This window comes from Phoenix dactylifera, chromosome 3 (genome assembly GCF_051530095.1).
Source record: "Phoenix dactylifera cultivar Ajwa chromosome 3, Ajwa_hap1_PhDact_Kaust_v1.1, whole genome shotgun sequence".
Classification (NCBI taxonomy): Eukaryota; Viridiplantae; Streptophyta; class Magnoliopsida; order Arecales; family Arecaceae; genus Phoenix; species Phoenix dactylifera.
The window spans coordinates 21,376,282-21,448,370 of NC_143192.1; positions in this window are offsets into that span (position 1 = coordinate 21,376,282).

Below are 72,089 nucleotides of genomic sequence, written 5' to 3' on the forward strand. Positions count from 1 at the left end.
GGCATTATTCATCATTTCATCTTCAAATGAACTCTTATATGATGAAGTCCTTAGGACTTATGTTATGATAAAGGAGGATTTATCTTTGAGTCCTTAAACTTGTTTGCGACAAAATGATATGTTGTTACTAGGATGACAACATTATCGAGATTAGATCGTTGTGTGACATATACGTTGGTTGTCCTCTTAACCAAGGAGTGTGGAGACACTGGTATGCCACACAAGTGAAGTGTAGAAGTACATTTCACTAAACGTGACCAATTCCGGAACGCTCTACTGTCGAGAGATGTTCCGAGTGGATATGGGTATAAGTTTGGCCCTCTGACCTGAGACCGCAACCTATGACTAGCAAGCAACTCACTGTACTTTGGTATCGGACTACCTGAATTTCTAATTCAGTGACGGAAGGTCACTGGGTGCAGTCAAGTACTTGCGTAGTCAGTTGTGAGTCAAGATGGAATTGACCCCTCCTGAAAATAGGAGATAATGTCTTGTGATTAATTTAGCAAAACCTTGGCCAGGGTAATCCCAGTAAGGAGTCACGGGATATCAAAAGTTAATCACATAATGGATGTACTAATTATAGGGTTGACAGTGAGCTCTAAGTCATCCTGGCATTAGGAGTCAAAGGGATTGAATTATACAGTAACCATAGTTCAGGGTTCCAGAATATTTGCTTCACATATATTCGACCTATCCGGACGTCGGGTACCATTGCTAGATGGTCACATCGATTAGTGTAGAAAATTGTTCCTATACTACCGGCTTAGGTTCGAACCTATGAGGTCACACGCATAGAAGATTCCTGATTGATCAAGAAAGCTGATGAATGATTAAGAATCATTCAGGGGTAATTTGGTTAATTTGATTGGTAAATTATCTTATAAAATAATTAAAGTAATTATTGAAGGATTAATTAGTAATTAAATTACTAATAAACTCAATTTGATTGAGTAATTGTGCTAAGGATGAGCCAAATTGAATTGGATTCAAGTTTGGGCTCAATCAGAATTTTGACCTGATTGGATTAGGTTAGAACCAAAAAGGACTTAAGCTGATCAAATTAATTTTAAATTAATTTGTTCTTAATTGGGGATTGACCTAATTGAATTAGGTCCAACACAAAGTAATAATTCAATTTGATTGAGTTTGCATGAGCCAAAATTGAATTGGATTCAATTTGAGCTCAATCAGGGTTTGACCTGATTAGATTGGGTTCAACCAAATTGCTTTGTTTTAATTCGGGTTTGACCAAATTTGATTAGGTGCAACCCAAGGGGATTAGGCTCAGATGATGTGGCAATTATTGGTGACATGGAATTGGATTTCATGAATTTTAAATAAACCAAATTATTGCATGGCACATGGACCCATTGCTTGACACATGGCGACATTGTTTGTTATTTGAATTTAAATTCAAACATTAAGCAATGTGTTAAATGATTTTAATCACTCAAACCATCAGCCAAGGTGGCGTCTGAGTTTTTGAATGGATTAAATTCAAATTTCAAGAGGTGATTTTGAAATTATGAAGTGTTTTACCTTGCCGCATGGATTTCAAATTCCTTCCCTCTTGCACATGTGTTTAAAATTTGAATTTAAATCAGATTTGGCTGAGATCTGATTTGGGTTGTTCCTATTCCTTTGCATGTGCCAACTAAAAGAGGTTTTCTGAAAATAAATTTCAAATTTTGAATGAAAATTCGGAGGCCATTAAAAGGGGTCAAACATGGGCACCAAAAACACATCCATTGCAGCCTTCTTCTTCACCCGCCTCCTCCTCCTCTTCTTCTCCATTTTAGATATGGTTTTCAAGGTGAATATCTAGAAGATTCAAGATCAGATCTGAGTCCTCTACTTTCCTTACAAACCTCATCTCTATCTGCTTCAAGACGATTGATCAAGAGTTGATTGAATCCCGGCGGGCAGATTTCAGCTTTCAAGTGTTCTGCAGCTGCTAGCACTGTTGCGGAAGAAGATCCTTCAGGACTTCGCGTGTACTTCTCGTAGAGGCCATTCGTGTGTGTGGCTGTGAAGTCAAGAATCAGATTCACAACTTTCATCCATCATAAAAGGTATTAATCTAGCATTAATCATTTATTTTGGTGTCAAGGTCTAGGTCCAATTCCCCGAGGTTTTACCCTCTTTTGGTGGCCTCCGAATTTTCATTCAAAATTCGAAATTTATTTTTAGAAAACCTCTTTTAGTTGGCACATGCAAAGGAATAGGAACAACCCAAATCAGATCTCAACCAAATCTGATTTAAATTCAAATTTTAAACACATGTGCAAGAGGGAAGGAATTTGAAATCCATGCGGCAAGGTAAAACACTTCATAATTTCGAAATCACCTCTTGAAATTCGAATTTAATCCATTCAAAAACTCAGACGCCACCTTGGCTGATGGTTTGAGTGATTAAAATTATTTAACACATTGCTTAATGTTTGAACTTAAATTCAAATAACAAACAATGTCGCCATGTGTCAAGCAATGGGTCCATGTGCCATGCAATAATTTTGGTTTATTTAAAATTCATGAAATCCAATTCCATGTCACCAATAATTGCCACATCATCTGAGCCTAATCCCCTTGGGTTGCACCTAATCAAATTTGGTCAAACCCGAATTAAAACAAAGCAATTTGGTTGAACCCAATCTAATCAGGTCAAACCCTGATTGAGCTCAAATTGAATCCAATTCAATTTTGGCTCATGCAAACTTAATCAAATTGAATTATTACTTTGTGTTGGACCTAATTCAATTAGGTCAATCCCCAATTAAGAACAAATTAATTTAAAATTAATTTGATCAGCTTAAGTCCTTTTTGGTTCTAACCTAATCCAATCAGGTCAAAATCCTGATTGAGCCCAAACTTGAATCCAATTCAATTTGGCTCATCCTTAGCACAATTACTCAATCAAATTGAGTTTATTAGTAATTTAATTACTAATTAATCCTTCAATAATTACTTTAATTATTTTATAAGATAATTTACCAATCAAATTGACCAAATTACCCCTGAATGATTCTTAATCATTCATCAGCTTTCTTGATCAATCAGGAATCTTCTATGCGTGTGACCTCATAGGTTCGAACCTAAGCCGGTAGTATAGGAACAATTTTCTACACTAATCGATGTGACCATCTAGCAATGGTACCCGACGTCCGGATAGGTCGAATATATGCGAAGCAAATATTCTGGAACCCTGAACTATGGTTACTGTGTAATTCAATCCCTTTGACTCCTAATGCCAGGATGACTTAGAGCTCACTGTCAACCCTATAATTAGTACATCCATTATGTGATTAACTTTAGATATCCCGTGACTCCTCACTGGGATTACCCTGGCCAAGGTTTTGCTAAATTAATCACAAGACATTATCTCCTGTTTTCAGGAGGGGTCAATTCCATCTTGACTCACAACTGACTACGCAAGTACTTGACTGCACCCAGTGACCTTCCGTCACTGAATTAGAAATTCAGGTAGTCCGGTACCAAAGTACAGTGAGTTGCTTGCTAGTCACAGGTTGCGGTCTCAGGTCAGAGGGCCAAACTTATACCCATATCCACTCGGAACATCTCTCGACAGTAGAGCATTCCGGAATTGGTCACGTTTAGTGAAATGTACTTCTACACTTCACTTGTGTGGCATACCAGTGTCTCCACACTCCTTGGTTAAGAGGACAACCAACGTATATGTCACACAACGACCTAATCTCGATAATGTTGTCGTCCTAGTAACAACATATCATTTTGTCCCAAACAAGTTTAAGGACTCAAAGATAAATCCTCCTTTATCATAACATAAGTCCTAAGGACTTCATCATATAGGAGTTCATTTGAAGATGAAATGATGAATAATGCCAAATAACACTTTATTAATTTGTCAATTCATTTACAAAATTCAATCATCAATATGCTGACGATTGACATTTAGGATACAAATTCCAACAGAACCTTGATAAAAGCGGAAAAGGACTCATCTTTGTGGGCAAGAAATGAAACCCATGTAAAACGTGAAAAATCATCAACAATTACAAGACCAAACTTCTTACCCCCTAGACTAGCAGTTCTAGTGGGTCCAAATAAATCCATGTGAATTAGTTATAGGGGTTTTGATGTTGAAACTATGTTCTTAGACTTGAAAGAACTTCTTGTTTGTTTTCCTAATTGACATGCAGCACAAATTTTATTCTTTTCAAAGTCTATTTTTGGTAGTCCTTTGACTAGATCTTTTGTAATCAATTTAGAAATTAAATCTATGCTGGCATGCCCTAACCTACGATGCCATAACCAGCTAGTCTCATTAACCTTGGCATCCGTGGCTACAAGACATTGGCCATCCTTCATGGTGAGATCGTCAAGGTCTACCATGTAAACATTTCCATGCCTATGTCCCATAAGTATGATTTCATTATCGATTGGACTACTAATTATGCATAGGGAAGATTCAAAAGACACTTTAAACCCCTTGTCACAAAATTGACTTATACTTAATAAATTATGCTTTAATCCATTAACTAATAATACATTGTCAATAAATGAGGAGGGTGATATAGATATTTTACCAACACCAATGATTTGACCTTTAGCATTGTCTCCAAATGTGACTACTCCTCCTTCCTTTGATTTCAAGGTGACAAAAAGGCTCTCGTCACCGGTCATATGCCTTGAGCAACCGCTATCAAGATACCACATTCTCTTTTTGCTCCCGGCTGCAAGGCATACCTGCAAAATGATCATGTGAAGTTTTTAGGTACCCAAATTTTCTTGGGTCCTTCTTGGTTAGTGTTGTTGGTTCCCTTAGGCACCCACATTTTGGTTGTGTTTTTACCCTTTACAAATGTGCTCTTATTAGTTTGAATCTTTCTTTGAATGCAAGAATAGGCTTTATGTCCACTTCTCCCACAATAAAAGCATGTAGGTTTTTCAGTTTTGACATTTGTTGCTTTTACAAAAAAGTTCTTTAGATATTTTTGTTGTTTGCTAGTTTTGTATCCTAATCCGGCTTTATTAAAAACAGCTCTTTGATTAGATAGAATAAGATTTAATTTTTCTGAGCTATTTGTAAATTTCTGCACAATTGGTTTATACTTATTCAGCTCATCTTTAAGGTTCAAATTTTTTTTAACTAAGTCTTCCTTATCATTTTTAAAGGTTTCAACATTCTGTGCAAGTGAAGTATTACTATTGAGTAGGAGTTTGACTCTTAGGTTTAATTCCTTAATGAGTGTTTTTGCCGTTTCATTTTCAATGGTAAGTTTTGAGTTTTTATCCTTTAGGTTAATGACGCTATCATTTTCATGGCTCTCCTTTTCAATCAATAGGTTCTTAATGTCATCCTTTAGTTTTTGATTGGAGGCCTTTAGTTCTTTATTTTTTGCTCCTAACATACCACAATCATTCATGAGTTCTTGGAAAGCTTCATATAATTCTTCTAAAGTAAAATCTGTAATTGAGCTTTGACATACCTCATCATCGTCGAATGCCATGAAGCACAAGTTGGCGGTCTCTTCCTTCTCTTCCTCGGAGGAGGATGTGTCACTATCATCCCAAGTTGCTTTCAACGCCTTCTTCTTCTTCTTTCCATAGTGCTTCTCCTGTTGAGGGCATTCGGAGCGGATGTGTCCCGGTCTCTTGCAATCATAACATATGATTGGGTCTCTTTCTTTTTTTTTTCCTTTTCCCAATCATTTCTCCCTCCAAACTTCTTTCTTGGGAAGGGTTTCTTTCTTCTCATGAATTTCTTGAACTTCCTTACTATTAAACCCAAGTCCTCATCTTCACTTTCTTCTTCACTCTCACTGCTTTCTTCTTCACAAACACTTGAAGTAGCCTTGAGTGCGATTGTCTTCTTCTTTGGCACATCTTCTTCATGTTGCTTCATTGTGAGCTCATGCGTCATCAATGAGCCCAATAGTTGTTCAAGTGCCAATGTGTTGAGGTCTTTAGCTTCTACGATCGCTGTGACCTACGCTTCCCAAGCTTTTGGCAAGGACCTAAGAATTTTACTCACAAGTTCTGGGTTAGTGTAAGATTTGTAGGGTTCTAGCATGTCATAATGGGCAGCGGAAGCTAGGGATTTTAAAAATTTTCTTAATAAAGTCCCTATGCATGAAACCCTTTTAAGCCTAGATCACCTTAATGATTACAATCAAATAATATAAAATAAATACAGAATTAGTAGAATACCTCAAACGCTAATCCAAAGTGTACAATCTCCACGAGGCGTCCAAGTGTCCGCCCTCCAATGGTGATCCACACGAAAACTTGATCAAGACTTTAGCTCCAAAGACTTTTGATCCTTAATGCAGAATTCTTCTAAAGAACTCTAACGACTTGCTTTCCTTCCTTTCTATTTTTCTTTAGCCTTCTAAAATCACTTCTAATCCTTTTGTCCTAATGAAGACCACCTTGTCTTGGCTTAGGACACACTAGAAGCAATGTTAGAAAGAAAGAAACTAATGTAAGAAAGAAGGGATATGAGAGAGAGAGAGTTGGATTGATTTCCGATGATTTGAAAACACCGGGAGCATTCCTATTTATAGATGGCGTGGGGATGCATCACCAAAGGATGCATCCCATCCACACATCCTTCAGATGGGGCGTGATAAGAGGAGAGAAGGCGCCACAAAAATAGGGAGAGGCGTATCAAAAGTGGTTAGGATTAGATCAAGCGCTTATGATGTGGCGCTTGATTCCCTAAGCACCTCTTCATGAAAATGCGCCGTACTCTTCCCTTTCTTCACTTCTTCTCACGCAAGAAAAATAGGAACCAACCTTATCCATTCATCAAGGGTTGATGATGATCCAAAGGCCATGAAAGAAGGCGCCATATATCCCTTAGGCGTGATGAAGAGAGAAGAGAGAGAATGGATAAGATCAAATAAATGGTTCATCCTTATCCATTTAATCTTCACGTATTCTCTCTCTTTCCTTCACCTATTTTTCATCTCCACGCCTCCCAATGATATCCATCACGTCATCATGATCTCCCATCATCCTATGATGAAAATCCAATGGCTCCAATTCATGGTGCCATCCATTTGATCCATCTCTTCATCCAAATGTTGATCCAACGGTCAAAAATGAATGATTTATCAAATCTAATCCAATTAGACTCAAATCAAGCCAATTTAGGTGCCAACTCTTGGCTAACCCATATTAGAATATGATCTAATCAAATTAGATCAATTAAGAATCAGATTCGAATCCAATTCGAATCAGATTCGAATCCACTTCGAATTAGGAGCTAAGGTTTGCAACACCTGCTAGGATGTTTATCTTGCAAACATGATCTAATCCAATTAGACCCTTGATAAGTTTTCTTGTGTGTGACCCATTGGGTTCCATACTTAGCCAGCAATAGGTGTGAGTGCGAGTTGACCCAACTTGATTAGAACTCTTCTAATCGATTTAAGTCTAAACTGCGCGAACCCGAACTTAACAATTAGAATCCTTTCTAATTGATGATCGAATTAAACTCTTTAGTTCGATCAAACCTGTAAGACAAGATTGACGTCTAGCAACGTGTCATGTCTACCCGAGAAATATGAAATTTGGTGGAAATACCAAAAATACCCTTCAGTGGCAAGTTACCATGCAATTCAATCCTTTAATCAAACTGCATCCCAAATATGTATATGAGTATGAATATATGTCAAACTCAATTTCATATTCATATTTTTCTCAATCTTTTAATGATAATTCAAATAATGAAACATTAGAAACTCTTTCTAATTTTCATTCTGCTTTGATCAAAGGCTCCCTGAATTATCATATGATTAGAATAAATAGGATGCTATCTTCTCTTACTAGAAGTGATTAATTCCTTGTTGACCTACTCATAATCTTCGTACACAATCCACCATATCCAGAAGACCTCGTACATAACTTATTGTCATGAATGAGTGTAAACCAAAACATAGGTTCATGTGCACAAGATACCATGGTGATCTCAGGTCAAAGGATTAGTTGCACAACTTCCACTAAGAGAATCATCTTTTGACATGTAAGTAAGACTTCATAAGATTTATCTTTGTAGGTCAATTCAGTGAACTCATTCTTCTAATGAGCACCCATATCTTTGTATTAGTGTCTCCACACAAATGATTATGAGATCAATCATCCTCTGCATCGAGCATACATAAGACATGCCAGTCTTTCCGGTAATCATTGATCCCCGACTCAATGTACCAATGACTGGGAATATTTAAGATTAGGATTTTAGGATTTTAAGTCTCACTAGTATGATCTCATCATAGTCTTAAAACCATTGCCCTAATCTAAGGAGTTTATCATAAATATAATCAACAGCATATGATAAAATATAATGCCTTTATTCATATTTAAATGTCATGTACATGATTTGGACAAATCAAAAGAAAAACCCTTCGCAATACATATTGCGATTGGCTTGTAGGGCATCTACTCTTTCAATCTCCCACTTGCACTAAAGCCAATCGCTCTTATATTTTATCCCCATACAATCGAGGTGGCGATCGAACTGCTGTTGTGGTAGAGCTTTAGTGAACGGGTCTGCTAGGTTGTTCTTGGTGTCTACTCGTTCAATGACTATGTCTTGTCTCTCGACAATCTCTCGAACAAGATGGAAGCGTCTTAGAATGTGCTTGGATTTGTGATGAGACCTTGGTTCCTTCGCTTGAGCAACAGCTCCAGTGTTATCACAATAAACTGAGACTGGTCCAGCAATCTCGGGAACTACTCCTAACTCAGAGATGAACTTCTTCATCCAGACAGCTTCCTTAGCGGCTTCACTTACAGCAATGTATTCTGCCTCAGTAGTTGAGTCAGCTACAGTTTGCTGTTTGGAACTCTTCCAGCTCACTGCACCACCATTTAGGGTAAAGACATACCCTGAAGTGGACTTGCTATCATCTGGGTCTGATTGAAAACTAGAATCAGAAAATCCTTCTAGTTTCAACTCAGATCCTCCATAAACTAGAAAAATATCTTTAGTCCTTCTCTAGTACTTAAGAATATTTTTCACAGCTATCCAATGATCCTCTCCTGGATCAGCCTGAAATCTACTTGTTATGCCTAAGGCATAAGCAACATCAGGCCTAGTACATAGCATAGCATACATAATCGATCCTATTGCCGAAGCATAGGGAATAGAATTCATTCTATTCCTCTCTTCAGATGTCTTAGGAGACATCTTCTTAGAAAGACGTATGCCATGACTCATAGGCAAATAACCTCTTTTACTTTCTTCCATGCTGAATCTTTTCAGCACATTATCTATGTACCTAGACTGGGACAAGCCTAGCATCCTTTTAGATCTATTCCTATAGATCTTTATACCAAGTATATAGGATGCTTCTCCCAAGTCTTTCATGGAAAAGCTTTTTGACAGCCAAGTCTTGACCGATTGTAACATTGGAATATCATTTCCAATGATCAGTATGTCATCTACATACAATATTAAGAAGACAATGGCACTCCCACTAGTCTTCTTGTACACACATGGTTCATCCACATTTTTGATAAAACCAAACTCTTTGACTGTTGTATCAAAACGAATGTTCCAACTCCTCGATGCTTGCTTTAATCCATAAATGGATCTCTTAAGCTTGCATACTTGATTTGCTCTCTTACTTGAGACAAATCCTTCTGACTATGTCATGTAAACCTCTTCCTCAAGAGAACCATTAAGGAAGGCGGTTTTGACATCCATCTGCCAGATTTCATAATCATAGTATGCAGCTATTGCAAGCAAAATCCGAATAGATTTGAGCATAGCTACTGGCGAAAAAGTTTCATCATAGTCAATTCCTTGCTTTTGCTTGAAACCTTTTGCCACCAATCTAGCCTTGTAGGTTTCTACTTGGCCATCTGCTCCAATCTTTTTCTTATAGACCCATTTGCAACCTATAGGGTTTACACCCTCTGGTACATCAACCAAAGTCCATACTTGGTTGGTATACATAGAATCTATTTCGGATTTCATGGCTTCTAGCCATTTGTCAGAGTCACTACTCATGACAGCTTCCGAATAGGTCAGAGGATCATTATTCTGAACAATGTGGGCTTCATCATTTTCAATGATGAACCCATATCTCTCTGGTGCTCTTCGCACTCTATCTGACCTTCGTAGAGGAGATGTGTGTTGTGGTTGTACCTCATCAATTGGTACATCTGGTTGAAGAATTTCTTGTGTTTCTATTTGTAGGTCTTGAACTTCTTCAAGTTCTATTTTTCTATCCTTGCCCTTTTCTAAGATAAACTCTTTTTCTAAGTAAATGGTATGCCTACCTACAAAAACTTTTTGTTCGGTAGGATGATAGAAGATGTATCCTATACTATCTTTAGGATAACCTACAAAAATATATTTATCTGATCTAGCACTTAGCTTGTGTCCAAAATTTCTTTTGACATAAGCTTGACAACCCCATATCTTAAGATACTTAAGATTAGGCTTCTTTTCTCTCCATATCTCATATGGAGTGCTAGGTACAGACTTAGAAGGTACCCTGTTTAATATTAGTGCAGCGGTCTCTAGGGCAAAACCTCAGAAGGAAATAGGAAGATCAGTAAAGCACATCATGGACCTTACCATATCTAATAGAGTACGATTTCTCCGTTCAGCTACACCATTTAATTGTGGCGTATACGGAGGTGTCCATTCAGAGAGAATGCCCTTTTCTTTAAGATGATTTAAAAACTCACTAGAAAGGTATTCACCTCCTCGATCAGATCGAAGAATTTTAATACACTTTTCGGTTTGTTTCTCAACCATACTTTGATACTCTTTAAACTTATCAAAAGCTTCGGATTTATGTTTCATAAGATACACATATCCAAACCTTGATAAATCATCAGTGAATATGATGAAGTAAGAGTATCCACCTCTAGCTGGAGTTGTCATAGGACCACATACATCTGTGTGTATAAGTCCTAATAACTCACTTGCCCTTTCTCCATGTCCAGTGAATGGAGACTTAGTCATTTTACCCATAAGACAAGATTCACAAGTTCCTAATGATTCATAATCATAAGGATCAAAGAACTCTTCTTTGTATAACTTGTTGATTCTTGATTCACTTATGTGACCAAGTCAGCAATGCCAAAGAAGGGTGTTATTTACTTCCTCTCTCTTTCTTTTATTGCTTTTATTAATATGAAAGACATTGTCATTAAGTAATAAAACAAGAAGACCATTTTCCATAATGCCATTGCAAAGATGCTTATTAGAAAAATAAATAGAGCAACCATTGCCCTTTCCATTAATTTCAAATCCTTTCTTTAACAACAAAGGAATGGAAATTACATTTCTAATAATTTTGGGCATATAATAACAATCTTCTAATTGTAGGAGCTCTCCCGAAGGTAACTCCAAGTTGTAGGTTCCAACAGCTTCAGCCTGGATAGACTCTCCTCCAGCGCCATACAGCTCGAAGTCACCTTTCTTCAAAATTTTAATTTTCTGTAGTCCATGCAAAGATTTGCAAATGTGAAAACCACAGCCGGTATCCAATACCCATGAATTTAAATTTGAAGAACTTAATGACAAGTTGGCATGTAATATAAACATACCTTTTGATGCAACTCTTGCATCGGTCTTCATACTTGCAAGAAAACTCTTGCAATTCCTTTTCCAGTGGCCAGCTTTGCCGCAATGAAAACAGGTACTTGATCCGAAGTTTTTCTTTCCTTTTTTCTTTTTGATGCTACTCTTGGGGTTCAATCTTTTCTTAGAACCCTTATTGCCCGATTTTCTCTTAGAGGTGCCATCTATAAGAAGGAGTGGACCTTTATCCTTCTTAATATGGCCTTCAGCTGTTTTGAGCATATTTAACAGCTCGGGCAGGGAGGTGTTCAGCTTGTTCATGTGAAAGTTCACAACAAACTGAGAGAATGAATCTGGCAGTGATTGCAGGATCAAATCCTGACTGAGCTCACTATCCATAGCAAAACCTAATTGACTTAGTCTAGTGACTAAGTCTATAACCATAAGAACATGGTTTTGCACTGGAGTTCCTTCATTCATTCTAGCACGGAACAACTGCTTAGATATCTCATACCTAGCAGTCCTGCTTTGTTCTCCATACAACTCTTTTAAATTGAGAAGTATGGATTGAGTGTCCATGCCTTCATGTTGCCTCTGTAATTCATTGCTCATAGAGGCAAGTATGATACATTTGACAGTCAAACTGTCATTTTTCCACATCTTATGTGTGGCAACCTCCTCTTCTGTAGCATCATCCCCTAGATCTCCAAGATCAGGGGTTTCAAGTATATAGGAAATTTTCTCCTGAGTGAGTACAATCTTTAAATTCCTCAACCAGTCCACATAGTTTGGTCCGGTCAACTTGTTGGCATCTAAGATGCCTCTTAGTGAAAGTGAAGCCATTTAATAATTCTACATATGCAAGAACATAACTAATATAAGCAGACCAATCATGATGACATGTTTGCAACTAGATAAGGACTTTAATCTAATTTGTCTCCTACTATTTTTATTGAATATCATAGCCCTCTCCTATGATAAACGTGAAAATATAATTTTTCTTAGTAGGGTTGAGATCCTAATTCATCATAAAAAGCCTTGTGGTTACACAACAAACCTTTATGAGTTCAAAGGTAGGAAACTCTTTCCGATTGCATCTCATGCAATTCTCAACTTTATCTTGTCCTCTTAAAATACTTATTGCCTTGTGTTAGCACAACAAACAATAATATTTTAGTTAAGTCAAACCCTTCATTTCCATATAGTCATATTCGAATAATATTGCCCTTGTGGTTGCACAACAAGGCAATATATTAAAATATGCCATAAGCATCTTAATGCACCAAGACAGTATAACATCAGTCCCCATTGCAAGTTTTGTGTTAGCACAACAAACTAGCATGGATCTTGACATAATAATATCGAGGCATGAAGGAAGGCTATCAATAGTATTATATCAATATTAAGCTTATCCATAATAGACAATCAAACAATTGGCCAGGTAAGCAGGTGGGAGGCTCCCCTTACTCAAAGAGTAAGGTCCTAATTAAGTAACCACCTTTAGTGCTTTCCTTAGACACCAATTAGATTAATTGTTCAAGAATGGGTTAGCTCAAAATTTTTTAACACTATGACTTAATATAATTTTTATTGAGGGCTTACTAGTCTCTAGCACATTCTTTAATTGTAACATATATTTAACATACCTAAAATAAGCTATCATGCATCATAGCTATCTCATAGCATGTATAAATCATAAGCAACTAATTAACATGCTTCAACATATCTTCATATGGAAAATTTCATAACATGACATTTTATTACATATCATATCATACATGAATCATATATTTCAGCATTTCATTAAGCATAAGACATTACTATCTCATAGTAAATTAATAATCATACATCATGCATTATTATTTGATTGAACCAATTAAGGATAGCTCTGATACCACTGTAGGGTTCTAGCATGTCATAATGGGCAGCGGAAGCTAGGGATTTCAAAAATTTTCTTAATAAAGTCCCTATGCATGAAACCCTTTTAAGCCTAGTTCACCTTAATGATTACAATCAAATAATATAAAATAAATACAGAATTAGTAGAATACCTCAAACGCTAATCCAAAGTGTACAATCTCCACGAGGCGTCCAAGTGTCCACCCTCCAATGGTGATCCACACGAAAACTTGATCAAGACTTTAGCTCCAAAGACTTTTGATCCTTAATGCAAAATTCTTCTAAAGAACTCTAACGGCTTGCTTTCCTTCCTTTCTATTTTTCTTTAGCCTTCTAAAATCACTTCTAATCCTTTTGTCCTAATGAAGACCACCTTGTCTTGGCTTAGGACACACTAGAAGCAATGTTAGAAAGAAAGAAACTAATGTAAGAAAGAAGGGATATGAGAGAGAGAGAGTTGGATTGATTTCCGATGATTTGAAAACACCGGGAGCATTCCTATTTATAGATGGCGTGGGGATGCATCACCAAAGGATGCATCCCATTCACACATCCTTCAGATGGGGCGTGATAAGAGGAGAGAAGGCGCCACAAAAATAGGGAGAGGCGTATCAAAAGTGGTTAGGATAAGATCAAGCGCTTATGATGTGGCGCTTGATTCCCTAAGCACCTCTTCATGAAAATGCGCCGTACTCTTCCCTTTCTTCACTTCTTCTCACGCAAGAAAAATAGGAACCAACCTTATCCATTCATCAAGGGTTGATGATGATCCAAAGGCCATGAAAGAAGGCGCCATATATCCCTTAGGCATGATGAAGAGAGAAGAGAGAGAATGGATAAGATCAAATAAATGGTTCATCCTTATCCATTTAATCTTCACGTATTCTCTCTCTTTCCTTCACCTATTTTTCATCTCCACGCCTCCCAATGATATCCATCACGTCATCATGATCTCCCATCATCCTATGATGAAAATCCAATGGCTCCAATTCATGGTGCCATCCATTTGATCCATCTCTTCATCCAAATGTTGATCCAACGGTCAAAAATGAATGATTTATCAAATCTAATCCAATTAGACTCAAATCAAGCCAATTTAGGTGCCAACTCTTGGCTAACCCATATTAGAATATGATCTAATCAAATTAGATCAATTAAGAATCAGATTCGAATCCAATTCGAATCAGATTCGAATCCACTTCGAATCAGGAGCTAAGGTTTGCAACACCTGCTAGGATGTTTATCTTGCATACATGATCTAATCCAATTAGACCCTTGATAAGTTTTCTTGTGTGTGACCCATTGGGTTCCATACTTAGCCAGCAATAGGTGTGAGTGCGAGTTGACCCAACTTGATTAGAACTCTTCTAATCGATTTAAGTCTAAACTGCGCGAACCCGAACTTAACAATTAGAATCATTTCTAATTGATGATCGAATTAAACTCTTTAGTTCGATCAAACCTATAAGACAAGATTGACGTCTAGCAACGTGTCATGTCTACCCGAGAAATATGAAATTTGGTGGAAATACCAAAAATACCCTTCAGTGGCAAGTTACCATGCAATTCAATCCTTTAATCAAACTGCATCCCAAATATGTATATGAGTATGAATATATGTCAAACTCAATTTCATATTCATATTTTTCTCAATCTTTTAATGATAATTCAAATAATGAAACATTAGAAACTCTTTCTAATTTTCATTCTGCTTTGATCAAAGGCTTCCTGAATTATCATATGATTAGAATAAATAGGATGCTATCTTCTCTTACTAGAAGTGATTAATTCCTTGTTGACCTACTCATAATCTTCGTACACAATCCACCATATCCAGAAGACCTTGTACATAACTTATTGTCATGAATGAGTGTAAACCAAAACATAGGTTCATGTGCACAAGATACCATGGTGATCTCAGGTCAAAGGATCAGTTGCACAACTTCCACTAAGAGAATCATCTTTTGACATGTAAGTAAGACTTCATAAGATTTCTCTTTGTAGGTCAATTCAGTGAACTCATTCTTCTAATGAGCACCCATATCTTTGTATTAGTGTCTCCACACAAATGATTATGAGATCAATCATCCTCTGCATCGAGCATACATAAGACATGCCAGTCTTTCCGGTAATCATTGATCCCCGACTCAATGTACCAATGACTGGGAATATTTAAGATTAGGATTTTAGGATTTTAAGTCTCACTAGTATGATCTCATCATAGTCTTAAAACCATTGCCCTAATCTAAGGAGTTTATCATAAATATAATCAACAGCATATGATAAAATATAATGCCTTTATTCATATTTAAATGTCATGTACATGATTTGGACAAATCAAAAGAAAAACCCTTCGCAATACATATTGCGATTGGCTTGTAGGGCATCTACTCTTTCAAGATTTACCCAAATTCTTTAGACCATTTATTATATCAGTGAAGCGTGTGAACATGCATGAAATGGTTTCATTGGGTTCCATCTTAAATAACTCATATTTGTGAACTAGAATGTTCACTTTAGATTCTTTGACTTGATTGGTACCCTCATGGGTAACTTCAAACCTATCCCATATTTTCTTGGCGGAACTACAGGTGGAGACTCTATTAAACTCATTTATATCTAGAGCACAAAACAATGAGTTCATGGCTCTAGCATTGAGTTGAACCATCCTACTATCATTCTCATCCCAATCCTCCTCAGGTTTGGGAACTTGAATGCCATTAACTATGTGAGATGGTTCGTGTGGTCCATTGATTATAGCCCTCCACAAGGCATAATCTTGTGCTTGAATAAAAATTCTCATTCTAGTCTTCCAATAGGTATAATTTGTCCCATTGAAGAGTGGAGGTCTATTGGTTGCCTGCCCCTCAGCAGGGACATTGTTGAAGGGTGTTGCCATCTTGATCTTTGGCAAAGACGGTTAAGTCTTCAAGAATACACAGAGCACCTGCTCTGATACCACTTGTTGCCCAGAGATGGTCACCCAAGAGGGGGGGTGAATTGGGTGTTTTTAAATTTTTTGTCTAATTAAAACAAAACACACAAGTGTATGTGCTAAAGTAAAGGTAGAGTTATAAGAACAGTCAATCGCAAACACAAAGATTTATAGTGGTTCGGAGCTTCCACTGCTCCTACATCCACTCCCCAAACACCTTTGGGAATTTTCACTATAATCAGCGATTACAGTCCGGTAGTTTTGCGAGTGCACTACCCAACTCGTTGTTTTACCCCGGGCTAACAACGAACCCTATAATCCCCCAATTTAACCTAGGCTTGGGACGCCTATCCCTTGTTCCAAATCCCTTGACTAGAACAAGCACAATAATCAAATGTTTTACAAAGATTTGAAAGCTCTTAAGAAAATATATCAATAAAAAACAACAAAACCGGAAGAACCCTTTTTGCCGTTGGAAGCGTGGGTGATGGTGGTTCTTCCGATGTGGATCACGTTTGCTTAAATGCGAGCTTTGAATGCCGAGTGGGAGTGAGTAGTTGAGCACGAAATCAGATGGGAAAGCTTGAATGCACTTGATTTCTCCTCTTGAAAGCACTAACTCCCTTGAACCTCTTTCTCTTTCTTCTCTCTTGAATGATCTTGTGTTTGGTTGGTGAGAAGTTGTTTTTAAGGCACTTAAAAGCTTCCTTTTATAGCCCAAAAAGCAATAGATCCGTTAGACACAAAAATATGACCGTTTGAAATTCAAACAAACCTGCAAAAGTGTGTCAGTCGCGTCCCAGGCGCTCTGGAGACGTCTCCGCTTCAATGCGAGACGTCTCGGCTGTATAAAATTTCTTTTGACATTGTTTGGAGTTGACTCGGTGCTTTACCGGGACGTCTCTGAAGAAGAACAGCTTGAATGCTTGTTTTTCTGTTTTTCTGAGAGAGTCGACTCGGCACTTTATGGGGACGTCTCTGGATGTTTGCGCTTTATGCATGGGGACGACTCCGCGATGTCGGGGACGACTCCGTAGTTTTATCACCGAAAAATAGGTCCTCTGGAATCCCCTGAGAGAGTCGACTCCGCGCTTTCTAGGGACGTCTCAGGAAGTTTACTTTTTATGCGTGGGGACGACTCCGCGTCCTTCGGAGACGACTCGCGCGCATCCCTTGAAATCGGCCTTTCTGCTGTCTCTGAGAGAGTCGACTCCGCAGAGTCGGGAGTCGACTCCGACCCTGCGAGACGCCTCGCCAGGTGCCGGGGACGTCTCCAGACGTGCCAATTCTTCCTGTTCGTGCCAGAGACGTCTCTGAGACAAACCGGAGACGTCTCGGCTGTCCCTGATCTGTTTTCTTCATCTCAAAAAATCTTCAAAAAATCCTTGAAAAATATGGAAACATGCCTTGACAATTCTTAACAATATTCTTAGTTAAACACCTGAAATCGTCAAATAAATTGTTAATATAAAGGAAATTATACTCTAGTGTTTTGTATTCATCAAAATCCATTAGGGGGTCAACATCAGGTCTTAGTGTTTGCAACTTGAGCTCTTCATAAGAGGTAATCGAACAATTGGCCAGGTAAGCAGGTGGGAGGCTCCTCTTACTCAGAGAGTAAGGTCCTAATTAAGTAACCACCTTTCATGCTTTCCTAGACACCAGTTAGATCAATTAATCTAATATGACTTGCTCATGTTGGTTCACTCTCGACTTGATTGAGGAGGTTTTAATTTAGGTCTCAATTGGGTTTGCTACATCACATGTAAACCTATCTACCCCGCTCTCATTCACATCACATGCAAACGGCACATCACAGGCAGTTATAATCACAGCATCAAATAAAGCTAAACTTTAAATAGGTGATGATCATGGATTCTAATTAGGTCGTATTACAAGCACATGTACGTCAATCGATCAATTGGTCTTCCACTCTTGAATTGGTTCCAAGCCTTCTTGATTCGATCATTGATCAACTCTTGATCCCATCGCCATCAACCGCTTAGATCGCTGTTCATCTCATGTCTTGTCTTCAACTTGATCGTTGACGTACATCACATCACAGAAATACAACCAGATGTAAAATAAAAATAATAATAAATTACATCCCCTTTTAGGAGGCACGCAGGCCTCTCAAAACATCAAATAAGATGCATGCAAGTATCTGAAAAATTATATGACATTACAGATCACATCGCAGGTCATTACATTTGATACCAAAAGGGTTTGAATCCTATGATCATCACCACATGCAGCAATTATAATTTTCAGATCTGAAATCTAATTGATTATCTCATGACATAGGTTGCTGATCATGCTAATCATGATTCTAAACTTTGTAATCCCATTAACAATACAATTAGAATCATCTTTTTATTACATAAAAATCAGCATGCAAAAATCAGTACCCTAGAAAAAATCTGCATGCAGAAAATTTTCAGCATGCATAATCATTTAAATTTCAGATCTAATAAGCCTATTAATAATTAATCTTTACCTTAATCTACAATGCCTAGACTCTGATACCACTGTTAGAAACCCCACCCATGCCGCAGAAAATTAAAAAAATTCAGATGCAGCGGAAGAGGCATGCGCGGGATTAACCGTTCATCGCATGAACGTTGTTCAAAAACCGTTCGTAGATAGATAAGGATTAAAAAAACTTTTAGAACCTTTAGGAAGATCAGATCTTCACCTTGTGCGGGTAGATGATCACCGCAAACTGATGATCGTGGTTTTGGATGAAGGTTCGCTTGAAGCCGTTCAAGTGCCCGGCCTCTACGGGTATCCACACGAAGCAAGAACCGATCAAGCTTCTTTGTCTCTCCGGGGTGCTAGCTCCCTTGCAGAGATAACTTTTAATGGCTGATCTCCTCTCTTTCTTTCAACTCTTGAATGTGCTTGAGAGGAGGAAGAAGAAGGATGAAGAATAGTAAAGGAACAAAACCCCTGCAGCCTTCTTTCTTTTCCTTGCGTTGGAAGGAGGAAGGGAGGATGAAGAGGCCACCTTTCTTTTTCTTCCTTTGCTTGCGGCTGAACCAAGGAAAGGGGAGGAGAGGGGGCCACGAATTGGAGAGGGAGAGGGCTTCAATGATGCCCTCGGTCAGCCCCCACACCTCCTCTTAAATAGCATGTGGAGCTCCTACTTTGTAGGAGCTCCTTGATAAACTTCCAAGAGGGGCGCCAGCCCCTCTTCTTTGCCGCACCAAGCAAGAAAAAGGAGGAGGGGCGTGTGCCCCTCCTTCATGGTTAACCTAATCCTCCTTTAAGGAGGATTAGGAAGGTCACTCATGGTTAGGTCCTAATCTAATTAGGCTTGGACCAAGGGTGAACCAATTTGGGTTTAATCTAGGTAAGTCCTAATCCAATTAGAACTTAATGAACCATGACTCAATTGAACCCTTCAATCCTAATCCAATTAGGAGTCTTGTTGATTCATTAGATTAATAATTAATTAGGATTTAAGTAATCCAAATCCAATTAGGACTTATTTAATTTTGGTCCTAATCCAATTAGGACACTGATAGGATTTCCAGTCCTAATCCAATTAGGACTCTAGGAATCCTACTCTAAGTAGGAATCCTAGTCCTACTCCAAATAGGATTGCCAGTCCTAATCCAATTAGGACTCTAGGAATCCTATTCCAAGTAAGAATCCCAATCCTACTCCAAATAGGATTCCCAGTTCTAACCCAATTAGGACTCTAGGAATCCTATTTCAAGTAGGAATCGTATTTAAGTCCAATTAATTAATTTTCTTTGTTCCTTCTTCAACTGTTTATCAATCGAATTGATTACTTGTGATTTCTAATCACGATTCAATCATCGGATCGGTCAGTGCTTCTAATATGTGTGACCCCATAGGTTCTATTCTGACTGATAGTGAGATATAATGTGATCTCTGTTGGAAACCCGCCCATGCCGCAGAAAATTCAAAAAAAATTCAGATGGCAGCGGAATCGACATAAGCGGGATCGACGTTCATCTCATGAACGTTGTTTCATGAACCGTTCGTAGATGGGTAAGGATTAAATACTTTTAAAAACTTAAGAAGATCAGATCTTCACCTTGTGCGGATAGATGATCACCGCAAACTGATGATCGTGGTTTTGGATGAAGGTTCGCTTGAAGCCGTTCAAGTGTCCGGCCTCTACGGGTATCCACACGAAGCAGGAACCGATCCAAGCTTTCTATCTCTCCGGAGTGCTAGCTCCCTTGCAGAGATAACTTTGATGGCTGATCTCCTCCTTTATAATCAACCCTTGATTGTGCTTAGGAGGAGGAGGAAGAAGGAGCAACCAAGGAAGAAGATCACCTGGCTTTTCAACCTTTATCTTTTCCTTGCATTGGAAGGAAGAAGAGAGGAGGAGGAGGCCACCAATGGCTTCTTCTTTTCTTCCTTTGCTTGCGGCTGAACCAAGAGGAGAGGAGAGGGAGGCGTACGGCTGCAAGGAGAGGGGGATTCACTTATTAGGGCGCCGGCCCCCATGCCTCCTTTATAAAGCCATCTAGGGCTCCTACAATTTAGGAGCCCTAGACTAGTTTCCTAAGAGGGGGCGCCGGCCCCCTCTCTTCATGCCACACTAACCAAGAGGAGAGGGGCTCATGCCCCTCTTACTTGGTTAACCTAATCCTCCTCCAAGGAGGATTAGGTGTCCTTCTCATGGTTTAGTCCTAATCTAATTAGGATTAACCAAATCATGAATCAATTGGGTTCAATCTATACTAGTCCTAATCCAATTAGAACTTGAATGAACCATGACTCAATTGAACTCTTCAATCCTAACCCAATTAGGAGTCATGTTGATTCATTAGATTAATAATTAATTAGGACTTAAGAAATCCTAATCCAATTAGGACTTATTTAATTTGAATCCGAAGTCCTAATCCGATTAGGACTCTAGGAATCCTATTCCAAGTAGGAATCCAATTTTAATTCAAAACTCCTAATCTAATTAAGATTGTAGGAATCTTATTCCAAGTAGGAATTCCAGTCCTACTCCAATTAGGATTCTCAGTCCTAATCCAATTAGGACTCTAGAAATCCTACTCGAAGTAGGATTTGTGTTTAAGTCCAATTAATTAATTCCCTTTGTTCCTTCTTCAACTGAATATCAATCGAATTGATTACTTGTGATTCCTAATCACGATTCAACCATCGGATCGGTTAATACTTCTAGTGTGTGTGACCCCATAGGTTCTATTCTGACTGGTAGTGAGATATATTGTGATCTCTTATCACAATATCATTGAAAACTCCTTTCAATAGATTGGAACGATTCCAACTCTACTCATTAGGGTTAATCGATCATCGAGATAATCCCTGTGAGTCCCACCATCCACCAGTGACACCTAGCAGCATGTAGTGGCTACCCAGCAGAATGGAATGATGAATCTCTAGGTGCAGTTATCATGTGATACAGTCCTTCTATCGTGGATCACTACAAGACGGAGGTCATGGATAACTCGTCAAACCCCTTCGTCTGTCATATGTCAAGATTTATTCGACTTAAGTTCGAGAGCGGAGAACTCTTTCTCCACTGTGCAATCTGCCCCGGCCGAGGTCTTACGAACTCAGTCTTATAAATCATATAGGATCTCTCCTTATCTATCAAGGTCGATAGATTCCTTATAGATGCATACCCTACTCCTACAGTGAACCTACTGCAGCCAATCTACACTGCATGGACCCATATGGCTAGAGACCATGTATTTGTGTAGTCAAACTACAATAACCTCACTGTGAGTAGCCGAAGCATCGCAGGTCAAAGGACCAGTCGCACTACTGCAACATCAAGCAAGTCACTGACAAGTGGATAGACATCCAAGTGACTTCTTGTGTTGGTCACGCTCAGTACCCTTGTTCTCTAACAAGCACTTGCACAATTGCTCCAGTGTCCCTACACTGTGGACTCAAGACTCGTCCATCAAAGAAAGAAATATGTGCACTAATCTCAGCGGATCAATCATCGTCCTCGTGATGATCCATCGATCAGGAGCAATTCAGGAATTAATCACCAATGACACATGCCTCAAATTCTCAACTCTTGGGAATATGCGTCATCATCTTATTAATTCCTTGGACGATTCATGGACACATAAGAACATGAATGAAAAAGATGCCTTTTATTTATTCAATAATAAATAGTCAAGTACAAAATTATGTCCTAGAATAAAATAATGTGTCTGCCAAATTGGCTTCTAGGGCATACTTCTAACAATCTCCCACTTGCACTAAAGCCAATTAGTCATAAATCTAAGCCCCATCTTCTCAAGATGCATTTTAGTTTTCTGCTGAGTTATCTGCTTAGTGAATGGGTCCACCACATTTCCTGTGGAGTCTACTTTTTGATCCTCCACTTATTTCTTTTCGAGGTAGTCGCTTATTAGGTTAAACCTCCGCTCTATGTGCTTCGGTTTCTGGTGAGGCCTTTGGCTCCTTAGCTAGTGCTATGGTGCCTTTGTTATTGCAGAAGTGTGCTATGGCATCTGATGGCATTACACCTAATTCTGCAATGAACCTTTTAAACCAAAAGGTTTTCACTGCACCCTTAGAGACGGCTTAACATTCAGCTTCTAAGGTAGAATCTACAATGATTGGTTGTTTGGAACTTTTCCAATTTACTAAACCATTATTGCACATATTCTGATGTAGACTTTCTATCATCAATATGTGTGCATCCTTCTACCTTCAACTCTGATATTCTTCCAAAGACCAAGAATAAATCTTTAGTTCTTTTTAAGTACTTAAGAATATTCTTCACAGTTATCCAGTGCTTCTTGCTTGGATTTGACTAATATATGCTCGTGACACTCACAGCATATACTATATCATTTCACGTACATAGCATGGTATACATGAGGCTCCCTATAGCCGAAGCATAAGGGATCTTGCTCATCCGCTGAATCTCTTCAGATGTGTTAAGGCACATCTTCTTGGAGAGATTTATCCCATGCCTAAGGGGTAATAATCCCCTTTTAGAGGTTTCCATGCCGAACCTCTTCAGCACTCCCTCTATATACATATTCTGTGACAGGACAAGCATCCTTTTAAATCTATCTTTATGGACCTTTATTCCCAAAATATAGGATGCTTTCCCAAAATCTTTCATGGAGAACTCTTTTAACAATCAGACCTTGACCGAGGTTAGCATGGGAATATCATCCCCTATCAGGAGGATGTCATCCATGTATAGTACGAGAAATACGACAGCACTCCCACTAACCTTTTTGTAAACATACGGTTTCTCTTCGTTTTTGATGAAATCAAACGTTTTGATTGCGTCATCGAAACGAGTGTTCCAACTCCGAGATGTTTGCTTTAGTCCATAGATGGACCTTTGCAGCTTGCAGACCTTGTGATCTCCATCACTGGAAGTGAAACCCAAAGGCTGTTCCATATAGATATCTTCATTAAGATATCCATTCAGGAATGCAGTTTTCACATCCATCTGCCAGATTTCATAATCATGAAATGCTGCAATGGCAAGCAATGTTCGGATGGATTTTAACATAGCTACAGGTGAAAAAGTCTCCTGATAGTCAATGCCTTCACGTTGACTATACCCTTTCGCCACTAGCCTTGCTTTATAGGTCTCTACCTTTCCATCCGAACCTATCTTCCTTTTGTAGATCCATTTGCATCCAATAGGTACAATACCTTCTGGTGGATCTACTAGGATCCAGACTTGGTTGGAATGCATGGAGTCTAACTCTAACTATTTCTCGGAATCGATATCAGATATCGCCTCGTCATAGGTTTTGGGATCCTGTATGTGATTCCTATCTCCCACTAGGAACATTTTCTCGGTATCCTCTTCTAGTATACCCTACTAGATCTGCGAGGTGATTGAGGGACATCGTGTACTGGCTTAATATAAATAGGTTCTATAGGCACAATGGTTCGTTGCTATTTAGAGACTTTCTCTTCAAGCTCAATTTTCCTCCCACTGTCTTTGTCAAGGATAAACTATTTCCATGAAGATAGCATCTAGGCTCACAAACACTTTGTGATCCTTTGGGACAAAAAGTCGTATCCTAATGACTCTTTAGGATATCCTATAAAATGAGCATTAATTGTCCTATCCTCTAGCTTGTCTGCCTGTAGTCGCTTGACGTGGGCCGGACATCCCCAAATCTTGAGATGACCAAGACTTGGTTTCTTACCATGTCATATCTCATATGGTGTGGTAGGAACGAACTTTAGAGGAAACTCTATTTAATAAGTAAATAGCTGAAAATAGGGCATCTATCTAAAGAAACAAGGATAAATTAGTGAAGCTCATCATGGACCGGACCATATCCAATAGAGTCCGATTCCTCCTCTCTGACACTCCATTGAGCTGAGGTGTACCAGGAGGAGTCCATTATGAAACTATACCATTCTCCTTGAGATAATCACAAAACTCTCTATTAAGGTGTTCACCTCCTCGATCTGATCGAAGAACCTTAATGAGTTTTTCTGTTTATTTTTCTACTTCATATCTTAACTCTTTGAAACTTTCAAAAGTTTCAGATTTGTGTGTCATACACATATCCATACCGTGAGTAATCATTGGTAAATGAAGTAAAAATTACAACCCCTAGCTTGGACATCGAATGGGCCACACATATCAGTGTGTACCAGGGTAAGTATTTCAGTGGACCACCCTGTGTCCTACAAAGGATAATTTGGCCATCTTTCCTTGAAGGCAGAATTAACAAATCGAATATGACTCGAAAGTCAATGAGCCCAAAAGTTCATGTTTCTCCAATTTGTTTATTCTGTCTTCTCCTATATGGCCAAGCCTGAGGTGCCACAAATACTTTAGATTTATCTCATTTCTAGATCTATTAGATCCTATGGTATTCACTGTTTGCTCAGATACATTCACAGATACATCCATATGTATGTTATAGAGACTGTCAATCATAAAACCACGTTGAATCAATTTATTTCTTAAATAAATGGAACAATAGTCTTATAAAAATCTTTCTGTGCTAAACAAGATACAGAAATCAAATTTCTGCTAGCAACAGGTAACAGTCCCTAAGTATCCTGAGCATATCTGACATACCTTCTGAAGGTCTGTCACCCTTCATGTTTTTATGCTTTCCATGTATGTAGGATAGTTCCTCTTCCAATGGCCGTCCATGATGCAAATGAAAACATTTTTTCTTGCAATTGGCCTTTTTCTTGGAACTTCCTTACTTGGCGTTTTCTCAGTCTTCTGCTTCTTCGCAGGCTTCTTCTTCTTCCAAATAGACTCTCTCTTGGAATTAGAAACCAACTCGACAGCGAGAACGATGCCCCTTGAACTCTTCAAGGTCCCTAAGGTAGTTACCAATTTATTTAACAATTCTGTTTTGGTGCATACAATCTTGTTCATATGATAATTTACTATAAACTGTTCATATGAAGCTAGAAGGGATTGTGGGATCAAATCCGTTTGCAATTTCTTGTGCATGGTCATGCCGAGCTTCTCAAGCTTCTCTAAGTCCTTTATCATGGTCAAACCATGATCATGGATAGACTGCCCATCACGCATCTTGGCCTTGAAGAGCCTCTTGGACATTCAAACCAAGCTGCATGACTCTGATCACCATACAACTCTTGCAGGTATTTTAATGTGTCCTTGGCAATCTTCATGTTCTCATGCTGGCATTATAATCTATTGGACATGGATGCCATTATGTAGCATCTAACTTTATTGTCATCGTTCGTCCACTTGGCATGCGTCTTACGCTGATCTGTGATCGGACAGATTGGTAATACAAGGATTCCATGGTCTAGCTCATACCCTAATTTCTCACAATTCAAAACTATTTTGAAATTTGCTGAGCCAGTCTTTATAATTGGGTTTGGTCAAACGGTTGTTCTATAGGATATGAGTTAAAAATCTAGAAGCTGACATTATAATCCTCATAGAGTAAAGATTCTAGTTAGAATTTTGTACTTGATCCTTATTTGTTCTAGGGTCTTTTAGAACAAATGTACCTCCCACTATTTTTTCGAATTCCTCACACTCCCCTGGTAGAAAAACGGAAATCCTACGCGACTAGGGTTTCTAGTAGGTACTGCGGTCTCACCAATCTACATGGCACCTCACCTAACAGTTATTGGTGACACATAGATGGATGAGTGTACAACTCTTGTACAATGCTTCTCAAGCATGTTGCAGTGCAACTTGGTCTCTAAGCCATGAAGACCTCACCTAACAGTTATTGGTCCCATTTCTTAGTTAAGTCAGACCCACCGTATAACCGTAGGAATAAAGTCGTCATTGAGTCCTCACCTAACAGTTATTGGTGTCCAACCCCACCTTTACCCTACAACATCTCATGTCTATAGAGAGGTCCAGCCCCCCGATGCAACTTGCCCACTGTATCTAGCCGAGACAAATCAACATCAGAAAGACTTTAGCAGCTCTACTACAGTGGAAGACCTATTGACTTAATATTGGTTAATCAGATCTTAGTGTTTGCAACTTGAGCTCTTCATAAGAGGTAATCGAACAATTGGCCAGGTAAGCAGGTGGGAGGCTCCCCTTACTCAGAGAGTAAGGTCCAAATTAAGTAACCACCTTTCATGCTTTCCTAGACACCAATTAGATCAATTAATCTAATATGACTTGCTCTTGTCGGTTCACTCTCGACTTGATTGAGGAGGTTTTAGTTTAGGTCTCATTGGGTTTGCTACATCACATGTAAACCTATCTATCTGACTCTCACTCACATCACATGCAAACGACACATTGCAGGCAGTTATAATCGCAGCATTAAGTAAAACTAAACTTTAAATAGGCGATGATCATGGATTCTAATTAGGTCATATTACAAGCACATGCACGTCAATCGATCAACTGGTCTTCAACTCTTGAATTGGTTCCAAGCCTCCTTGATTCGATCCTTGACCAACTCTTGATCCAATCGCCATCAACCGCTTAGATCCCTGTTCATGTCATGCCTTGTCTTCAACTTGATCATTGACGTACATCACATCACAGAAATACAACCAGATGTAAAATATAAATAATAATAAATTACATCTTCTTTTAGGAGGCACGCAGGCCTCTCAAAACATCAAATAAGATGCATGCAAGCATCTGAAAAATTACATGACATTGCAGATCACATCGCAGGTCTTTACATTTAGTACCAAAAGGGTTTGAATCCTATGATCATCACCATATGCAGCAATTATAATTTTCAGATCTGATAATTAATTGATTATGTTATGACATAGGTTGCTGATCATGCTAATCATGATTCTAAACTTTGTAATCTCATTAACAATGCAATTAGAATCATCATCTTATCACATAAAAATCAGCATGCAAAAATTCAGCAACCCTGAAAAATCTGCATGCAGAAATTTTCAGCACACATAATCCTTCAATTTTCAGATCTAAGATACCTTTAGATAATTAATTCTTACCTTAATCTACGAAGCCTAGGCTCTGATACCACTGTTGGAAACCCGCCCATGCCGTAGAAAATTCAAAAAAAATTCAGATGGCAGCGGAATCGACATAAGCGGGATCGACGTTCATCTCATGAACATTGTTTCATGAACCGTTCGTAGATGGGTAAGGATTAAATACTTTTAAAAACTTAGGAAGATCAGATCTTCACCTTGTGCGGGTAGATGATCACCGCAAACTGATGATCGTGGTTTTGGATGAAGGTTCGCTTGAAGCTGTTCAAGTGCCCGGCCTCTACGGGTATCCACACGAAGCAGGAACCGATCCAAGCTTTCTATCTCCCCGGGTGAGGATGATAGTGTTATTTTGATGATTAACAAGCAATTATCTAGAGTATATTATAAGTTAAATTGATACTTCATTTATAAGTTCATTACTCTCAGTATATTTGTATGAATTGATATAGATACATGTCTTTGTTCATTTGAATGAATCTAACCTTGAGATGCAGCAAAGTGTAGATTGAGTCGACCCAAAGGTTGATTGGGTCGACCTCGGCACATCAAGAAGTCATTTGGCACACTTCTGCAAAATTGGCACAGATGAACAGTGAGTTGGGTCGACCCAAGGTAAGCATGAGTCGACCCAAACTTCAAGAACCTCAAAACATGAAAGAAATATGTTCTCTGGATTTATTGAGAGGGTCGACCCAAACAGTGGTTGAGTCGACCCAAGCTTGAGTCGACCCAAACCCTGAGAGGGTCGACCCAAAGGCAAGACAGAAAGACAGACAGAAAATGGTTCTCTGAAATTACTGAGAGGGTCGACCCAAGAAGAAGTTGAGTCGACCCAAGTGAACTTTGAGTCGACCCAAAGAATGGTTGGGTCGACCCAAGTGAAGGAAGTCTGAAATTCAAGTTTCTGTATTCTCTGAGAGGGTCGACCCAAGGAATGTTTGAGTCGACCCAAGGCAAAGTTGGGTCGACCCAAGGACAGGTTGAGCCGACCCAAACACAGGCTGAACAGTAACGGCTAGTTCTGCAGATGTACTTTTTGTCCTTCCCAAGGTCAGTAACGGCTAGTTTTTGAATTCTAACCATTGGGGCTTGACCAAAGGATGTGGGAAGCTATTTAAAGGGGCACTATTCATCAGATAGAACAACTTTTGAAAGGAATATCAAAGAGTACACAAGAAAACAAAAGTGCCCTAATCTTCTTCATCAAGAGCTTCATTCAAGAATCAAAGAAAGGGATTGAGCAGATTCAAAGAGTCATCAAGAGCTCCATCCTCCCTTGAAGAGTGAAGCATCCTTGACAAAGAAGAGCAAAGCCACTTCAAAGCGATAAATACTTTCTAACTCTTCTTTGTAGTTAATATTGTTTCATATGCTCATTTAGGAGTTTGAATCTTTCCTTTTGTTTGTCGAACAAATTTGTAAAGGTTCATTGGTGAACCCGTAAAACCAACAAAGATTTTTGGTGAACCCGGAAAACCAAAGTGTAAAGGTTCGTTGGTGAGCCCGCAAAACCAACAAAGGTTTTTGGTGAACCCGGAAAACCAAAGTGTATAGGTTCGTTGGTGAGCCCGTAAAACCAACAAAGGTTTTTGGATTGTGAGCCCGGAAAACAATCCAACTGTAATCCGCGGGATTATAGTGAATTCCTAAGGGGTCGCTTGGGGAGTGGACGTAGGTGCTAAGGAGAGCACCGAACCACTATACTTCTTGTTGTTTGCATTGTGATTTGTTTAAGTTCACTAACTCATCATTTAACACAAGTAAGATAGTTAAAATTCAAAAGAAACCAATTCACCCCCCCCCTCTTGGCTTGTCACCTTGGGCAACAAGTGGTATCAGAGCAAGGTGCTCCAATAGTACTCATTGATCTCACAATCAAGAGTTAAAAATCATGACAACCCAAGTGGGATGTATTATGAGTGAGGGGCAATCCGCAAATAGACCACCTCTATTTAATGGCACAAACTACACATATTGGAAAGCTAGGATGAGGATATTCATTCAAGCTTTAGATTATAAATTATGGTACATCCTTACTAGAGGGCCTCACACACCCACACTTAATATAGAGGGCACTATCATACCCAAACCAGAAATGGATTGGAATGAAAGTGATATAAGATTGGCACAATTAAATGCAAAAGCTATAAATGTACTTTATTGCTCTTTAGATATAAATGAATTTAACAGAATATCTACTTGCATCTCTGCTAAAGAAATTTGGGACAAACTTGAGGTCACTCATGAAGGGACCAATCAAGTCAAGGAGTCAAAAATAAACATATTAGTACACAAGTATGAATTGTTTAAAATGGAGTCTACTGAGTCCATAACTGATATGTTTACTCGTTTTACTCAAATTATAAATGGGCTTAAGAGTTTAGGAAAGTCTTACACTAACTCTGAATTGGTGCGAAAAATTCTCAGGTCTCTACCAAGAATTTGGGAGGCCAAGGTAACCGCAATTCAGGAAGCTAAGGACATCAACACACTGCAATTAGAGGAACTTCTAGGATCACTCATGACCCATGAGTTGACAATGAGGAAAAATTCGGAAGAAGAGGTCAAGAGAAGAAAGCCCATTGCCCTAAAGACTACCACCTCTAAACAACAAACTGAATCAGAAGATTCAGATAATGATGATGAATTTGATGAAGAAGGGATGGCTGTGCTTGGAAGAAAATTTAGAAAATTTATGAGAGGTAAGAATAGATTTTATAAAAAGAAACCCTTCCTCAAAGGTAACTCAAGCAAAGAAAAGGGTAAGGACAAAGAAAAAGAAAAAGAAACTCCTATTTGCCCAGATTTGAAATGGATGGCAAGAAAACTGAAAAAGAAGAATTTCATGGCTGAATGGAGTGAAAGTGAGGAGTCAAGTCCGGTACCAAAGTACAGTGAGTTGCTTGCTAGTCACAGGTTGCGGTCTCAGGTCAGAGGGCCAAACTTATACCCATATCCACTCGGAACATCTCTCGACAGTAGAGCATTCCGGAATTGGTCACGTTTAGTGAAATGTACTTCTACACTTCACTTGTGTGGCATACCAGTGTCTCCACACTCCTTGGTTAAGAGGACAACCAACGTATATGTCACACAACGACCTAATCTCGATAATGTTGTCGTCCTAGTAACAACATATCATTTTGTCCCAAACAAGTTTAAGGACTCAAAGATAAATCCTCCTTTATCATAACATAAGTCCTAAGGACTTCATCATATAAGAGTTCATTTGAAGATGAAATGATGAATAATGCCAAATAACACTTTATTAATTTGTCAATTCATTTACAAAATTCAATCATCAATATGCTGACGATTGACATTTAGGATACAAATTCCAACAGAACCTTGATAAAAGCGGAAAAGGACTCATCTTTGTGGGCAAGAAATGAAACCCATGTAAAACGTGAAAAATCATCAACAATTACAAGACCAAACTTCTTACCCCCTAGACTAGCAGTTCTAGTGGGTCCAAATAAATCCATGTGAATTAGTTATAGGGGTTTTGATATTGAAACTATGTTCTTAGACTTGAAAGAACTTCTTGTTTGTTTCCCTAATTGACATGCAGCACAAATTTTATTCTTTTCAAAGTCTATTTTTGGTAGTCCTTTGACTAGATCTTTTGTAATCAATTTAGAAATTAAATCCATGCTGGCATGCCCTAACCTACGATGCCATAACCAGCTAGTCTCATTAACCTTGGCATCCGTGGCTACAAGACATTGGCCATCCTTCATGGTGAGATCGTCAAGGTCTACCATGTAAACATTTCCATGCCTATGTCCCATAAGTATGATTTCATTATCGATTGGACTACTAATTATGCATAGGGAAGATTCAAAAGACACTTTAAACCCCTTGTCACAAAATTGACTTATACTTAATAAATTATGCTTTAATCCATTAACTAATAATACATTGTCAATAAATGAGGAGGGTGATATAGATATTTTACCAACACCAATGATTTGACCTTTAGCATTGTCTCCAAATGTGACTACTCCTCCTTCCTTTGATTTCAAGGTGACAAAAAGGCTCTCGTCACCGGTCATATGCCTTGAGCAACCGCTATCAAGATACCACATTCTCTTTTTGCTCCCGGCTGCAAGGCATACCTGCAAAATGATCATGTGAAGTTTTTAGGTACCCAAATTTTCTTGGGTCCTTCTTGGTTAGTGTTGTTGGTTCCCTTAGGCACCCACATTTTGGTTGTGTTTTTACCCTTTACAAATGTGCTCTTATTAGTTTGAATCTTTCTTTGAATGCAAGAATAGGCTTTATGTCCACTTCTCCCACAATAAAAGCATGTAGGTTTTTCAGTTTTGACATTTGTTGCTTTTACAAAAAAGTTCTTTAGATATTTTTGTTGTTTGCTAGTTTTGTATCCTAATCCGGCTTTATTAAAAACAGCTCTTTGATTAGATAGAATAAGATTTAATTTTTCTGAGCTATTTGTAAATTTCTGCACAATTGGTTTATACTTATTCAGCTCATCTTTAAGGTTCAAATTTTCTTTAACTAAGTCTTCCTTATCATTTTTAAAGGTTTCAACATTCTGTGCAAGTGAAGTATTACTATTGAGTAGGAGTTTGACTCTTAGGTTTAATTCCTTAATGAGTGTTTTTGCCGTTTCATTTTCAATGGTAAGTTTTGAGTTTTTATCCTTTAGGTTAATGACGCTATCATTTTCATGGCTCTCCTTTTCAATCAATAGGTTCTTAATGTCATCCTTTAGTTTTTGATTGGAGGCCTTTAGTTCTTTATTTTTTGCTCCTAACATACCACAATCATTCATGAGTTCTTGGAAAGCTTCATATAATTCTTCTAAAGTAAAATCTGTAATTGAGCTTTGACATACCTCATCATCGTCGAATGCCATGAAGCACAAGTTGGCGGTCTCTTCCTTCTCTTCCTCGGAGGAGGATGTGTCACTATCATCCCAAGTTTCTTTCAACGCCTTCTTCTTCTTCTTTCCATAGTGCTTCTTCTGTTGAGGGCATTCGGAGCGGATGTGTCCCGGTCTCTTGCAATCATAACATATGATTGGGTCTCTTTCTTTTTTTTTTCCTTTTCCCAATCATTTCTCCCTCCAAACTTCTTTCTTGGGAAGGGTTTCTTTCTTCTCATGAATTTCTTGAACTTCCTTACTATTAAACCCAAGTCCTCATCTTCACTTTCTTCTTCACTCTCACTGCTTTCTTCTTCACAAACACTTGAAGTAGCCTTGAGTGCGATTGTCTTCTTCTTTGGCACATCTTCTTCATGTTGCTTCATTGTGAGCTCATGCGTCATCAATGAGCCCAATAGTTGTCCAAGTGCCAATGTGTTGAGGTCTTTAGCTTCTACGATCGCTGTGACCTACGCTTCCCAAGCTTTTGGCAAGGACCTAAGAATTTTACTCACAAGTTCTGGGTTAGTGTAAGATTTGTAGGGTTCTAGCATGTCATAATGGGCAGCGGAAGCTAGGAATTTTAAAAATTTTCTTAATAAAGTCCCTATGCATGAAACCCTTTTAAGCCTAGATCACCTTAATGATTACAATCAAATAATATAAAATAAATGCAGAATTAGTAGAATACCTCAAACGCTAATCCAAAGTGTACAATCTCCACGAGGCGTCCAAGTGTCCGCCCTCCAATGGTGATCCACACGAAAACTTGATCAAGACTTTAGCTCCAAAGACTTTTGATCCTTAATGCAGAATTCTTCTAAATAACTCTAACGGCTTGCTTTCCTTCCTTTCTATTTTTCTTTAGCCTTCTAAAATCACTTCTAATCCTTTTGTCCTAATGAAGACCACCTTGTCTTGGCTTAGGACACACTAGAAGCAATGTTAGAAAGAAAGAAACTAATGTAAGAAAGAAGGGATATGAGAGAGAGAGAGTTGGATTGATTTCCGATGATTTGAAAACACCGGGAGCATTCCTATTTATAGATGGCGTGGGGATGCATCACCAAAGGATGCATCCCATCCACACATCCTTCAGATGGGGCGTGATAAGAGGAGAGAAGGCGCCACAAAAATAGGGAGAGGCGTATCAAAAGTGGTTAGGATAAGATCAAGCGCTTATGATGTGGCGCTTGATTCCCTAAGCACCTCTTCATGAAAATGCGCCGTACTCTTCCCTTTCTTCACTTCTTCTCACGCAAGAAAAATAGGAACCAACCTTATCCATTCATCAAGGGTTGATGATGATCCAAAGGCCATGAAAGAAGGCGCCATATATCCCTTAGGCGTGATGAAGAGAGAAGAGAGAGAATGGATAAGATCAAATAAATGGTTCATCCTTATCCATTTAATCTTCACGTATTCTCTCTCTTTCCTTCACCTATTTTTCATCTCCACGCCTCCCAATGATATCCATCACGTCATCATGATCTCCCATCATCCTATGATGAAAATCCAATGGCTCCAATTCATGGTGCCATCCATTTGATCCATCTCTTCATCCAAATGTTGATCCAACGGTCAAAAATGAATGATTTATCAAATCTAATCCAATTAGACTCAAATCAAGCCAATTTAGGTGCCAACTCTTGGCTAACCCATATTAGAATATGATCTAATCAAATTAGATCAATTAAGAATCAGATTCGAATCCAATTCGAATCAGATTCGAATCCACTTCGAATCAGGAGCTAAGGTTTGCAACACCTGCTAGGATGTTTATCTTGCAAACATGATCTAATCCAATTAGACCCTTGATAAGTTTTCTTGTGTGTGACCCATTGGGTTCCATACTTAGCCAGCAATAGGTGTGAGTGCGAGTTGACCCAACTTGATTAGAACTCTTCTAATTGATTTAAGTCTAAACTGCGCGAACCCGAACTTAACAATTAGAATCCTTTCTAATTGATGATCGAATTAAACTCTTTAGTTCGATCAAACCTATAAGACAAGATTGACGTCTAGCAACGTGTCATGTCTACCCGAGAAATATGGAATTTGGTGGAAATACCAAAAATACCCTTCAGTGGCAAGTTACCATGCAATTCAATCCTTTAATCAAACTGCATCCCAAATATGTATATGAGTATGAATATATGTCAAACTCAATTTCATATTCATATTTTTCTCAATCTTTTAATGATAATTCAAATAATGAAACATTAGAAACTCTTTCTAATTTTCATTCTGCTTTGATCAAAGGCTTCCTGAATTATCATATGATTAGAATAAATAGGATGCTATCTTCTCTTACTAGAAGTGATTAATTCCTTGTTGACCTACTCATAATCTTCGTACACAATCCACCATATCCAGAAGACCTCGTACATAACTTATTGTCATGAATGAGTGTAAACCAAAACATAGGTTCATGTGCACAAGATACCATGGTGATCTCAGGTCAAAGGATCAGTTGCACAACTTCCACTAAGAGAATCATCTTTTGACATGTAAGTAAGACTTCATAAGATTTCTCTTTGTAGGTCAATTCAGTGAACTCATTCTTCTAATGAGCACCCATATCTTTGTATTAGTGTCTCCACACAAATAATTATGAGATCAATCATCCTCTGCATCGAGCATACATAAGACATGCCAGTCTTTCCGGTAATCATTGATCCCCGACTCAATGTACCAATGACTGGGAATATTTAAGATTAGGATTTTAGGATTTTAAGTCTCACTAGTATGATCTCATCATAGTCTTAAAACCATTGCCCTAATCTAAGGAGTTTATCATAAATATAATCAACAGCATATGATAAAATATAATGCCTTTATTCATATTTAAATGTCATGTACATGATTTGGACAAATCAAAAGAAAAACCCTTCGCAATACATATTGCGATTGGCTTGTAGGGCATCTACTCTTTCAATCTCCCACTTGCACTAAAGCCAATCGCTCTTATATTTTATCCCCATACAATCGAGGTGGCGATCGAACTGCTGTTGTGGTAGAGCTTTAGTGAACGGGTCTGCTAGGTTGTTCTTGGTGTCTACTCGTTCAATGACTATGTCTTGTCTCTCGACAATCTCTCGAACAAGATGGAAGCGTCTTAGAATGTGCTTGGATTTGTGATGAGACCTTGGTTTCTTCGCTTGAGCAACAGCTCCAGTGTTATCACAATAAACTGAGACTGGTCCAGCAATCTCGGGAACTACTCCTAACTCAGAGATGAACTTCTTCATCCAGACAGCTTCCTTAGCGGCTTCACTTACAGCAATGTATTCTGCCTCAGTAGTTGAGTCAGCTACAGTTTGCTGTTTGGAACTCTTCCAGCTCACTGCACCACCATTTAGGGTAAAGACATACCCTGAAGTGGACTTGCTATCATCTGGGTCTGATTGAAAACTAGAATCAGAAAATCCTTCTAGTTTCAACTCAGATCCTCCATAAACTAGAAAAATATCTTTAGTCCTTCTCAAGTACTTAAGAATATTTTTCACAGCTATCCAATGATCCTCTCCTGGATCAGCCTGAAATCTACTTGTTATGCCTAAGGCATAAGCAACATCAGGCCTAGTACATAGCATAGCATACATAATCGATCCTATTGCCGAAGCATAGGGAATAGAATTCATTCTATTCCTCTCTTCAGATGTCTTAGGAGACATCTTCTTAGAAAGACGTATGCCATGACTCATAGGCAAATAACCTCTTTTACTTTCTTCCATGCTGAATCTTTTCAGCACATTATCTATGTACCTAGACTGGGACAAGCCTAGCATCCTTTTAGATCTATCCCTATAGATCTTTATACCAAGTATATAGGATGCTTCTCCCAAGTCTTTCATGGAAAAGCTTTTTGACAGCCAAGTCTTGACCGATTGTAACATTGGAATATCATTTCCAATGATCAGTATGTCATCTACATACAATATTAAGAAGACAATGGCACTCCCACTAGTCTTCTTGTACACACATGGTTCATCCACATTTTTGATAAAACCAAACTCTTTGACTGTTGTATCAAAACGAATGTTCCAACTCCTCGATGCTTGCTTTAATCCATAAATGGATCTCTTAAGCTTGCATACTTGATTTGCTCTCTTACTTGAGACAAATCCTTCTGGCTATGTCATGTAAACCTCTTCCTCAAGATAACCATTAAGGAAGGCGGTTTTGACATCCATCTGCCAGATTTCATAATCATAGTATGCAGCTATTGCAAGCAAAATCCGAATAGATTTGAGCATAGCTACTGGCGAAAAAGTTTCATCATAGTCAATTCCTTGCTTTTGCTTGGTTGGTATACATAGAATCTATTTCGGATTTCATGGCTTCTAGCCATTTGTCAGAGTCACTACTCATGACAGCTTCCGAATAGGTCAGAGGATCATTATTCTGAACAATGTGGGCTTCATCATTTTCAATGATGAACCCATATCTCTCTGGTGCTCTTCGCACTCTATCTGACCTTCGTAGAGGAGATGTGTGTTGTGGTTGTACCTCATCAATTGGTACATCTGGTTGAAGAATTTCTTGTGTTTCTATTTGTAGGTCTTGAACTTCTTCAAGTTCTATTTTTCTATCCTTGCCCTTTTCTAAGATAAACTCTTTTTCTAAGAAAATGGTATGCCTACCTACAAAAACTTTTTGTTCGGTAGGATGATAGAAGATGTATCCTATACTATCTTTAGGATAACCTACAAAAATACATTTATCTGATCTAGCACTTAGCTTGTGTCCAAAATTTCTTTTGACATAAGCTTGACAACCCCATATCTTAAGATACTTAAGATTAGGCTTCTTTTCTCTCCATATCTCATATGGAGTGCTAGGTACAGACTTAGAAGGTACCCTGTTTAATATTAGTGCAGCGGTCTCTAGGGCAAAACCCCAGAAGGAAATAGGAAGATCAGTAAAGCACATCATGGACCTTACCATATCTAATAGAGTACGATTTCTCCGTTCAGCTACACCATTTAATTGTGGCGTATACGGAGGTGTCCATTCAGAGAGAATGCCCTTTTCTTTAAGATGATTTAAAAACTCACTAGAAAGGTATTCACCTCCTCGATCAGATCGAAGAATTTTAATACACTTTCCGGTTTGTTTCTCAACCATACTTTGATACTCTTTAAACTTATCAAAAGCTTCGGATTTATGTTTCATAAGATACACATATCCGAACCTTGATAAATCATCAGTGAATATGATGAAGTAAGAGTATCCACCTCTAGCTGGAGTTGTCATAGGACCACATACATCTGTGTGTATAAGTCCTAATAACTCACTTGCCCTTTCTCCATGTCCAGTGAATGGAGACTTAGTCATTTTACCCATAAGACAAGATTCACAAGTTCCTAATGATTCATAATCATAAGGATCAAAGAACTCTTCTTTGTATAACTTGTTGATTCTTGATTCACTTATGTGACCAAGTCAGCAATGCCAAAGAAGGGTGTTATTTACTTCCTCTCTCTTTCTTTTATTGCTTTTATTAATATGAAAGACATTGTCATTAAGTAATAAAACAAGAAGACCATTTTCCATAATGCCATTGCAAAGATGCTTATTAGAAAAATAAATAGAGCAACCATTGCCCTTTCCATTAATTTCAAATCCTTTCTTTAACAACAAAGGAATGGAAATTACATTTCTAATAATTTTGGGCATATAATAACAATCTTCTAATTGTAGGAGCTCTCCCGAAGGTAACTCCAAGTTGTAGGTTCCAACAGCTTCAGCCTGGATGGACTCTCCTCCAGCGCCATACAGCTCGAAGTTACCTTTCTTCAAAATTTTAATTTTCTGTAGTCCATGCAAAGATTTGCAAATGTGAAAACCACAGCCGGTATCCAATACCCATGAATTTAAATTTGAAGAACTTAATGACAAGTTGGCATGTAACATAAACATACCTTTTGATGCAACTCTTGCATCGGTCTTCATACTTGCAAGAAAACTCTTGCAATTCCTTTTCCAGTGGCCAGCTTTGCCGCAATGAAAACAGGTACTTGATCCGAAGTTTTTCTTTCCTTTTTTCTTTTTGATGCTACTCTTGGGGTTCAATCTTTTCTTAGAACCCTTATTGCCCGATTTTCTCTTAGAGGTGCCATCTATAAGAAGGAGTGGACCTTTATCCTTCTTAATATGGCCTTCAGCTGTTTTGAGCATATTTAACAGCTCGGGCAGGAAGGTGTTCAGCTTGTTCATGTGAAAGTTCACAACAAACTGAGAGAATGAATCAGGCAGTGATTGCAGGATCAAATCCTGACTGAGCTCACTATCCATAGCAAAACCTAATTGACTTAGTCTAGTGACTAAGTCTATAACCATAAGAACATGGTTTTGCACTGGAGTTCCTTCATTCATTCTAGCACGGAACAACTGCTTAGATATCTCATACCTAGCAGTCCTGCTTTGTTCTCCATACAACTCTTTTAAATTGAGAAGTATGGATTGAGTGTCCATGCCTTCATGTTGCCTCTGTAATTCATTGCTCATAGAGGCAAGTATGATACATTTGACAGTCAAACTGTCATTTTTCCACATCTTATGTGTGGCAACCTCCTCTTCTGTAGCATCATCCCCTAGATCTCCAAGATCAGGGGTTTCAAGTATATAGGAAATTTTCTCCTGAGTGAGTACTATCTTTAAATTCCTCAACCAGTCCACATAGTTTGGTCCGGTCAACTTGTTGGCATCTAAGATGCCTCTTAGTGAAAATGAAGCCATTTAATAATTCTACATATGCAAGAACATAACTAATATAAGCAGACCAATCATGATGACATGTTTGCAACTAGATAAGGACTTTAATCTAATTTGTCTCCTACTATTTTTATTGAATATCATAGCCCTCTCCTATGATAAACGTGAAAATATAATTTTTCTTAGTAGGGTTGAGATCCTAATTCATCATAAAAAGCCTTGTGGTTACACAACAAACCTTTATGAGTTCAAAGGTAGGAAACTCTTTCCGATTGCATCTCATGCAATTCTCAACTTTATCTTGTCCTCTTAAAATACTTATTGCCTTGTGTTAGCACAACAAACAATAATATTTTAGTTAAGTCAAACCCTTCATTTCCATATAGTCATATTCGAATAATATTGCCCTTGTGGTTGCACAACAAGGCAATATATTAAAATATGCCATAAGCATCTTAATGCACCAAGACAGTATAACATCAGTCCCCATTGCAAGTTTTGTGTTAGCACAACAAACTAGCATGGATCTTGACATAATAATATCGAGGCATGAAGGAAGGCTATCAATAGTATTATATCAATATTAAGCTTATCCATAATAGACAATCAAACAATTGGCCAGGTAAGCAGGTGGGAGGCTCCCCTTACTCAAAGAGTAAGGTCCTAATTAAGTAACCACCTTTAGTGCTTTCCTTAGACACCAATTAGATTAATTGTTCTAGAATGGGTTAGCTCAAAATTTTTTAACACTATGACTTAATATAATTTTTATTGAGGGCTTACTAGTCTCTAGCACATTCTTTAATTGTAACATATATTTAACATACCTAAAATAAGCTATCATGCATCATAGCTATCTCATAGCATGTATAAATCATAAGCAACTAATTAACATGCTTCAACATATCTTCATATGGAAAATTTCATATCATGACATTTTATTACATATCATATCATACATGAATCATATATTTCAGCATTTCATTAAGCATAAGACATTACTATCTCATGGTAAATTAATAATCATACATCATGCATTATTATTTGATTGAACCAATTAAGGATAGCTCTGATACCACTGTAGGGTTCTAGCATGTCATAATGGGCAGCGGAAGCTAGGGATTTTAAAAATTTTCTTAATAAAGTCCCTATGCATGAAACCCTTTTAAGCCTAGATCACCTTAATGATTACAATCAAATAATATAAAATAAATGCAGAATTAGTAGAATACCTCAAACGCTAATCCAAAGTGTACAATCTCCACGAGGCTTCCAAGTGTCTGCCCTCCAATGGTGATCCACACGAAAACTTGATCAAGACTTTAGCTCCAAAGACTTTTGATCCTTAATGCAGAATTCTTCTAAAGAACTCTAACGGCTTGCTTTCCTTCCTTTCTATTTTTCTTTAGCCTTCTAAAATCACTTCTAATCCTTTTGTCCTAATGAAGACCACCTTGTCTTGGCTTAGGACACACTAGAAGCAATGTTAGAAAGAAAGAAACTAATGTAAGAAAGAAGGGATATGAGAGAGAGAGAGTTGGATTGATTTCCGATGATTTGAAAACACCGGGAGCATTCCTATTTATAGATGGCGTGGGGATGCATCACCAAAGGATGCATCCCATCCACACATCCTTCAGATGGGGCGTGATAAGAGGAGAGAAGGCGCCACAAAAATAGGGAGAGGCGTATCAAAAGTGGTTAGGATAAGATCAAGCGCTTATGATGTGGCGCTTGATTCCCTAAGCACCTCTTCATGAAAATGCGCCGTACTCTTCCCTTTCTTCACTTCTTCTCACGCAAGAAAAATAGGAACCAACCTTATCCATTCATCAAGGGTTGATGATGATCCAAAGGCCATGAAAGAAGGCGCCATATATCCCTTAGGCGTGATGAAGAGAGAAGAGAGAGAATGGATAAGATCAAATAAATGGTTCATCCTTATCCATTTAATCTTCACGTATTCTCTCTCTTTCCTTCACCTATTTTTCATCTCCACGCCTCCCAATGATATCCATCACGTCATCATGATCTCCCATCATCCTATGATGAAAATCCAATGGCTCCAATTCATGGTGCCATCCATTTGATCCATCTCTTCATCCAAATGTTGATCCAACGGTCAAAAATGAATGATTTATCAAATCTAATCCAATTAGACTCAAATCAAGCCAATTTAGGTGCCAACTCTTGGCTAACCCATATTAGAATATGATCTAATCAAATTAGATCAATTAAGAATCAGATTCGAATCCAATTCGAATCAGATTCGAATCCACTTCGAATCAGGAGCTAAGGTTTGCAACACATGCTAGGATGTTTATCTTGCAAACATGATCTAATCCAATTAGACCCTTGATAAGTTTTCTTTTGTGTGACCCATTGGGTTCCATACTTAGCCAGCAATAGGTGTGAGTGCGAGTTGACCCAACTTGATTAGAACTCTTCAAATCGATTTAAGTCTAAACTGCGCGAACCCGAACTTAACAATTAGAATCCTTTCTAATTGATGATCAAATTAAACTCTTTAGTTCGATCAAACCTATAAGACAAGATTGACGTCTAGCAACGTGTCATGTCTACCCGAGAAATATGGAATTTGGTGGAAATACCAAAAATACCCTTCAGTGGCAAGTTACCATGCAATTCAATCCTTTAATCAAACTGCATCCCAAATATGTATATGAGTATGAATATATGTCAAACTCAATTTCATATTCATATTTTTCTCAATCTTTTAATGATAATTCAAATAATGAAACATTAGAAACTCTTTCTAATTTTCATTCTACTTTGATCAAAGGCTTCCTGAATTATCATATGATTAGAATAAATAGGATGCTATCTTCTCTTACTAGAAGTGATTAATTCCTTGTTGACCTACTCATAATCTTCGTACACAATCCACCATATCCAGAAGACCTCGTACATAACTTATTGTCATGAATGAGTGTAAACCAAAACATAGGTTCATGTGCACAAGATACCATGGTGATCTCAGGTCAAAGGATCAGTTGCACAACTTCCACTAAGAGAATCATCTTTTGACATGTAAGTAAGACTTCATAAGATTTCTCTTTGTAGGTCAATTCAGTGAACTCATTCTTCTAATGAGCACCCATATCTTTGTATTAGTGTCTCCACACAAATGATTATGAGATCAATCATCCTCTGCATCGAGCATACATAAGACATGCCAGTCTTTCCGGTAATCATTGATCCCCGACTCAATGTACCAATGACTGGGAATATTTAAGATTAGGATTTTAGGATTTTAAGTCTCACTAGTATGATCTCATCATAGTCTTAAAACCATTGCCCTAATCTAAGGAGTTTATCATAAATATAATCAACAGCATATGATAAAATATAATGCCTTTATTCATATTTAAATGTCATGTACATGATTTGGACAAATCAAAAGAAAAACCCTTCGCAATACATATTGCGTTTGGCTTGTAGGGCATCTACTCTTTCAAGATTTACCCAAATTCTTTAGACCATTTATTATATCAGTGAAGCGTGTGAACATGCATGAAATGGTTTCGTTGGGTTCCATCTTAAATAACTCATATTTGTGAACTAGAATGTTCACTTTAGATTCTTTGACTTGATTGGTACCCTCATGGGTAACTTCAAGCCTATCCCATATTTTCTTGGCGGAACTACAGGTGGAGACTCTATTAAACTCATTTATATCTAGAGCACAAAACAATGAGTTCATGGCTCTAGCATTGAGTTGAACCATCCTACTATCATTCTCATCCCAATCCTCCTCAGGTTTGGAAACTTGAATGCCATTAACTATGTGAGATGTTTTGTGTGGTCCCTTGATTATAGCCCTCCACAAGGCATAATCTTGTGCTTGAATAAAAATTCTCATTCTAGTCTTCCAATAGGTATAATTTGTCCCATTGAAGAGTGGAGGTCTATTGGTTGCCTGCCCCTCAGCAGGGACATTGTTGAAGGGTGTTGCCATCTTGATCTTTGGCAAAGACGGTTAAGTCTTCAAGAATACACAGAGCACCTGCTCTGATACCACTTGTTGCCCAGAGATGGTCACCCAAGAGGGGGGGTGAATTGGGTGTTTTTAAATTTTTTGTCTAATTAAAATAAAACACACAAGTGTATGTGCTAAAGTAAAGGTAGAGTTATAAGAACAGTCAATCGCAAACACAAAGATTTATAGTGGTTCGGAGCTTCCACTGCTCCTACATCCACTCCCCAAACACCTTTGGGAATTTTCACTATAATCAGCGATTACAGTCCGGTAGTTTTGCGAGTGCACTACCCAACTCGTTGTTTTACCCCGGGCTAACAACGAACCCTATAATCCCCCAATTTAACCTAGGCTTGGGACGCCTATCCCTTGTTCCAAATCCCTTGACTAGAACAAGCACAATAATCAAATGTTTTACAAAGATTTGAAAGCTCTTAAGAAAATATATCAATAAAAAACAACAAAACCGGAAGAACCCTTTTTGCCGTTGGAAGCGTGGGTGATGGTGGTTCTTCCGATGTGGATCACGTTTGCTTAAATGCGAGCTTTGAATGCCGAGTGGGAGTGAGTAGTTGAGCACGAAATCAGATGGGAAAGCTTGAATGCACTTGATTTCTCCTCTTGAAAGCACTAACTCCCTTGAACCTCTTTCTCTTTCTTCTCTCTTGAATGATCTTGTGTTTGGTTGGTGAGAAGTTGTTTTTAAGGCACTTAAAAGCTTCCTTTTATAGCCCAAAAAGCAATAGATCCGTTAGACACAAAAATATGACCGTTTGAAATTCAAACAAACCTGCAAAAGTGTGTCAGTCGCGTCCCAGGCGCTCTGGAGACGTCTCCGCTTCAACGCGAGACGTCTCGGCTGTATAAAATTTCTTTTGACATTGTTTGGAGTCGACTCGGTGCTTTACCGGGACGTCTCTGAAGAAGAACAGCTTGAATGCTTGTTTTTCTGTTTTTCTGAGAGAGTCGACTCGGCACTTTATGGGGACGTCTCTGGATGTTTGCGCTTTATGCATGGGGACGACTCCGCGATGTCGGGGACGACTCCGCAGTTTTATCACCGAAAAATAGGTCCTCTGGAATCCCCTGAGAGAGTCGACTCCGCGCTTTCTAGGGACGTCTCAGAAAGTTTACTTTGTATGCGTGGGGACGACTCCGCGTCCTTCGGAGACGACTCGCGCGCATCCCTTGAAATCGGCCTTTCTGCTGTCTCTGAGAGAGTCGACTCCGCAGAGTCGGGAGTCGACTCCGACCCTGCGAGACGCCTCGCCAGGTGCCGGGGACGTCTCCAGACGTGCCAATTCTTCCTGTTCGTGCCAGAGACGTCTCTGAGACAAACCGGAGACGTCTCGGCTGTCCCTGATCTGTTTTCTTCATCTCAAAAAATCTTCAAAAAATCCTTGAAAAATATGGGAACATGCCTTGACAATTCTTAACAATATTCTTAGTTAAACACCTGAAATCGTCAAATAAATTGTTAATATAAAGGAAATTATACTCTAGTGTTTTGTATTCATCAAAATCCATTAGGGGGTCAACATCAGGTCTTAGTGTTTGCAACTTGAGCTCTTCATAAGAGGTAATCGAACAATTGGCCAGGTAAGCAGGTGGGAGGCTCCTCTTACTCAGAGAGTAAGGTCCTAATTAAGTAACCACCTTTCATGCTTTCCTAGACACCAGTTAGATCAATTAATCTAATATGACTTGCTCATGTTGGTTCACTCTCGACTTGATTGAGGAGGTTTTAATTTAGGTCTCAATTGGGTTTGCTACATCACATGTAAACCTATCTACCCCGCTCTCATTCACATCACATGCAAACGACACATCACAGGCAGTTATAATCACAGCATCAAATAAAGCTAAACTTTAAATAGGTGATGATCATGGATTCTAATTAGGTCGTATTACAAGCACATGTACGTCAATCGATCAATTGGTCTTCCACTCTTGAATTGGTTCCAAGCCTTCTTGATTCGATCATTGATCAACTCTTGATCCCATCGCCATCAACCGCTTAGATCGCTGTTCATCTCATGTCTTGTCTTCAACTTGATCGTTGACGTACATCACATCACAGAAATACAACCAGATGTAAAATAAAAATAATAATAAATTACATCCCCTTTTAGGAGGCACGCAGGCCTCTCAAAACATCAAATAAGATGCATGCAAGCATCTGAAAAATTATATGACATTACAGATCACATCGCAGGTCATTACATTTGATACCAAAAGGGTTTGAATCCTATGATCATCACCACATGCAGCAATTATAATTTTCAGATCTGAAATCTAATTGATTATCTCATGACATAGGTTGCTGATCATGCTAATCATGATTCTAAACTTTGTAATCCCATTAACAATACAATTAGAATCATCTTTTTATTACATAAAAATCAGCATGCAAAAATCAGTACCCTAGAAAAAATCTGCATGCAGAAAATTTTCAGCATGCATAATCATTTAAATTTCAGATCTAATAAGCCTATTAATAATTAATCTTTACCTTAATCTACGATGTCTAGACTCTGATACCACTGTTAGAAACCCCACCCATGCCGCAGAAAATTAAAAAAATTCAGATGCAGCGGAAGAGGCATGCGCGGGATTAACCGTTCGTCGCATGAACGTTGTTCAAAAACCGTTCGTAGATAGATAAGGATTAAAAAAACTTTTAGAAGCTTTAGGAAGATCAGATCTTCACCTTGTGCGGGTAGATGATCACCGCAAACTGATGATCGTGGTTTTGGATGAAGGTTCGCTTGAAGCCGTTCAAGTGCCCGGCCTCTACGGGTATCCACACGAAGCAAGAACCGATCAAGCTTCTTTGTCTCTCCGGGGTGCTAGCTCCCTTGTAGAGACAACTTTTAATGGCTGATCTCCTCTCTTTCTTTCAACTCTTGAATGTGCTTGAGAGGAGGAAGAAGAAGGATGAAGAATAGTAAAGGAACAAAACCCCTGCAGCCTTCTTTCTTTTCCTTGCGTTGGAAGGAGGAAGGGAGGATGAAGAGGCCACCTTTCTTTTTCTTCCTTTGCTTGCGGCTGAACCAAGGAAAGGGGAGGAGAGGGGGCCACGAATTGGAGAGGGAGAGGGCTTCAATGATGCCCTCGGTCAGCCCCCACACCTCCTCTTAAATAGCATGTGGAGCTCCTACTTTGTAGGAGCTCCTTGATAAACTTCCAAGAGGGGCGCCAGCCCCTCTTCTTTGCCGCACCAAGCAAGAAAAAGGAGGAGGGGCGTGTGCCCCTCCTTCATGGTTAACCTAATCCTCCTTTAAGGAGGATTAGGAAGGTCACTCATGGTTAGGTCCTAATCTAATTAGGCTTGGACCAAGGGTGAACCAATTTGGGTTTAATCTAGGTAAGTCCTAATCCAATTAGAACTTAATGAACCATGACTCAATTGAACCCTTCAATCCTAATCCAATTAGGAGTCTTGTTGATTCATTAGATTAATAATTAATTAGGATTTAAGTAATCCAAATCCAATTAGGACTTATTTAATTTTGGTCCTAATCCAATTAGGACTCTGATAGGATTTCCAGTCCTAATCCAATTAGGACTCTAGGAATCCTACTCTAAGTAGGAATCCTAGTCCTACTCCAAATAGGATTTCCAGTCCTAATCCAATTAGGACTCTAGGAATCCTATTCCAAGTAAGAATCCCAATCCTACTCCAAATAGGATTCCCAGTCCTAACCCAATTAGGACTCTAGGAATCCTATTTCAAGTAGGAATCGTATTTAAGTCCAATTAATTAATTTCCTTTGTTCCTTCTTCAACTGTTTATCAATCGAATTGATTACTTGTGATTTCTAATCACGATTCAATCATCGGATCGGTCAGTGCTTCTAATATGTGTGACCCCATAGGTTCTATTCTGACTGGTAGTGAGATATAATGTGATCTCTGTTGGAAACCCGCCCATGCCGCAGAAAATTTAAAAAAAATTCAGATGGCAGCGGAATCGACATAAGCGGGATCGACGTTCATCTCATGAATGTTGTTTCATGAACCGTTCGTAGATGGGTAAGGATTAAATACTTTTAAAAACTTAAAAAGATCAGATCTTCACCTTGTGCGGATAGATGATCACCGCAAACTGATGATCGTGGTTTTGGATGAAGGTTCGCTTGAAGCCGTTCAAGTGTCCGGCCTCTACGGGTATCCACACGAAGCAGGAACCGATCCAAGCTTTCTATCTCTCCGGAGTGCTAGCTCCCTTGCAGAGATAACTTTGATGGCTGATCTCCTCCTTTATAATCAACCCTTGATTGTGCTTAGGAGGAGGAGGAAGAAGGAGCAACCAAGGAAGAAGATCACCTGGCTTTTCAACCTTTATCTTTTCCTTGCATTGGAAGGAAGAAGAGAGGAGGAGGAGGCCACCAATGGCTTCTTCTTTTCTTCCTTTGCTTGCGGCTGAACCAAGAGGAGAGGAGAGGGAGGCGTACGGCTGCAAGGAGAGGGGGATTCACTTATTAGGGCGCCGGCCCCCATGCCTCCTTTATAAAGCCATCTAGGGCTCCTACAATTTAGGAGCCCTAGACTAGTTTCCTAAGAGGGGGCGCCGGCCCCCTCTCTTCATGCCACACTAACCAAGAGGAGAGGGGCTCATGCCCCTCTTACTTGGTTAACCTAATCCTCCTCCAAGGAGGATTAGGTGTCCTTCTCATGGTTTAGTCCTAATCTAATTAGGATTAACCAAATCATGAATCAATTGGGTTCAATCTATACTAGTCCTAATCCAATTAGAACTTGAATGAACCATGACTCAATTGAACTCTTCAATCCTAACCCAATTAGGAGTCATGTTGATTCATTAGATTAATAATTAATTAGGACTTAAGAAATCATGTCAACTCAGGCGAGGACTATCACTGACGGGCTGACGAGCCGATTGGACGCCCGGTTGGATGTCATGTCTGCTGAGATCAGTGATCTGAGGCAGCAGATAGGAGCACTCCGGAGAGAGAGAGACCCATGGACCATCTGTGCCACAGGCTGCTGAGTCAGAGATTTTGGCACAGAGTCATCCAGCTCGTCGTGCTCCACGCCAGACACAGTCCCACCAGGCTCGACCTCCCCTCGCCACGTACACTAGGAGGATGAGGACTAGATCCCAGCCATTAGAGTCTCCCTAGGCTGATCTTAGCATCTATGTTTAGAGCCTAGGCAAGATATCTAGTTCTCATATGTATCTTGCTTTTATCATGTATCTTTAAATCTTGATTAAGGAACATTGTATCTGTTTTTTTTTGTTTTAGGACATGAATGTATGAAAATGTTCCTATTTTGATCAATGAAGTTTGAAGTTTGTTGTTTATTGCATCTTTCCCATGTATCTTTTTGATGATAACAAAAAGGGAGAGAAGTAAAGAAAGAGTATTTATTTATTTTAGGAAGTAAAGAAAGAGTATTTATTTGAGGAGAAGTAAAGATCTTAGGTGAGAAGTAAAGATTTTGTGTAGATTAGATAAAGCAACAAAAAGGGGGAGCAATTTGTAACAATGAAATTGATTAAATCAAAAAAGGAGAAGTAGAGAAAAAGAAATAAGAATTCATGCAAGAAAAGAGAAATAATTGGGCAAACAAATTAAAAATCATATAAGAAAGCTTATACATCTAAGGGGGAGCAATTTGTAACAATGAAATTGATTAAATCAAAATTTCTATCAAATTTCAGAATTTGGCACATATAAATTCAGAATTTGGCACGCACCTCTCGCACCCCGATACATAACCTGAAACTCATATTTTATCTCAAATTTTTTGAAGTTTCATCGCTAATGAATTATAAATGAAAGGGGGAGCAATTCAAAGAGTCAAATTGGCAACATTTAAATAATATAGGGGGAGATTTCACTCTTATATATGAAAAGCTGAAATTCAGCAATTTAAACCCTTCTATAAACTGTTTTTAAAGACAAGTATCAATAGGCTTATACTCTTTATTTTGTAATCATCAAAAAGGGAAAGATTGAGGATGATAGTGTTATTTTGATGATTAACAAGCAATTATCTAGAGTATATTATAAGTTAAATTGATACTTCATTTATAAGTTCATTACTCTCAGTATATCTGTATGAATTGATATAGATACATGTCTTTGTTCATTTGAATGAATCTAACCTTGAGATGCAGCAAAGTGTAGATTGAGTCGACCCAAAGGTTGATTGGGTCGACCTCGGCACATCAAGAAGTCATTTGGCACACTTCTGCAAAATTGGCACAGATGAACAGTGAGTTGGGTCGACCCAAGGTAAGCATGAGTCGACCCAAACTTCAAGAACCTCAAAACATGAAAGAAATATGTTCTCTGGATTTATTGAGAGGGTCGACCCAAACAGTGGTTGAGTCGACCCAAGCTTGAGTCGACCCAAACCCTGAGAGGGTCGACCCAAAGGCAAGACAGAAAGACAGACAGAAAATGGTTCTCTGAAATTACTGAGAGGGTCGACCCAAGAAGAAGTTGAGTCGACCCAAGTGAACTTTGAGTCGACCCAAAGAATGGTTGGGTCGACCCAAGTGAAGGAAGTCTGAAATTCAAGTTTCTGTATTCTCTGAGAGGGTCGACCCAAGGAATGTTTGAGTCGACCCAAGGCAAAGTTGGGTCGACCCAAGGACAGGTTGAGCCGACCCAAACACGGGCTGAACAGTAACGGCTAGTTCTGCAGATGTACTTTTTGTCCTTCCCAAGGTCAGTAACGGCTAGTTTTTGAATTCTAACCATTGGGGCTTGACCAAAGGATGTGGGAAGCTATTTAAAGGGGCACTATTCATCAGATAGAACAACTTTTGAAAGGAATATCAAAGAGTACACAAGAAAACAAAAGTGCCCTAATCTTCTTCATCAAGAGCTTCATTCAAGAATCAAAGAAAGGGATTGAGCAGATTCAAAGAGTCATCAAGAGCTCCATCCTCCCTTGAAGAGTGAAGCATCCTTGACAAAGAAGAGCAAAGCCACTTCAAAGCAATAAATACTTTCTAACTCTTCTTTGTAGTTAATATTGTTTCATATGCTCATTTAGGAGTTTGAATCTTTCCTTTTGTTTGTCGAACAAATTTGTAAAGGTTCGTTGGTGAACCCGTAAAACCAACAAAGGTTTTTGGTGAACCCGGAAAACCAAAGTGTAAAGGTTCGTTGGTGAGCCCGCAAAACCAACAAAGGTTTTTGGTGAACCCGAAAAACCAAAGTGTATAGGTTCGTTGGTGAGCCCGTAAAACCAACAAAGGTTTTTGGATTGTGAGCCCGGAAAACAATCCAACTGTAATCCGCAGGATTATAGTGAATTCCCAAGGGGTCGCTTGGGGAGTGGACGTAGGTGCTAAGGAGAGCACCGAACCACTATACTTCTTGTTGTTTGCATTGTGATTTGTTTAAGTTCACTAACTCATCATTTAACACAAGTAAGATAGTTAACATTCAAAAGAAACCAATTCACCCCCCCCCCCCCCCCTCTTGGCTTGTCACCTTGGGCAACACCGGGGTGCTAGCTCCCTTGCAGAGATAACTTTGATGGCTGATCTCCTCCTTTATAATCAACCCTTGATTGTGCTTAGGAGGAGGAGGAAGAAGGAGCAACCAAGGAAGAAGATCACCTGGCTTTTCAGCCTTTATCTTTTCCTTACGTTGGAAGGAAGAAGAGAGGAGGAGGAGGCCACCAATGGCTTCTTCTTTTCTTCCTTTGCTTGCGGCTGAACCAAGAGGAGAGGAGAGGGAGGCGTACGGCTGCAAGGAGAGGGGGATTCACTTATTAGGGCGCCGGCCCCCATGCCTCCTTTATAAAGCCATCTAGGGCTCCTACAATTTAGGAGCCCTAGACTAGTTTCCTAAGAGGGGGCGCCGGCCCCCTCTCTTCATGCCGCACTAACCAAGAGGAGAGGGGCTCATGCCCCTCTTACTTGGTTTACCTAATCCATGGTTTAGTCCTAATCTAATTAGGATTAACCAAATCATGAATCAATTGGGTTCAATCTATACTAGTCCTAATCCAATTAGAACTTGAATGAACCATGACTCAATTGAACTCTTCAATCCTAACCCAATTAGGAGTCATGTTAATTCATTAGATTAATAATTAATTAGGACTTAAGAAATCCTAATTCAATTAGGACTTATTTAATTTGAATCCGAAGTCCTAATCCGATTAGGACTCTAGGAATCCTATTCCAAGTAGGAATCCAATTTTAATTCAAAACTCCTAATCTAATTAGGATTGTAGGAATCCTATTCCAAGTAGGAATCCCAGTCCTACTCCAATTAGGATTTCCAGTCCTAATCCAATTAGGACTCTAGGAATCCTACTCGAAGTAGGATTTGTGTTTAAGTCCAATTAATTAATTTCCTTTGTTCCTTCTTCAACTGAATATCAATCGAATTGATTACTTGTGATTCCTAATCACGATTCAACCATCGGATCAGTTAATACTTCTAGTGTGTGTGACCCCATAGGTTCTATTCTGACTGGTAGTGAGATATATTGTGATCTCTTATCACAATATCATTGAAAACTCCTTTCAATGGTTTGGAACGATTCCAACTCTACTCATTAGGGTTAATCGATCATCGAGATAATCCCTGTGAGTCCCACCATCCACCAGTGACACCTAGCAGCATGTAGTGGCTACCCAGCAAAATAGAATGATGAACCTCTAGGTGCAGTTATCATGTGATACAGTCCTTCTATCGTGGATCCCGACAAGACGGAGGTCATGGATAACTCGTCAAACCCCTTCGTCTGTCATATGTCAAGATTTATTCGACTTAAGTTCGAGAGCGGAAAACTCTTTCTCCACTGTGCAATCTGCCCCGGCCGAGGTCTTACGAACTCAGTCTTATAAATCACATAGGATCTCTCCTTATCTATCAAGGTCGATAGATTCCTTGTAAATGCATACCCTACTCCTACAGTGAACCTACTGCAGCCAATCTATACTGCATGGACCCATATGGCTAGAGACCATATATTTGTGCAGTCAAACTATAATAACCTCACTGTGAGTAGCCGAAGCATCGCAGGTCAAAGGACCAGTTACACTACTGCAACATCAAGCAAGTCACTGACAAGTGGATAGACATCCAAGTGACTTCTTGTATTGGTCACGCTCAGTACCCTTGTTCTCTAACAAGCACTTGCACAATTGCTCCAGTGTCCCTACACTGTGGACTCAAGACTCGTCCATCAAAGAAAGCAATATGTGCACTAATCTCAGCGGATCAATCATCGTCCTCGTGATGATCCATCGATCAGGAGCAATTCAGGAATTAATCACCAATGACACATGCCTCAAATTCTCAACTCTTGAGAATATGCGTCATCATCTTATTAATTCCTTGGACGATTCATGGACACATAAGAACATGAATGAAAAAGATGCATTTTATTTATTCAATAATAAATAGTCAAGTACAAAATTATGCCCTAGAATAAAATAATGTGTCTGCCAAATTGGCTTCTAGGGCATACTTCTAACAATCTCTATCACAATACCATTGAAAACTCCTTTCAATGGGTTGGAACGATTCCAACTCTACTCATCAGGGTTTATCGATCATCGAGATAATCCCTATGAGTCCCACCATCCACCAGTGACACCTAGCAGCATGTAGTGGCTGCCCAGCAGAATAGAATGATGAACCTCTAGGTGCAGTTATCGTGTGATATAGTCCTTCTATCGTGGATCCCTACAAGACGGAGGTCATGGATAACTCGTCAAACCCCTTCGTCTGTCATATGTCAAGATTTATTCGACTTAAGTTCGAGAGCGGAGAACTCTTTCTCCACTGTGCAATCTGCCCCGGCCGAGGTCTTACGAACTCAGTCTTATAAATCACATAGGATCTCTCCTTATCTATCAAGGTCGATAGATTCCTTATAGGTGCATACCCTACTCCTACAGTGAACCTACTGCAGCCAATCTACACTGCATGGACCCATATGGCTAGAGACATGTATATGTGCAGTCAAACTACAATAACCTCACTGTGAGTAGCCGAAGCATCGCAGGTCAAAGGACCAGTCACATTACTGCAACATCAAGCAAGTCACTGACGAGTGGATAGACATCCAAGTGACTTCTTGTGTTGGTCACGCTCAGTACCCTTATTCTCTAACAAGCACCTGCACTATTACTTCAGTGTCTCCACACTGTGGACTCGAGTCTCGTCCATCCATAGAAAAAGTAATGTGTGCACTGATCTCACCGGATCGATCACCGTCCTCGTGATGATCCATCGATCAAGAGCCTTTTAGAAATTAATCACTAATGATACATGGCTCAAATTCTTAACTCTTAAGAATACGCATCATCATCTTATTAATTCCTTGGATGATTCATAGACACAATAACAATATGAATGAAAAAGATGCCTTTTATTTATTCAATAATAAATAGTCAAGTACAAAATTATGTCCCTAGAATTAACAATGTGTCAGCCAGATTGGCTTCTAGGGTATACATCTAACATCAACTTCTTTCTCATGTCTCCCTCTTAAATCCTGATGATCCAAGGGCCCAAATGTAGTGAACCAAAGCCAATGGTCCAGATCTAGGCGCCATCTAATGGTCCAGAACAAGGCATCATCATCCAGGGTGCCATCCAATGGTCTAGAAGCAAGATGCCATCACCGATGGTCCAGATTCAGGCGCTGAGCAATGGTCTAGATCTTTCATCCAGAGAGCCATCCAGTGGTCCAGATTCAGGCGCTGACCAATGGTCCAGATCCTTCATCCAGGAATCCATCCAATGGTCCAGATGAAGGCGCCAACCAGTGGACCAGATCCTTCATCCAGAAAACCATCCAATGGTCCAGATGAAGGCGCCAACCAGTGGACCAGATCCTTCATCCAGGGAGCGATCCAATGGTCCAGAAGTGAAGGCCCTATCAAACCCAATCCAATTGGGTTTAACCAACTTAAAGAAAATATTAAACCTAATCAAATCAGGTCTAATTAAAGCCAAATGGGTTCCAACTCTTGGCTAACCCATATTAGGTCATGATCTAATCATATTAGATCAACCTAACCTAAGAATCAGATTCGAATTTAATTTGAATCAGGAGCTAGGGTTTGCAACACGTGCTAGCATGTTCATCTTGCAAACATGATCTAATCCAATTAGACCCTTGATCAATTTCCTTGTGTGTGACCCATTGGGTTCCTTATCTTAGCCAGCAGTAGGTGCAGGTACAAGTTGACCTAACCTGATTAGAATACCTCTAATCCAATTTAGGTTCAATTTAGTGCTAAACCTAACTTAGCAATCAGAACCTTTCTGATGCTTTGATCTAATCAAACTCTTTGATCCGATCAACTCACAAGACATGATTGACGTCTAGCAACGTATCATGTCTACCTGAAAGATGAGGAATGTATTGGACAAATCCAAACATACCCTTCAGTGGCAAGTTACCGTGCAATTCAATCCCTCAGTCATACTACATCCTGAATAAGTGCATGAGTATGGATCAATATCAAACTCAATCACTTATTCATATCTCTCTCAATCTTTTATATGATAATTCAAACAATGAAACATTAGAAACTCTTTCTAATATTCATTTTTCTTTGATCAAAGGCTTCTTGAATCATCATAAGATTAGAGTAAGTAGGATGTTACCTTCTCTTACTAGAAGTGACTGATTCCTTGTTGACCTACTCACAACCTTCGTACAAAATCCACCATATCCAGAATACCCCGTACACAATGCAATGTCGTGAATGAGGGTAAACCAAAACATAGCTTCAAGTGCACAAGGTACCATGGTGATCTCAGGTCTAAGGATCACTTGCACAACTCCCACTATGAGAACCATCTTTTGATAATTAAGTAAGAATCCATAAGATGTTCTCATGGCTGGTCATTTCAGTGAACTCATTCCTCTAATGAGCACCCACATCTTTGTATTAGTGTCTCACACAAGTGATTGTGAGATCAATCACCCTCTATATCGAGCATACATAAGATGTGCCAGTCTTTCCGGTAATATTGATCCCCGACTCAATATACCAATTTGACTGGGAATATTCTAAATTAGGATTTTAGGATTTTAGGTCTCACTGGTATGATCTCATCATAACCCTAAAACCAATGTCCTAATTTATGGGGTTCATCATCCAATAATAAAATAGATAAGCAGCAAATGATGAAACACAATGCCTTTATTGATATATATCGAGTGTCAAAGTACATGATTTGGAGGATTACAAAGAGAAACCCATCAAATGATTGGCTTATAGGGCATCTACTCTTTCAATCTCCCACTTGCACTAAAGCCAATCGCCCTTATATTTTAACCCCATACAATCGAGGTGACGATTGAATTGCTGCTGTGGTAGAGCTTTAGTAAATGGGTCTGCTATATTGTTCTTTGTGTCTACTCGTTCAATCTTGACGTCTTGTCTTTCGATTATCTCTCGAACAAGGTGGAAGCGTCTCAAAATGTGCTTGGATCTATGATGAGACCTTGGTTCCTTAGCTTGTGCAACTGCTCCAGTGTTATCGCAATAAACTGGGACTGGTCCGGCAATCTCAGGAACTACACCCAGCTCTGTGATGAACTTCTTCATCCAGACTGCTTCCTTAGCAGCTTCACTAACAGCTATGTATTCTGCCTCAGTAGTTGAGTCAGCTACAGTTTGCTGTTTGGAACTTTTCCAACTCACAGCTCCACCATTCAAAGTGAATATATATCCAGAGATTGACTTGCTATCATCTGGATCAGATTGAAAGCTAGAATCTGAATAGCCTTCTAGTTTCAATTCTGATCCTCCATAAATCAGAAAAACATCTCTAGTCCTTCTCAAGTATTTGAGAATGCTTTTCACAATTTTTCAATGATCCTCTCCGGGATCTGCCTGAAATCTACTTACCATACCCAAGGCATAAGCTACATCAGGCCTGGTACATAACATAGCATACATGACTGACACTACTGCCGAAGCATAGGGAATAGAACTCATTCTATTCCTCCCTTCAGATGTCTTAGGATACATCTGTCTAGAGAGTTGTATGCCATGTCCTATGGGTAAAAAGCCTTTCTTACTTCCATCCTTGCTGAACCTCTTCAGCACATTATCTATGTACCTAGACTGGGACAAACCTAGCATCCTTTTAGATCTATCTCTATAGATCCTTATACCAAGTATATAGGATGCTTCACCCAAGTCTTTCATGGAAAATTTTTTTGATAGCCAAATCTTGACCGATTGCATCATTGGAACATCATTTCCAATGACCAATATATCATCCACATATAATATCAAGAAGACAATAGCACTCCCACTAGTCTTCTTGTACACACAAGGTTCATCTATATTTTTAATGAAGCCAAACTCTTTGACTATCATGTCAAAATGGATGTTCCAACTCCTAGATGCCTGCTTTAATCCATAAATAGATTTCTTTAGCCTACATACTTGATTTGCTCTTCCTCTTGAGACAAATTCCTCTGGTTGTGTCATATAAACCTCTTCCTCAAGGTGACCATTAAGGAAGGCGGTTTTGACATCCATCTGCCAGATCTCATAATCATAGTATGCAGCTATAGCAAGCATAATTCGAATAGATTTGAGCATAGCTACTGGCGAAAAAGTTTCATCATAATCAATACCTTGTTTTTGCCTGAAATCTTTTGCCACTAGCCTGGCCTTGTAGGTTTCTACTTGGCCATCAGCTCCTATCTTCTTCTTGTATACCCATTTGCACCCTATTGGAATCACTCCCTCAGGTGCATCAACCAAAGTCCACACTTGGTTTGTATACATAGAATCTATCTCGGATTTCATGGCATCCAGCCATCTGTCAGAGTTCCTACTCTTGACAGCTTTCGAATAGGTTAGAGGGTCATCGTTATCAATGATTGATGCGGTTGGATCCACTAGACCGCCTCGGACTTAATCATTTGGTTATTTTTGCTTTTGAGTCCTTGATGTTAATTTTATTTCAGCATAGCCTTGCTCGGGCTAGCCGACTTGGCCTTTATTAGAGTCGCTTTGGGTTTAATTGTTTCTTGAATTCAATTAGATCAAGTCAAGTTAAGGGGTCAGGTAGCCACCTATAAATAGATGTGGTGAGCACCTATTTCAGTATGCAAAAATTAATTGAAAGGCTTTTGCCCTAGCTCTCTTCCCTTCTCTCTTCTCTTCTTGCGATGCCTTCCTCCTCTCCCTAGGCCGCCGTCCAAGGCCGCCGTCCAAGGCCGCCGCCCCCTCCTTCATCCGGCTGCACCACCTCTGTCCCGAGAGGCCAGCCTGTTGGCGACGCCCTGCACCGGAACCCACTCACACCGGTACAACCACCAACGTCGGACAAGCAAAGAGAGAAGCAAATGGATAAGCACTCTCTCGCTCCCTCGACACCGGACTCAAGGATCACCACTTCGCTTCCGCTACGAAGGGCAAAAGATTACCCCGTGGTTTCAATAGGGTAAAACACTTGAGCACCGCAGCGAATTATCAAACCAAAAGGAAGAAGAAATAGGAAGAAAATAGCAAAGCAAACACAAAGATGTAACAAGGTTCGGCTACAAGTAGCCTACGTCCTCTACCGCTCCAAATCTCAATTAGGATGAACAGATTACAGAGATAGCACACACCCGAACGATCACACGCGATCGCTCTACAAGAGATTCACACAGAATTCCCCTTGCACAAGAAGTAGGATCCCAATCCTCTTCTTCTCTAGAACCCTAGCCACACAAAACAAGAGTCTCTCTCAAAATATCCTTGAATATCTCTACTCCTAGGGCTCTCATGAGTCCTATATATAGTCTCAAGACCTTCAGATGATCATAGCCGTCGAAACGCTACCAAAAAACACCAAAAGAAAATCGTCCGTACGATTTTCCGCGAGCCCGAGTCGACTCGGCTGTGGTTCGAGTCGACTCTGGCACGTCTGGACAAAACTGGCACGATCTAGGGTCGACTCGACTGTAGCTCGAGTCGACTCGACGATGCTTCGAGTCGACTCGACTGTAGCTCGAGTCGACTCTGACAGTCTAGACAGAAACATGGTTTTCTCGGTCTTCTGGTCTTTCTCCTCCCGGGTCGACTCGACTGTTCCCGAGTCGACTCGACTGTTCCCGAGTCGACTCGACTGTAGCTCGAGTCGACTCCGACAGTCCGCCAGACAGAATTATGCAGAATTGATTCTCCTTCAATTCTCTTCATCACCAATGGTCTCCACATACCCCAACAATCTCCCACTTGGAGACCTTGGGTATATCCTCTTGTTACTTGGCTCTCCTCTGTGCTCCCACTGAAACTGAATCATCCTAGTGAGATAGGTACGATGCCTCCTCAACGTCTTCAAGCATGAAGACCAGCAGAAGCTGAACAACTCCTCAGCTTCTCCACCGTGACGACCTTCGTCAACATTTCTGCAGGATTCTGACTTGTATGAATCTTCTCAAACTTGACGAGTCCCTGCTCGAGCAATGACCTCACGAAGTGGTACCGTATGTCAATATGCTTCGTCCTTGAATGGAAAGCTGAATTCTTTGCCAGATGAATTGCACTTTGACTATCTGAATATAACATGCAATCCTTCTGCTCCTTCCCAAGCTCCTTCATCAAGCCCTGAAGCCATATTAGTTCCTTGCACGCCTCTGTGGCTGCCACATACTCCACCTCCGTAGTCGACAATGCAACAACTGGTTGCAACCTGGAAATCCAACTGACGGCTCCACTGCCCAAGGTGAACAAGTACCCTGTCGTGCTCCTCCTGCCGTCCAAGTCCCCTGCCATGTCTGAGTCCACAAAGCCCTGTAACTGGATCTCAGAACCTCCATAGCACAATGACATGTGCTCCGTGCCTCTCAGATACCGCAGTATCCATTTGACCGCACGCCAATGCTCCAAGCCTGGGCAGCTCATAAAGCGACTCACAACTCCCACTGCTTGAGCAATGTCAGGTCTCGTACAGACCATAGCGTACATCAAGCTCCCCACCGCCGATGCATACGGGATTTTTGACATATTGAGCTCCTCCACCCGCGTCTTCGGACTTTGTCCTTTTGAAAGCTTTAAGTGGGCACCTAGTGGTGTGCCAACAGGTTTGGCACCCTCAATGCAGAATCTCTTGAGTACTCGGCTGATGTACTCCGCCTGAGATAGTCTGAGGATATGTTTAGATCTATCTCTGCTGATCCGCATCCCAAGGATCTGTTTCGCTGCTCCTAGATCCTTCATTGCAAATTTTCTTGACAGCTTCAGCTTCAATTTTGCAATCTCATGCATGCTAGCTCCTGCAACTAACATATCATCAACATATAATAGCAAGATAATGTAAGATGTATCGAAGTCCCGGAAGTAGCAACAGTGATCCTCCTGACATCTCCTGTATCCTATCTCAAGCATGTAACTATCGAACTTGAGATACCATTGCCTGGGCGCCTGTTTCAAACCATAGAGGCTTTTCTTCAATTTGCAAACCAAGTCACCCGTGCCAGCTGCAACGTATCCCTCCGGCTGCTGCATATATATCTCCTCATCGAGATCTCCGTGAAGAAAAGCTGTCTTCACATCAAGCTGCTCTAAGTGAAGATTCTCTACTGCCACCATGCTCAGCACCGCCCGAATAGAACTCATCTTGACTACAGGAGAAAAGATCTCCGTGAAGTCGATACCTGCTCTCTGCTGAAATCCTTTTACAACCAGCCTGGCCTTGTACCGTTTCTTCCCATTCTGCTCTTCCTTCAGCCTGTAAACCCATTTGTTTGACAGTGCTTTCTTCCCCTTGGGCAGATCCACCAAATCCCACATTTGATTCTGCTCCAATGACTCCATCTCATCATCCATGGCCAACTCCCACTCCTTCCTAGTATCAACCTCCAATGCCTCCGTGAAGCATTCAGGTTCGCCATTATCTGTGAGCAGCAAATAACTAAGAGTCCCATCATATCTTTGAGGAGGCTTCCCATGAGTACTACGAGTGGACCTTCTTAGTTGTGGAAAGGGTGCCAATACTTCAGGTTCTTGCTCTGACTGAGTCTTCTGACCAGAATTTGTAGACTCCTCTTCAGGATCCACAAAACACGGCTCAACAGGTTTTGTTTCTGATTCAGTGCTCTGCTGCATTTTCTCATTAAATACCACATCATTACTACAAATGATCTTCTTGTGTTCGGGATCCCAAAACCGATACCCAAACTGTTGACCTCCGTATCCAACGAAAATGCACTTCTTTGATTTGGCGTCTAGTTTGCTTCTTTGACTGGAATCAACATGGACATAACTGGTACAACCTAATACTCGTAAGTGCGCCAAATCAATCTTCTTCGCTGTCCATGCTTCCTCAGGAATCCCAAATTCAAGTTTCTTTGATGGCCCTCTGTTGATCAAGTAGGCAGCAGTGTTAACTGCTTCCGCCCAAAACTGCTGTGGCAATCCAGCATGTATCCTCATACTCCTGGCACGCTCATTAATTGTTCTGTTCATCCTTTCAGCAACTCCATTTTGTTGTGGTGTCCCTGGAATTGTCCTCTGCCTGACGATCCCAGCCTCTGCACAGTAGTCCTCAAACTCCCTGCTACAATATTCACCACCGTTGTCTGATCTCAGGCATTTTAACCTCCTTCCTGTCTCGAGTTCTACCATTGCCTGCCATCTCCTGAAGACCCCAAATACCTCTGACTTGTGCTTCAAGAAGAACACCCAAAGCTTCCTGGTAGCATCATCAATAAAAGTAACATAGTACTGAGATCCACCAATGGAAGAAACCGGTGCAGGCCCCCATACGTCCGTGTGCACGAGATCTAGCTTTTCTTGCTTCCGAGGTTTACCTTCTTTGTTGAATGAAACACGCTTCTGCTTTCCGAGAATACAATCCTCACAGAAGTCCATCTCAACACTCCTGAGACCCTGCAGCTTTCCCAACTGGTGCATCACCTCCAGTCCCTGATAACTCATGTGCCCAAGTCTGCAATGCCATAACTTGGCGTCCACATCTGCTGCAGCAACTCCAATAGAGTTCTCCGTGCCGTTGGCGATATAAAGTGTTGCAACCTTCTTGCCACTAGCCACCATCAACGAACCCCTGGATATCTTCCACTGATCAGCTGTGAAAATAGTCTTGTACCCCTGGCTCACCAACTGTCCAACAGAAATCAGATTCCTCTGCAGTTGAGGCACGTGCCGTACGTCCTCAAGCTCAAGTGAAGATCCAGAAATCAACTTCACTTCCGCGCTTCCCCTTCCTTGTATGGTGCAAGGCTCTCCATCCCCTAAGTAGACTTTGCCGAAGTCTCCCTTCTCATATCCTCCAAGAAGCTTCCGTTGGGATGTAGCATGGAAAGACGCGCCCGAGTCTATCACCCAAGACTCGTCACCGGTAGATAAAGATAGAACGAGGGCATCCATGTCACCGTTTTCAGCAAGATTTGCCAGATCCTTGCTGACTCCTTCGGTGTGGTCGCCTTGCTTCCCTTTAGGAGATTTGCAGTCCCTCCTAAAGTGCCCCATCTTTCCGCAGTTCCAGCACTTCGCTCCCTTATTCTGAGGTGCTCGAGACCTGCTGGATCTCGACTTCGAGTCGCTTCGAAATCGACCGTCCTTCTTTTGTCTTCCCCGGTTAGAGATGTTTAGTGCACTTCCAGACGACTCCGTAGCTCCAGAAGATTTCCTTCTTGCTTCTTCACTCAGAAGCACTCCCACAACGTCATCAAAGATCAACTTCCCCGTCGCCGAAGAGTTGCTCACCGCCATCACCAGGCCCTCCCAGCTATCAGGCAATCCGGAGAGGATTAGCAATGCCCGAATCTCATCGTCAAAACTAATCTCCACTGACTCCAACTGGGCCGTGAGTCCATTGAACTCGTTGAGGTATTCTGCTACGCTGCCGTCATTTTTCATACGAAGATTAAACAACCTCTTCATGAGAAATACCTTGTTTGATGCTGAGGGTTTCTCGTACATCCGCGACAATGTTGCCATCAACTCCATCGTCGTCTTCTCGTTTTTGATGTTGAATGCCACTTGGGATGCAAGTGACAATCTTATGGTGCCGAGCGTCTTCCGATCGAGGACCTCCCAGTCTTCATCGGACATCTTCTCTGGTTTCTTCGCTCTACCTCCAAGAGGTAAATAGAGATCCTTCTGGTAAAGATAATCCTCTATTTGCATCTTCCAAAATCCGAAGTTCGTGCCATTGAACTTCTCAATTCGCAACTTCCCTTCATCCGCCATTGCAGAATACCAATAGCACTGATACCACTTGTTGGCGACGCCCTGCACCGGAACCCACTCACATCGGTACAACCACCAACGTCGGACAAGCAAAGAGAGAAGCAAACGGATAAGCACTCTCTCGCTCCCTCGACACCGGACTCAAGGATCACCGCTTCGCTTCCGCTACGAAGGGCAAAAGATTACCCCGTGGTTTCAATAGGGTAAAACACTTGAGCACCGCAGCGGATTATCAAACCAAAAGGAAGAAGAAATGGGAAGAAAATAGCAAAGCAAACATAAAGATGTAACGAGGTTCGGCTACAAGTAGCCTACGTCCTCTACCGCTCCAAATCTCAATTAGGATGAACAGATTACAGAGATAGCACACACCCGAACGATCACACGCGATCGCTCTACAAGAGATTCACACAGAATTCCCCTTGCACAAGAAGTAGGATCCCAATCCTCTTCTTCTCTAGAACCCTAGCCGCACAAAACAAGAGTCTCTCTCAAAATATCCTTGAATATCTCTACTCCTAGGGCTCTCATGAGTCCTATATATAGTCTCAAGACCTTCAGATGATCATAGCCGTCGAAACGCTACCAAAAAAACATCAAAAGAAAATCGTCCGTACGATTTTCCGCGAGCCCGAGTCGACTCGGCTGTGGTTCGAGTCGACTCTGGCACGTCTGGACAAAACTGGCACGATCTAGGGTCGACTCGACTGTAGCTCGAGTCGACTCGACGATGCTTCGAGTCGACTCGACTGTAGCTCGAGTCGACTCTGACAGTCCAGACAGAAACATGGTTTTCTCGGTCTTCTGGTCTTTCTCCTCCCGGGTCGACTCGACTGTTTCCGAGTCGACTCGACTGTAGCTCGAGTCGACTCCGACAGTCCGCCAGACAGAATTATGCAGAATTGATTCTCCTTCAATTCTCTTCATCACCAATGGTCTCCACATACCCCAACACAGCCACCTTCTCCCTCTTCTTCCTCTCCTCCTTGATCCCTTCCAGCCTCTACAAACAACTCCATCCCGTCGGATTATCAGCCCATCCTTCCCTACGCAGTCATCAGTCGAAGGCTGATATCTCAAGATCCCGATGTCCTCTCCAACATATCCAAAATTGAGATCGATCTGACGGACGGATCTTCAGAAATTATGTCTGCAATCAGGTCAGAACCACCCTTCCAGAAATCAAGAAGAGTCAAGAATCTTGAGATACGGATCAAATTCTATCGGATTGCATCAATTTGGTATCAGAGCAGTTCAATCCTTGGCCTTGGAAGATGGTGAACACCCGCTCTACAACCTCGAAGCAGCAAGAAGCGGCATCTTCAAGGGGCGTCGACCCACATCAAGAAGGCTCGCGATCACCCGCGGCCTCGGCGGACCTGAGATCCGATCTTGATTCCACCGACCGTCTCTTGGAGTTCTTGCGTGGGAATCAAACAACTATGCAGCAGAGCCAACAATAATTGATGGAGAAGATGGATATCACGCAACGCCATATCGAGATGATGTTGCAACTATTGCTAAATCAGCAGCAAGAAACTCCACCGGGGGGAGCTCCGCGTCGGACCCGGGTGGAATCTCCGGCCCCTACCCGTGGATGACTAGGACGGAGGGGACCCCCTCCTCGTGAGCCTCTCTTTCCCAACCCACCAGAGGAGATGTGGCTGGACCAAGGAGAAGATCGACCTAGACCTCGACCTGAGCTCATACCGATTGGCGCACGCGCTAGGGCTTGGGGGATGAGCCCGATTGGCATCGACGACGGGTTGGATATGGAGGATGATCCCATCCAGAATTTTCAGATGAGGAACCAGCGTGTGGGGGAGTACCCACGCCGAGGATATGAACGAGATCGGGACCGTAATGGAGATCGAGAGGGAGGAAATCGCGGACTGACTCTTAGGCTGAAATTTCCCAAGTTTAAAGACGGCGATCCTCTCGATTGGGTGTATCTGTTGGGGTATGTGGAGACCTTTGGTGATGAAGAGAATTGAAGGAAAATCAATTCTGCATAGTTTTCTATCTGGCGGACTGTCGGAGTCGACTCGAGCTTCAGTCGAGTCGACTCGGGAACAGTCGAGTCGACTCGAGGTCTGTCGAGTCGACCCGAGAGGAGAAAGCCGCAAAAAACCATGTTTCTGTCTGGACTGTCAGAGTCGACTCGAACTACAGTCGAGTCGACTCGGAGCATCGTCGAGTCGACTCGAGATACAGTGGAGTCGACTCGAGATCGTGCCAGTTAAACTGGAAGTTGTTCAGACGTGCCAGAGTCGACTCGGACTTCAGCCGAGTCGACTCGGGCTCGCGAAAAATCGTACGGACGATTTTCTTTTGGTGTTTTTGGTGGCGTTTCGACGGCTATGATCATCTGAAGGTCTTGAGACTATATATAGGACTCATGAGAGCCCTAGGGTAAGATGATTGGCCGTATATTTGAGAGAGACTCTTGTTTGTGAGGCTAGGGTTCTAGAGAAGAAGAGGATTGGGATCCTACTTCTTGTGCAAAGGGAATTCTGTGTGAATCTCTTGTAGATCGATCGCTTGTGATCGTTCGGGTGTGTGCTATCTCTGTAATCAGTTCATCCTTATTGAGATTTGGAGCGGTGGAGGACGTAGGCTATTTGTAGCCGAACCTCGTTACATTTTTGTGTTTGCTTTGCTATTTTCTTCCTTCTTCTTCCTTTGATCTTTGATAATCCGTTGCGGTGCTCAAGTGTTTTATCCTACTGATACCATGGGGTAATCTTTTGCCCTTCGTAGGCGGAGCGAAGAGATGATCCTTGAGTCCGGAGTCGAGGGAGCGAGAGAGTGCTTATCCGTTTGTATCTCTCTTGCTTGTCCGACGTCGGTGGCGGCGCTGGTGTGAGTGGGTTCCGGTGCGGGGCGCCGACAACAATTGGTATCAGAGCTATTGGTTATTCTGCAATGGCGGATGAAGGGAAGTTGCGAATTGAGAAGTTCAATGGCACGAACTTCGGGTTTTGGAAGATGCAAATAGAAGATTACCTTTACCAGAAGGATCTCTATTTACCTCTTGGAGGTAGAGCAAAGAAACCAGAGAAGATGTCTGATGAAGACTGGGAGGTCCTCGATCGGAAGACGCTCGGCACCATCAGATTGTCACTTGCATCCCAAGTGGCATTCAACATCAAAAACGAGAAGACGACGATGGAGTTGATGGCAACATTGTCGCGGATGTACGAGAAACCCTCAGCATCAAACAAGGTATTTCTCATGAAGAGGTTGTTTAATCTTCGTATGAAAAATGGCGGCAGCATAGCAGAATACCTCAACGAGTTCAATGGACTCACGGCCCAGTTGGAGTCAGTGGAGATTAGTTTTGACGATGAGATTCGGGCATTGCTAATCCTCTCCGGATTGCCTGATAGCTGGGAGGGCCTGGTGATGGCGGTGAGCAACTCTTCGGCAACGGGGAAGTTGATTTTTGATGACGTTGTGGGAGTGCTTCTGAGTGAAGAAGCAAGAAGGAAATCTTCTGGAGCTACGGAGTCGTCTGGAAGTGCACTAAACACCTCTGACCGGGGAAGACAAAAGAAGGACGGTCGATTTCGAAGCGACTCGAAGTCGAGATCCAGCAGGTCTCGAGCACCTCAGAACAAGGGAGCGAAGTGCTGGAACTGCGGGAAGACGGGGCACTTTAGGAGGGATTGCAAATCTCCTAAAGGGAAGCAAGGCGACCACACCGAAGGAGTCAGCAAGGATCTGGCAAATCTTGCTGAAGACGGTGATATGGATGCCCTCGTTCTATCTTTGTCTACCTGTGACAAGTCTTGGGTGATAGACTCGGGCGCGTCTTTCCATGCTACATCCCAACGGAAGCTTCTTGAAGGATATGAGAAGGGAGACTTTGGCAAAGTCTACCGAGGGGATGGAGAGCCTTGCACCATACAAGGAAGGGGAAGCGCGGAAGTGAAGTTGGTTTCTGGATCTTCACTTGAGCTTGAGGACGTACGGCACGTACCTCAACTGCAGAGGAATCTGATTTCTGTTGGACAGTTGGCGAGCCAGGGGTACAAGGCTACTTTCACAGCTGATCAGTGGAAGATATCCAGAGGTTCGTTGACGGTGGCTAGTGGCAAGAAGGTTGGGACACTTTATGTCACCAACGGCACGGAGAACTCTATTGGAGTTGTTGCAGCAGATGTGGACACCAAGTTATGGCATTGTAGACTTGGGCACATGAGTTATCAGGGACTGGAGGTGATGCACCAGTTGGGAAAGCTGCAGGGTCTCAGGAGTGTTGAGATGGACTTCTGTGAGGATTGTGTTCTCGGAAAGCAGAAGCGTGTTTCATTCAACAAAGAAGGTAAACCTCGGAAGCAAGAAAAGCTAGATCTCGTGCACACGGACGTGTGGGGGCCTGCACCAGTTTCTTCCATTGGTGGATCTCAGTACTATGTTACTTTTATTGATGATGCTACCAGGAAGCTTTGGGTGTTCTTCTTGAAGCACAAGTCAGAGGTATTTGGGGTCTTCAGGAGATGGCAGGTGATGGTAGAACTCGAGACAGGAAAGAGGTTGAAATGCCTAAGATCGGACAACGGTGGTGAGTATTGTAGCAGGGAGTTTGAGGACTACTGTGCAGATGCTGGGATCGTCAGGCAAAGGACAGTTCCAGGAACACCACAACAAAATGGAGTTGCTGAAAGGATGAACAGAACAATTAATGAGCGTGCCAGGAGTATGAGGATACATGCTGGATTGCCACAGCAGTTTTGGGCGGAAGCAGTTAACACTGCTGCCTACTTGATCAACAGAGGGCCATCAAAGAAACTTGAATTTGGGATTTCTGAGGAAGCATGGACAGCGAAGAAGATTGATTTGGCGCACTTACGAGTATTCGGTTGTACCAGTTATGTCCATGTTGATTCCAGTCAAAGAAGCAAACTAGACGCCAAATCAAAGAAGTGTATTTTCGTTGGATACGGAGGTCAACAGTTTGGGTACCGGCTTTGGGATCCCGAACACAAGAAGATCATTCGTAGTAATGATGTGGTATTCAATGAGAAAATGCAGCAGAGCACTGAATCAGAAACAAAACCTGTTGAGCCGTGTTTTGTGGATCCTGAAGAGGAGTCTACAAATTCTGGTCAGAAGACTCAGTCAGAGCAAGAACCTGAAGCATTGGCACCCCCTCCACAACTAAGAAGGTCCACTCGTAGTACTCATGGGAAGCCTCCTCAAAGGTATGATGGGACTCTTAGTTATTTGCTGCTCACAGATAATGGCGAACCTGAATGCTTCACGGAGGCATTGGAGGTTGATACCAGGAAGGAGTGGGAGTTGGCCATGGATGATGAGATGAAGTCATTGGAGCAGAATCAAACGTGGGATTTGGTGGATCTGCCCAAGGGGAAGAAAGCACTGTCAAACAAATGGGTTTACAGGCTGAAGGAAGAGCAAGGCGGGAAGAAGCGATACAAGGCCAGGCTGGTTGTAAAAGGATTTCAGCAGAGAGCAGGTATCGACTTCACAGAGATCTTTTCTCCTGTAGTCAAGATGAGTACTATTCGAGCGGTGCTGAGCATGGTGGCAGTAGAGGATCTTCACTTAGAGCAGCTTGATGTGAAGACGGCCTTTCTCCACGGAGATCTCGATGAGGAGATATAAATGCAGCAGCCGGAGGGATACATTGCAGCTGGCACGGGTGACTTAGTCTGCGAACTAAAGAAAAGCCTCTATAGTTTGAAACAGGCACCCAGACAATGGTATCTCAAGTTCGATAGTTACATGCTTGAGATAGGATACAGGAGATGTCAGGAGGATCACTGTTGCTACTTCCGGGACTTCGGTACATCTTACATTATCTTGCTATTGTATGTTGATGACATGTTAGTTGCAGGAGCTAGCATGCATGAGATTGCAAAATTGAAGCTGAAGCTGTCAAGAAAATTTGCAATGAAGGATTTAGGAGCAGCAAAACAGATCCTTGGGATGCGGATCAGTAGAGATAGGTCTAAACATATCCTCAGACTATCTCAGGCAGAGTACATCAGCCGAGTACTCAGGAGATTCTGCATGGAGGGTGCCAAACCTGTTGGCACACCGCTGGGTGCCCATTTTAAGCTCTCAAAAGGGCAAAGTCCGAAGACGCGGGTGGAGGAGCTCAATATGTCAAAAATTCCGTATGCATCGGCAGTGGGGAGCTTGATGTACGCTATGGTGTGTACGAGACCAGACATTGCTCAAGCAGTGGGAGTTGTGAGTCGCTTCATGAGCTGCCCAGGCTTGGAGCATTGGCGCGCAGTCAAATGGATACTGAGGTATCTGAAAGGCACTGAGCACATGTCATTGTGCTATGGAGGTTCTGAGATCCGGTTACAGGGCTATGTGGACTCAGACATGGCAGGAGACTTGGACGGCAGGAGAAGCACGACAGGGTACTTGTTCACCTTGGGCAGTGGAGCCGTCAGTTGGATTTCCAGGTTGCAACCAGTTGTTGCATTGTCGACTACGGAGGCGGAGTATGTGGCAGCCACAGAGGCGTGCAAGGAACTAATATGGCTTCAAGTCTTGATGAAGGAGCTTGGGAAGGAACAGAAGGATTGCATGTTATATTCAGATAGTCAAAGTGCAATTCATCTGGCAAAGAATTCAGCTTTCCATTCAAGGACGAAGCATATTGACATACGGTACCACTTCGTGAGGTCATTGCTCGAGCAGGGACTCGTCAAGTTGGAGAAGATTCATACAAGTCAGAATCCTGCAGATATGTTGACGAAGGTCGTCACGGTGGAGAAGCTGAGGAGTTGTTCAGCTTCTGCTGGTCTTCATGCTTGAAGACGTTGAGGAGGCATCGTACCTATTTCACTAGGATGATTTAGTTTCAGTGGGAGCACAGAGGAGAGCCAAGTAACAAGAGGATATACCCAAGGTCTCCAAGTGGGAGATTGTTGGGGTATGTGGAGACCTTTGGTGATGAAGAGAATTGAAGAAAAATCAATTCTGCATAGTTTTCTGTCTGGCGGACTGCCGGAGTCGACTCGAGCTTCAGTCGAGTCGACTCGGGAACAGTCGAGTCGACTTGAGGTCTGTCGAGTCGACCCGAGAGGAGAAAGCCGCAAAAAACCATGTTTCTGTCTGGACTGTCAGAGTCGACTCGAACTACAGTCGAGTCGACTCGGAGCATCGTCGAGTCGACTTGAGATACAGTGGAGTCGACTCGAGATCGTGCCAGTTAAACTGGAAGTTGTTCAGACGTGCCAGAGTCGACTCGGACTTCAGCCGAGTCGACTCGGGCTCGCGAAAAATCGTACGGACGATTTTTTTTTGGTGTTTTTGGTGGCGTTTCGACGGCTATGATCATCTGAAGGTCTTGAGACTATATATAGGACTCATGAGAGCCCTAGGGTAAGATGATTGGCCGTATATTTGAGAGAGACTCTTGTTTGTGAGGCTAGGGTTCTAGAGAAGAAGAGGATTGGGATCCTACTTCTTGTGCAAAGGGAATTCTGTGTGAATCTCTTGTAGATCGATCGCTTGTGATCGTTCGAGTGTGTGCTATCTCTGTAATCAGTTCATCCTTATTGAGATTTGGAGTGGTGGAGGACGTAGGCTATTTGTAGCCGAACCTCGTGACATTTTTGTGATTGCTTTGCTATTTTCTTCCTTCTTCTTCCTTTGATCTTTGATAATCCGTTGCGGTGCTCAAGTGTTTTATCCTACTGATACCACGGGGTAATCTTTTGCCCTTCGTAGGCGGAGCGAAGAGGTGATCCTTGAGTCCGGAGTCGAGGGAGCGAGAGAGTGCTTATCCATTTGTATCTCTCTTGCTTGTCCGACGTCGGTGGCGGCGCTGGTGTGAGTGGGTTCCGGTGCGGGGCGCCGACAACAGTATCGAGCTGAGCGGTTCTTTCACTACCATGGCACAGCGGAGGACCAAAAGGTATTGATCTCATCTTTTCACCTAGAAGAGACCGCCCTGCGATGGTTTCAAACCGCCGACCGAGCCCGACCTTTCAACGGTTGGGAGAATTTTTCTGCAGCAATTTGTCGGCGTTTCGGCCCTACCGAGTACGATGACTTCCAGTCTATACTATCAAGGGTCACCCAAAAGACTACTGTTAGAGCCTTTCAAGAGGAGTTTGAGAGGATCAGCAACCGAGTGGTCGGGTGGAGCGACTCCGCGCTGAAAAGCGTATACCTCGGAGGACTTCGTGTCGACATTCAAGCCGAGGTGAGGACTTTACGGCCACAATCTCTGGAGGATGCCTTTGCCTTGGCCCTAATGATGGAAGAGAAGATCAAGACCACTCGATCAGCGGCACGGGGCAGCTGGACCAACCCCCGGGCCGGCCAAACCGCAGGGGGCTCCATCGGCCAGCCGAGAGCGCCGACGGTTGCAGCAGCCAACACAGGGCCAAGGACCCCTCTTCGCTTGTCAGGTGACGTCAAGAGGGTTGAGCGTCCACCCGGGAGGACCTTGACACCAGCACAAGTGGAGGAACGTCGAGCAAAAGGCCTATGTTTTCGCTGCGACGAGAAATTTACACCGGGACACCGGTGTGCGCGGCCCGTCGGAGCGGTGATGTTGATCGACGGATTGGAGGACGAGGCCGTGGCTGAAGATGGTGATGAGGTTGCTAAGGACGAGCCCCAAGATTTAGAGGCCGAGGAAGAGGATGTGCCACCTCAGATTTCATTGCATGCCTACTCCGGATCGGCGACACCGAAAACGCTACGCGTGGACGGCATGATCAAAAAACGTGTGGTGCGTATCCTCATAGATACGGGCAGCACCCACAATTTTTTGGATGAGAGGCTCGTCAAACAGATCGGTCTCATAGCAGAGCCGACATTGGGCTTCGATGTGGTATTGGGTGACGGAGCCACGTTGAGGGCGGAGGGCATATGCCGAGGCATCACTTTGACGATCCAGGGCAGCCAATTCAAGCTTGATCTCTATCCGTTGGCATTACGAGAAGCTGATTTGGTCCTTGGTACGCAGTGGCTGCAGAGTCTTGGCCCGGTTACATTCGACTTCGCCGAGATGTGGGTGACTTTCAGACAGAGCGGACGGCGAGTTAGATTGGATGGCATTCGGCCTAGCCCAAGGGCTGCACTTCAGCCCCTAGTCGGCTTGCCCGGACCCGGCGCGCACAGCTACTTGATGCAGCTCTTACCTCTGTCGACGGAGACCACGACGGAGGCAGGTATACCTACTGATTTGGCTGCTCTCTTACAGGGGTTCGTAGATTTATTTGAGGAGCCTCATGGTCTTCCACCCGAGAGGGAGCACGATCATCACATAGAGATTGTACCGGGAGCAGAACCGGCGAATGTGAGGCCTTATCGCTACCCGCACGTTCATAAGGAGAAGATCTCAAAGATGGTACGAGAGATGTTGGAGAGCGGCATCATTCAGCCCAGTAGAAGCTCATATTCGTCGCCGGTGCTGCTGGTACATAAGAAGGACGGGACGTGGCGATTCTGCGTCGACTACCGGGCACTTAACGCGATCACCGTTAAGGACCGGTATCCGAT